The sequence below is a fragment of the Carcharodon carcharias genome, chromosome 3, assembly GCF_017639515.1.
Source record: "Carcharodon carcharias isolate sCarCar2 chromosome 3, sCarCar2.pri, whole genome shotgun sequence".
Taxonomy (NCBI): domain Eukaryota; kingdom Metazoa; phylum Chordata; class Chondrichthyes; order Lamniformes; family Lamnidae; genus Carcharodon; species Carcharodon carcharias.
In genome coordinates, this window is record NC_054469.1 from 54327901 (window position 1) to 54397004 (window position 69104).

General features: G+C 39.7%; 1 protein-coding gene across 2 annotated transcripts; it reads right to left on the reverse strand.

Moving 5' to 3' along the window:
* Window positions 1-14714: 14714 nt before the first annotated feature.
* Window positions 14715-59388, reverse strand: yme1l1b (YME1-like 1b). Of its 2 annotated transcripts, XM_041184138.1 has the most exons (20): window positions 59213-59388; window positions 52295-52342; window positions 51359-51487; window positions 44051-44222; window positions 38093-38194; window positions 37893-38002; window positions 37659-37809; window positions 33363-33446; window positions 32333-32415; window positions 32159-32249; window positions 30410-30562; window positions 30177-30309; window positions 29478-29540; window positions 28871-28983; window positions 28633-28788; window positions 27308-27459; window positions 22213-22339; window positions 19668-19741; window positions 16563-16649; window positions 14715-15716 (listed from the first exon to the last, which is right to left on the reverse strand). In XM_041184138.1, the coding sequence occupies exons 1-20, from the start codon at window positions 59240-59242 to the stop codon at window positions 15573-15575; spliced, it is 2202 nt and encodes a 733-aa protein (XP_041040072.1). In that variant the 5' UTR covers window positions 59243-59388; the 3' UTR covers window positions 14715-15572. The 2 variants fall into 2 exon arrangements, with proteins under 2 accessions (XP_041040072.1, XP_041040073.1); XM_041184139.1 differs by lacking the exon at window positions 52295-52342.
* Between the last annotated feature and the right edge of the window lie 9716 nt (window positions 59389-69104).

The following is a 69104-nucleotide window of genomic DNA, read 5'->3' on the forward strand; positions in this document are numbered from 1 at the left end:
ACGGAAACTTAAGTATACATTTCTCCAGTGAAATTTCCAGCATCCGCAGTATTTTGCTTTTACATTTCTCTAGGTTTGATTTATCAATATTTGGTTTTCCTTTAAAACATTTTCAACTTTAGATTGTTTCATTGTAGTATTTAACTCCAATAGATAAAAACTAGCATCTGGCCTAGTCTGAGTGCCAAGATAGTTCAACTGACCTACTAAACTCCCCAATCGCTCTGCCTCTTTAGATAAAACATTATCTTTCAGTGATGACCTAGTATGATTAACCAGTATGGGAGTAATCTTCCCTAAACAGGATTGTTGATTGAAAGTTACTCCAGACCTATTCTGCTTAAACTCAAAAGCAGTATATATCACAAGGCACAAGTCAGTAGTGTGGATTCCATTCTCCTACTGAAGCCTGGAATTGTTGCTGCTTCACTGGTGCTGTTTGTTGCTTTGGGTCTGTGCTCACTGCTGCCTGGACTCAGGAACTCTTTCTTTGCTTTCACCAGTTGCACCTTTTGCCACATCTTGAATCTGTTCTTTTTATCCTTCTTTCATGGATTTCTTGACTTGCTGGGAGTGTAACTGCTCCTTGAAGCTTTATGCGTCTTTGACACATGGTCCATTGCCACCATATTTTGTTGTGCGTTAGGCATCTAAACGGGGTTCTTTGGGGCTCGTCAATTCTCTCAAAGTAAGCTGCTCAAAACTTGAGTTGGTTAAAACCTTTACACTTTATTTACAGCTACTATTGTATATTGGAAACTCTGCATGAGTTTGGAACCTCTCCTTCCTCTAGATCTCTGTTACTCAATCATCTGATGTTACAGCATCATTACATCAGCATCATGTGCTTCTGATGTTAAAACCTTTACTCTACACAAATCATCTTTTAACCTTCTAAATTCCAGGGAAGGTAACCCTAGTTTGTTTAATCTCTCCTTGTAATTTAACCTTAGAGTTCAGTTATCATTCTGGTAAACTTGCCCTGCACTCCCTCCAAGGCCAATATATCCATCTTAAGTTATAGTGTCCAGAACTGCTGATAATACTGCAGTTGTGGTATGACCAGTGCTTTGTAAACTGAAGCCTTACCTCGACTTCTTTGTATTCCAATCCTCTGGATATGAAGACCAGTATTCCATTTGAATTTTTCATTATTTTCAGTACCTGTTGATGACATTTTAATGATCTATGTTCCTGGACCTCCAAGTCTCATTGGATCTCCACTGTTTCTAGCTTTTTATAATTTAGAAATCATTGTGTGACCCAACTTGCATCCAAAATAGATGAATTTAATTACCTACACTGGAATTTATTTCTACATTTTTCCCATTCCTTTAATTTTTATGCTTCCATCTAAACTGCTTCCAATTCCATCTATTTTTGTGTCATTGACAAATTTGGATATGTGGCTTTCTCCCCCATCAACACAGTTGTGGATAAACATGGTCAATAGTTGAGGCCCCAAAACAGATTGCTGTGCATCACCATATCCTGCCAATTAGATACTTGTTGTTATGAATGCTGAACTTTAAGACAGTAATGTTTTTAACCATTTCTTTTAGTTTAGGTTAAAACATTAAACCCTGGACCGAGGGATGGTTTGAAGTCTCATCAACTCACTGCCTTGCTCCGGCACCATCATCAATAGATCCAACTGCATGTACAGGGCTTTTTGATCTTTCTTATGTAAGCCAGAAGCCTATATCTCATGAACCTCTTTCTCCAGTTGCCCCAGTTTTGGGCCTATTGCAAGCCTTTAGAGACTGACTTAAGAGTCTGTAAGTCTGTACAGTGTAAGGCCAGCAGCATCCTTCTTTGTGTTCAGGTGTTAAAGTTCACACCTATCTTTCAGTAGGGCTTGATCTGGGCCCCTAACTCATGGCAACCAGTTCATGTCTAAATCCACCTGTAATCTAAGGCTATCCTCCTCACTATTTACCACCCCATCAATTTTCATGTCACCTGCGAACTTATGAATCAATCCTCCTGCATTCAAGTCTAAATCATTTATATATACTACAAACAGCAAGGGACCCAACCCAAATCCATGTGGGACCCCACTTGGCACAGGCATCCAGTCACAAAGACACCCCTCGACCATCACCCTCTGCTTCCTGTCACTCAGCCAATTCTGGATCCAATTTGCCAAATTGCCTTGGATTACATGGGCTCTTACCTTCGTTATCAGTCTCCCATGTGGGAACTTATCAAAAGCCTTGTTGAAGTCCAAGTGGACTACTTCAAATGCATTGCCCTCATCTACACACCGGCCTTCAAAAAAATTGGTCAGACATGACCTCCCCTTAACAAAACCATGCTGACTGTCCATGATTCATCCCTGCCTCTCCAAGTGTAGATTAATTTTGTCCCTCAGAATTGCTTCTAATAATTTCCCCACCACTGAAGTTAGACTGACTGGCGTGCAGTTCCCTGGTTTACCCCTTCCTCTCTTCTTGAATAATGATACCACATTGGCTGTCCTCCAGTCCTCTGGCACCTCTCCTGTGGCCAGAGAAGTATTGAAAATTGCCAGCACCCCTGCTATCTCCTCCCTTGCTTCACTCAACATCTTGGGATTCATTTCATCTGGGCCTGGAGATTTATCTACTTTTAAGTTGCCAGACAACTTAGAACCTCCTCCCTTTCTATACTAATTTATTTAATTATATCACAGTTCTGCCTGATTTCCATACTCACATCGTCCCTCTCACTTGTGAACACCGACACAAAGTATTCATTTATAGCCCTACCTATGTCTTCCAGCTCCAAACACAAATTATCGCTATGGTCCTTAATGGGCCCTACTCTTACCCTAGTTATCCTCTTACTCTTAATGTACTTGTAAAATAATTTTGGATTTTCCTTTATTTTACTTGCCAATGTTTTCCATGCCCCCTTTTTGCTCTCCTAATTTCCTTTTTAAGTTCCCCCAGTACACATTCTATACTCCTCTTGGGCTTCCACTGTTTTGAGCCCTCGGTATCTGCCATAAGCCCCCCTTTTACTTTTTATTCAACCCTGTATATCCTTTGACATCCAGAATTCCCTGGATTTGTTGGTCCCACCCTTTATCTTAATTGAAATATGTTGGCCCTGTACTCTCCTTGTTTCCTTCTTGAATGAGTCCCACTAGTCTGACGCAGATTTACCTAAAGGTAGCTGCTCCCAGTCCACTCTGGCCAAATCATACCTGATCTTATTAAAATCGGCCTTCCCCCAATTTAGAACTCTGATTTGTGGCCCATCCTTGTCCTTTTCCACAACAACCTTGAATCTAACAGAGTTATGATCACTATCTGCAAAATGCTCCCCCACTGATACCTCTACCACTTGCCTGGCTTTATTCTCTAAAATTAAGCCCAGGACCACGCCTTCTCTTGTAGGACCTTCTATGTACTGGCTTAAAAAGCTCTCCTGGATGCATTTTAACAATTCTACTCCCTCTAAACCTATCACACTATGACTAACCCAGTTAATGTTGGGAAGTTGAAATCCCCCACTATTACGACCCTACTATTTTTATACTTCTCTGAAATTTACCTAAATACCTGCTCTTCTATTTCTCTCTGACTGTTTGGGGGCCTATAGTACACTCCCAGCAATGTGATTGCTCCTTTTTTGTTTTTAAGTTTTACCCATATGGCTTCATTTGAGGAGCCATCTAAGATGTCATCCCTCCTTACTGCTATAGTTGATTCCTTGATCAATATTGTGATACCCCCTCCTCTTTTACCTCCTTCCCTGCCTCACCCTATATCCTGGAATATTAAGCCACCAATCCTGCCTCTCTCTCAATCATGTCTCTGTGACAGCAATGACAGCACACTTCCATGTGTTAATTTGTGCCCTCAACTCATCTACCTTATTCGTCAGACTCCTTGCGTTAAAATAAATACCATCCAACCTTGCCAAACTTGTGCCTTAACTAGCCTATAATTTCTATGCCTTCCAGACTCAGTTGCTCTCTCTTCAAAATTTGGCTGTGCATCTTTCCCTGATGAACCTCCTCTCAGGATCCCATCCCCCTGCCAAGTTAGCTTAAACTTTCCCCAACATCACTTGCGAACTTCCGCAAAGGAAGTTGGTCCTATTCCGATTCAGGTGCAACCCGTCCGCCTTGTACAGGTCCCACTACCCCCAGAAATGGTCCCAATGTCCCAGAAATCTAAAGCCCTCCCTCCTGCACCATCTCTCCAGCCACGCATTTATTTGGACTAACCTCCTATTTCTATACTCACTAGCGTGTGGCACCAGAAGTAATCCAGAGATTACTACCTTTGAGATCTTGTTTCTTAATCTGCTTCCTAGCTCCCTAAATTCTGATTGCAGGACCTCATCCCTCTTTCTACCTATGTCATTGGTGCCAATATGTACCATGATCTCTGTCTGTTTGCCTTCCCCCTTTAGAATGACCTGCAGCTGTTCAGTGACATCCTTGACCCTGGCACCAGGGAGGCAACATACCATCCTGGAGTCACATCTATGGTCACAGAAATGCCTGTCTGCTCCCCTTACTATCAAATCTCCTACCACTATTGCGCCTACCCTCTTTTTCCTCCCCCCAACCCTCATGCAGCTGAGACATTCTCAGTGCCATTAGAGGGGCTGCAATCCCCAGGGGAACTGTCACGCTCACCGTTTTCCAACACAGAAAAATGGTTCTCCAGCGAGATGCACCCTGGGGATTCTCTGACTACCTGACGCCTTTCTTCTGACTGATGGTCACCCATTCCCTCTCTGTCTGCACTTCCGTAAGCTGTGGGTTGACCACGTCTAAAAACGTGCTATCCACGAAACTCTCAGCCTTGCGGATGCACCTCAGTGCCTCCTGCTGTCGCTCAAGCTCTGAAACTCAGAGTTCAATTAGCTGCAACTGGTGGCACTTCCTGCACACTTGGTTGGTCAGAGCACAAGGAGTATCTAGGACTTCCCACATGTTGCAGGCGGTACTTAACATGGGACTGAGCTGCTCTGCCATGCCTCTAGTTGACAAAAAACCCTTAAGTTAAATACTGTAAAAAAAGTTAAATGATTTATGTACTTTTAATAAAAACCAGAACTCTTACCTTTCCTTAGCTTAATCTATTTTAAACTGAAGAAAAACTGGACAAAAACACTTACCCAGTACTCACCAATCAGCTCTCACCTTTGTGCTGACGTCATTTTTTGAAGCTTAGCTTCAAAGCCAATAGAGACTTGGGATTACTACTCAGATTCTGAAGAGAAGGAAGAAGTAAGACAAAGCTCTACAGCCACCCAGGAGAAAAATACTCACATTGAAAGTGCGAATATCCTCAACCTCAAAAATAGTTCGGAACAAGATCAGAGAGATTGTTCAAGGCACCTCAGAGACTAACCCTGTGAAGTCTGAGACTTTGAGGGCAGATGTAGAAGGATGCAAATATGAAAGGGGTAAAGACTTGGGTGGGGGGGGGTGTTATGTAGAGTAAAGGGTTAACATCAGAAGCACATCATGACTGATGATGTAACATCACATGATTGAGTAACAGATTTGGAGGGAGGAGAAGTCCAATCTCATGCAGAGTTCCCAATTTATTAGCTGTAAATAAAGAGTAATGGTTTTAACAAGCCAACAGTCTCGAGCAGCTTCTTTGGGAGAACAGACAAGCCCCAAAGGACCCTGACCAGATTCCAAACACACGACAAAACAATTTGATTTGAAGATTTGATCTAAAGTAAGGGTTTTTTCCAAGATATAAGGGAAACAGGTAGAGTATCCACAAGTTCAGAAGTCTAAAACGAAGGGACATAATCTAAACATTAGAGCCGGACTTCTTCAGAGTAAAATTAGGAAAGATTTCCACATGCAAAGGATGGTAGCAGTTTGGAACTTTCCTTTGCAAATGACAATTGATGCTAGATCAATTATAAGTTTTAAATCTCAGTTTGATAGATTTTTGTTATTCAATGTTGTTAAAAGATTTGGGGCAAAAGCAAGTATATGGTGTTAAGTCACAGATCTGCCATGATCTCACTGAATGCTTAAGGGTCTTACTCTTGTTCCTATATTCCTGTTATCTGCTCTCTTTTTCCACCCTTCCCAAAAGCTGCTTCTTGCTTCAGCCATGATTGTGACCCTTGCTCTCAATATAACCACTTAAGAACGTAAGAAATAGGAGCAGGAATAGGCCATCCAGCCCTTCGAGCCCGCTCCACCATTCAATGAGATCATGGCTGATCTTGTACTTCAATACCATTTTCCCACACTATCCCCATATCCCTGATGCTTTTAATATGTAGAAATCTATTAGTCGAAGTCTTGAACATACTCAATGACTGAGTCTCCCATTCTTCTATTATCCAGAGAATAAAGACCCAGTCTATTTAATCTTTCGTCATAGGACAATCCCTCCATCCCAGGAATTAGTTTGGTAACCTTCGTGCACTCCTGCTATGGAAATTTCATTAGGTAAGGGGACCAAAACTGTACACAATACTCCAGATGAGGTCTCACAAAGGCTGTATATAATTGCAGTCAGACATCTTTACTCCTGTACTCAAATCCTCATGTAATAAAGGCCAACATACCAATTGCCTCAATTTCTTGTTGCATCTGCATGTTAGCTTTCGGTGATTCATGAACAAGGACACCCAAGTCCATTTGAAGTTCAACACTTCCCAGCCTCTCACCACTTACTCTGTATTTCTGTTTTTTCTACCTGAGTGGATAACCTCACATTTCTCCACATTGTATTCCATCTGCAAAATTTTTTCCCACTCACTTAGTCTCTCCAAATCCCATTGAAGTGTCTTTGCATCCTCCTCACGACTTACACTTCAACCTAGTTTTGTGTCTTCTGCAAACTTGAAAATATTATTTTCAATCCCTACATCCAAACCATTGATATATATTGTGAATAGCTGGGGCCCAAGCATTGATCTTTGCAGTACCTCACTAGTCACAGCCTGCCAACCTGAAAATGACCCATTTATTCCTACTCTCTGCTTTCTGGCCATTAACCAGTTCTCATTCCATGCCAGTTTATTATCCCCAATCCATGTGCTCTAATTTTGTTTACTCACCTCTTGTGTGGGGCCTTCCTTTATTATACATTCTAGCATTTTCCCAACTATTGATGTCAGGCTAACAGTCTGTAGTTCCCTATTTTCTTTCTCCCTCCTTTCTTAAATACTTGGATTACATTTGCTACCTTCCAATCTGCAGTAAACATTCCCAGTATTTAGAATTTTGAAAGATGACCACCAATACAACTACAATCTCTAGAGCCCGTTTTTTTCATCACACTGGGATGTAGATTATTAGGTCCAGGGGATTTATTTACCATTTCCCATTTCCCCTAATTCCAGGAGCCACCCTCCTGCCCAGCTAATCCCAACTCTGGTTGTTGGGACCCCTTTCACAGCTAATAGTTTATGTGCCCAGGAGCTCAATCATCCATTCTGGAAGAATTCTGGATATTTGTGAGGGTTTTAAACTCTGTTTAAAGCAGGAATATTGGTATATATTACATGCTTGTGGATAATAGAACATTAAGCATGTACCAATTAAATAAAGCATGTGCAAACCTGTGCATCCTAAAATGTATATGTGCATCTATGCTCATGTTTAATCTAGGAAGCATTTGCAGAAATGGAGTAATTTACATTTTGGGAAATCAAGTGACTAAGAAAATGCAATAACATTTTCAGAATGTTGTGAATGTCATGTGACTGGATGTCACATGATCTGATGTTATATGACCCTACCTCTGGGAATTCTAGAATTACCAACACAGCAACAACAACTTCCATTGGTATAATACCTTTAACGTAATAAAATGTCCCAAGGTTCTTCACAGGAGCATCATCAAACAAAATTTGACACCGAGCTCGTAAAGAGATATTAGAAGAGGCAACCAAAAACTCAGTCAACGAGAAAAGTTTTAAGGAGTATCTTAAAGTAGGAGAGAGACTAAAGAGGTGGAGGTATTTGGGGAGGAAATTCCAGAGCACTGGGCCCAGGAAGCTGAAGGAATAGTTGCCAATGATTAAAAGGAAAATTGAGTGCTTTGGTGTGAGTTAGGGTATGCCAGCAGAGTTTTGGATCAGCTAAAGTTTACAAAGACAGAAAATAGGACCGTGGTGATGAAAGGATTGGAATAGTCAAATCTGGAGATAATAGAGTGAAAAAAATAAGCTGCAGTATGGTTGGAGACGGGCAATGTAACAGAGACGGGAGTAAGCAGTTTTGATAATGAAGCAGGTATATGACTGGAAAACTACCCTTAATCCTTCCCTGTCACTGGGTCAAAATCCTGAAACTGCCTCCCTAACAGCAATATGGATGTACCTACACCATGTGGACAGTAGCGGTGTAAGAAGTGGCTCACCACCACCTTCTCAAGAGCAATTAGGGATGGGCAATAAATGCTGCTTTGCCAGCAATGTTCACATCCCATAAATGAAAAATATCTTGGAAACAACTGAGATAGGCACAAGTGACGCCCTGCATTTCCAATGGGGTATGTTCAGGCTGTTTCTGACCAGAATTAAGCCAGGAGACCCTCAAGGAATTTCATAGACATTGACTGAAGCCAAAAATTGCAAAGTATAACTAATTTTATTTTGCCAATAGCTTATTCATTTTTCAAGAGCTCTCCAATCACAGGATTAAACATTTCAGGTTGGTTGAGGATCAACTATATATATATATATATATATATAAAATCACTCAGGTTCATATTGACATCAGCTCAGTTTACCAGTTAATAAAATTGAACCAGTAAATGATTTTAAACCATTTTGGTAATATAGCAGGTGAAATTCTGTTGTAGTAATAACCAATTACTAAATACTGTCTTAAAAAATATAGAATGCAAAAGGTTTGTTAAATACTATCCAAAAGGTACTTGCTAAACAACCCAAGCCCCAGTATTTACTCATTGGCTAATAGCTAAATTAATTTCAGAATTTGGACAGAACAAATTGAATTAGGAAATACTGTTCACTGATATCATTCTGCCATCTTGTGGCCACAAACAGGATAACAATAGAGCAAAAACAAAAAGCTGGAAAAAAAGGTAGTGAACCTCAATGTTTGCATGTTGTTCTCCCACACCTGTTTGTTTAGCCTATAAATGGGCTACTTAGCTTCCACTTCTGACAAAGCATCCACACTCATAAGGTTAACTTTTTCTTTTCATATGTTGACAAACTGCTGCACATATCTAACATATCCTATTTTATTGTATTTACAGAATTTTTTATAGAAATATATTAAAATTGATTCATATCAATACCTATACATTGTGAATGCCAACTTTGGCCTGGAAACTGTACTTCAGAACTGAGCATGGAAGGGCACTTTTGCCTATCTTTACTAACATTAAAGTCCTGTAGCAGGCTAAACTAATGCTTTTCTCTATAAGGTCCAAACACATAAGCAGACAACATAAGGGTTTATTCCTGCTCATGGACAACTTTCAGGATCAAGCAGTGAGATGGATGTATGGCAAAAAGGGTGGTAGAAAGAAAGAAAGCCTTATGGTTGGTATTTTACTATATGGATCACTGTGCACTGGAATGTAGTGCATTCATGCTGAGGTTAGGACAGTGGCAATGCACACAAAATTGAGATGTGCTCAGGAACAGTATTAAGCTTATCAGTATAAGCTGTGGCTTTGTTGATAATACTCCTGCTTCTGAATCACACAATTCTAGGTTCAGACCCCACTTCACAAATTGAGCAAAAATCAAGCCTGACACTCTAGTACAGAGTAATGAGATTTTAAACCAAGGCCCTGCCTGCCCTCTCAAGTGGTAAAAAGATTCCTATTCCACTGTTTCAAAGAGTAGGGGAGTTATCCCAAGTTATCCTGGCCAATATTTATCCCTCAATCAACACCTAAAAATGTTATTTGGTCATGATCACAGTGCTATGTCTGGGAGCTTGCTGTGAACAAATTGGCTGCTGTGTTTCCTACATTATAATGGTGACTACATTTCAAAAGTACTTCACTGGTTGTAAAGTGCTTTGAGACATTGGTGGTTGTGAAAAATATTGTATAAATGCAAATGTTTATTTCTTTATATCCATACACAAGAGGACCTGCATTAGTCAACTGGTGATGGCAAGCCTGGTACTGAGCAATAAACTGTCCTGTGTAGGTTCTTTCACCATGCTTAGGGTAGGTGCCCATTGGAAAGCTGATGGGGATACCAAATCTTGGAAACAAGAGCTACAGGAAAGCATCATTTGAAAGCTGGTTTATGGAAGTATGTGCTCATATATCTATGTTTCAGTGTTCATAATTAGTTTGCAGAGAGGTAAGCAGCTGCTGCTGAAGGTTCTCATCTTCAAATGGATCACTGTCCACTGGAATAGGTTGTGGTTTGGAGGACAGTGACAATGCACACAATATTTATAATGAGATGTACATGGGAACAGGATTAGGCCAGTTGTAAACTCATCTTTTTAATCCCAATATCCTTTGCTCCCTATGCCATGTCTCCTTTAGATCTAAATGGTTTTGCATATTTGGCTTTCTGCAGTATTAATCTCCACACTCTTTATTTGAAAAAGTTTTTTGAAAATTTGCCCCATCAATTATCATTATTTTAAACACCTCAATCAGATCACCCCTTATCTCCAGTGCCTTCCAGCACTGGTACGCCATGGTTAAGTGTGTTACCCAACTAGTTGAAAAATCCGTGCAACCACGCCCAAGAGCAAGAGAATGCAGAATCTCTAAGAATAGGGAGTCCCCAACCCTGGTCCCATCCCGGACCCAGACAAAGGTCATTGGAATGGGTAAATGGACCCATTATATCCAACTCCAAAACTTTCTTTCTGGTCCAAACATGACATTCCTGCTAGAATTGCCATGGGAGTGAACTGCAAGTGCAAATTAATTCTGGGCCCAACTAAACAGAATTAGGCATAAGGAACAGCTAAAGAAAACCAAGGCTGCCTTTTGATCAGCTAGAAGGAGAACGGGGAAGAGGAATGTAAAAATAATGCTTTCTCGGTTATGCAAAGAGTCAGCAAACTGTCAGAGACTGTATTGGGCCATTGAACAATACTCTAGATAAGGAAGGAACAAGGTTATGTGGAAATATTCAATGAGTATCATAAAATAGCACAGCACAAGTGGCCACTATTCAGCCCATCAAATCTACTCCAATTCCTTCCAGTTAGCCACACTCTGCCCTTTCTCTAAATCCCGGCAGTTTTTCTTCTGCTTCAAGTATCTATCTATTCTCGTTATTATTCCCTCTATCATTGAATTGGTTTCAACCAGCCTATCAGGCAACGCATTCCAAATCTTAAAGCCATGTTGCATAAATATATTTTTTGTCATGTCGCCCTTGATTCTTTTTCCAATCCACTTTGTACACAGTACTTTGTTTTGGTCTTCACTCTTAAAGGCACACTTGCCTGTTTGAATTTAGTGAGGTTAATAATTCTAAGTAAATACCATTTTTAAGAACATAAAAATAAATCCAACATCTGGGCCAATGACATCTATCTGAGGATTCTCAGGTAAATGGGACACATGCTGAGAAAGCCTATTGCCCTTATTTTTAATTGCTCACTGCACTCAGACAATTCTCATGAACTGGAAGGTTAATGTAGTCCCTATTTAGAGACAAGATGGATCCCAGTAATTAATTAAAGTTTGACATCCGTAATAGGAAAGATATTTGAGGAAATAATTAGGAATGCAATATATTATTACTTAAGTAGAGGGTTATTCAACATGTCTTGTAAATTTGAAGAAGTCACCCAGTGAGTTGAGGGAAATCATAGACATTCTACCTAGACTTCCAAGATGCTTTCAACAAAGTGCCACACAAGAGGCTTCTCTAAAAGGTGAAAGCTTGGATTGAGAACTGACTGGAAGGCCAAAGGCTATAAGTGTTACAGATGGATTTGAATCAGTCGGTAGCCCAGAGAAATCAACGTTGGAACTATTTCTTTACTGTTTTTATTAATGATCTAGATGTCCAGGGCAGGATCTGCAACTCTGCAGATGATACTAATGTGTGATCATCAGGACTGTAGACATGCTCAACTTCTTCAGGGCGATTTTGACATGTTGCTGAATTGGCTTTTCACTGACAAATGAGATTTAATTTGGGAAAAATGATGTGCTTTGCAAGATGAACGCTGAACATACATACACCCTTCAGGGAAAATCATTAAAATAGGCGGATAAAGATAGAACAAAAACAGAATTACCTGGAAAAACTCAGCAGGTCTGGCAGCATCGGCGGAGAAGAGTTGACGTTTCGAGTCCTCATGACCCTTCGAGTCCAAGAAAGAGTTGAAATATAAGCTGGTTTAAGGTGTGTGTGTGGGGGGTGGAAAGAGAGAGAGAAGTGGAGTGGGGGTGTGGTTGTAGGGACAAACAAGCAGTGATAGAAGCAGATCATCAAAAGATGTCAACAACAATAGAACAAAAGAACACATAGGTGTTAAAGTTAAAGATAGAACTAGGTATTCTAATGCCAGGGTTTCTAAAGACTCATAAGCAACACTGTTAAGTGATAGTTGCAGCAAATGCTAGTAGTAGTTTTTTTTCTATTAAGTCACAGGACATGGGTGTCACTGGTTGGGCCAGCATTTATTGCCCTTCCCTAATTGCCCTAGAGAAGGTGATGGTGAGCCACCTTCTTGAACAGTCCCAAGTGGTATAGGCACACCCACAGTACTGTTAGGGAGTTAAAGGATTTTGAACCAGCGACAGTGAAGGAACGGCAATATATTTGAAACGCAGGATGGTGGGTGACTTGGAGGGGAACTTCCAGGTGGTGGTGATCCATCAATCTGCTCCACCATTCAATGAGATCTTGGCTAATCTGATAATCTTCAGCTCTACTTTCCTGGCATTTCCCCATAACCCTTGAATCCCTTACTGATTAAAAATGTCTATCTCAGCCTTGAATATACTTAATGATCCAGCCTCTACGATAAAGAATTCCACAGATTAACTACGCTCAGAAAAAATTTCTCATCTCTGTTTTAAATGGGAGCCCCCTTACTCTGAGTTTATGTCCTCTGGTCCTAGGCCCTCCCACAAGATGAAACAACCTCTCAGCATCTACCTTGTCAAGCCTCCTAAGAATCTTATATGATTCAACAAGGTCGCCTCTCATTCTTCTAAACTCCAATGAGTACAGGTTCAACCTCTCCTCATAAAATCCCTTCATACTCAGGATCAACCTAGTGAATCTTTTCTGGACTGCCTCCAGTGCCAGTATATCTTTCTTTAGTTAAGGGGACCAAAACTATTCATAGTATTCTAGGTGTGGTCTAACTAGTGCCTTGTATAGTTTTAGCAAGACTTCCTTATTTTTATACTCCATTCCTTTTGAAATAAAGGTCAACATTCCATTTGCCTATTACCTGCTGAACTTGTATGTTAAATTTATGATTCATGCACGAGGACCCCCAAATCCCTCTGTGTTGCAACTTTCTCCCTTTAAATAATGTTCAGCTCCTCTATTCTTCCTGCCCTAAGTACATAACCTTACATTTTCCCACATTATATTCCATCTGCCTAGTTCTTGCCCACTCACTTAGCCTGTCTATGTCCCTCTGTAGACACCGTCATCCTCACCATTTGCATTCCCACCTATTTTTGGGAGATTTGACTAAGGTTCAAAAGATAAAGAGAGCTGACTGTGTTAGAGTTGACAGTTGGTTCTAATTAAAATATGTTAACAACAGATCTAACTTATAGAATGTCAGGACATGGTACTTTTCCAAGAGAACCTGCAGAGTAGGTTCATGTAGTGGATGCTGATACATCAAATTCCTTCAAGCCAGAACAGGACTGCCTTCAGGCTGGGGGTGGAGATCACCCTATAGAAAAGATAGGTAATGCATAGAATTCTTCGGATCGGAGTGATCTGGACTACTTTTGACTGCCACAACACGAGAAGAATTTCCCAGATTTTTCAGACTCCTCCACTCCAGGAGATGACATGATTTTAGGTGGGGTGGTGCGTGTATATATTGTAATACACAAGATATCATAATTATTGGGGAAAGGCTGGATAACAGAGGATCTTTTTCTGTCAATCGTGTTCTGCATCTAACTGACCTTGGGAGTGCATGGTACTGACAGAGGGATAATGGAATTTATTCCATTCCCTAGCACTAATATCAGTCATCTGAAACATAAACTTGAGAAATAAAATTAAATGTACTAAAAACTGGGATGCGAGTTCAGATCTGCAATCCCTTAAATGCTAAGTTTCCAAACCTTTGCCAGCTGACAGCTCCAAGTCAAACATCCCACTATGAAGAAAAATTCACCAAAAACATTAAAAATCATTTGCAGAGGACCATGCAGATGTCCATGCATCTTAAAATGGGATTAGTACTGATACTTTGAGAAACCATGAGAAAAATGTATTTTTTAAATGGGGAAACAGCTGTGAAACATGCCTCATTGCTTTCAGTTTAATAAAATGACAGACACTACAGGATACTGTACTCTATAAACATCTTGAGTTTAAAAGACTAAGAACACACATTAGATGGCCAAGTGTCATCCTAAAACTGGATGTCTCTGTAAACATGAATTACCCCAGAGTGGCACTGGGCAACATATCAGTCAAGACCATCTGCCTTCTCCTTCCAGGGAAACCAGAGCAGCAAGCAGCTTGGGGAGCAATATGTAAAAATGTATTTATTTTACATTCTTGACTTCATTAAAGCAAATACAATGTACAATAGAAGAAACTCAGATATGACTCTTTATTTTAGGTGTCAATAGAAATCTCAAAATCTGAGGTACTTACCGCTAATATTCAAAATAAAAAGTACAACTTTAATAAACTTTCTATACATTCTCTGGTTTCCAATTCCTACAATACACTGTTTATTCTACAATACAGAAAAAAGGATGAGGGGAAATATTTTGCATTCTGTGCAATTATGCCCTCATAGCTACTTAAGGCAAAGCTAGAAAGCTAGTGGTGACTTAATAAGTAACTATTTTTGCGCACTTCAGCATCAGAGAGACTCTTGCTTTAATATTACGAACCCCAAAAATACGGAGTACAGAAAAGGTAATGAAAGGTTGGAATGCCCAGTAGCAGTCTAGGGATAAATAGACAAATAAATGAACAAATACCTGAATGAGTCAATGATGAAAGCAACCCCGCAGTATTTCATCTGATTTTAATTTTACTGGGAAGCACTCACCAAAATTGCATCTCAAATGTGTATATAAATAGACTTAAAATACAAAGAGGGGAAAAAAGAAAATAGTTGAAGGCAACAATGCTCACCATGTTTCATCATGCTCACCATCTTTAGATCTTACACTACACAGAGCAAAATGTTCATAAATGTAAAATCACTTAAAAACTCATCCATTTATTCAATGGGCATGGTTGGGCTAGGATCTAAAACAGCTCCAGAGCACAGATTTTAGATAATTTCGCTGAGGGAATGATCATTTTCTGTGACTACGAAAATACTAACAATGCCCTCAAGAGTTAAAACTGCCTATAGTATACATTCAGTGGGCTACTGCTCTTCCACATATATACATCTGGGTAAATAGCATGGACCAAGTCTCTATTCCAATGGGAAGTTATTTTAGCTCGAGTCTCTTTCCCTCAAGAACCATCTGTATTTCTTTGGCATCCAGTGTCTCGTACTTCAGTAAAGCTTCTGCAAGAGTTTTGTGTTCCTTTGCATGAGTCTTCAAGATTTGCTTTGCTCTTTCATAAGAATCCTGTATTTAAAAAAAGACTTTTAGCCCTACCTCAAAAAAGAGGGTTACAGGTACATTGCAGACATTTCACATTGGATCACTAATTTACTGAGAATTTCTATGTGCTGTTGTCATGTGGATAGTTTAAACTATTCACACACTGAACAATACTGAAAATAAACTAAATGAATTAAAGTTAAATTACATTATGGTCTTGCAGTTTAGTGGAAACATTTAACTGTCAAAAGATAAGTTATACTGTGATACAAACAGCCAAACAGATTAGGGTTGGTTCCAAACATCAGACTGAAAACAGCAGTAGGATGAGATTTTGAGAGTGGGGCCAGAGCATGAGGTCGAAGGGCAAGAGCACCAAAGTGTGCAAATGGCAAAAAATGTGAAAGACCTGCATTCCTACAGCACATTTCATGACCTAAAGTCCTAAAACATCCCAAAACATTTGACTGGCAATGAATTTTACTGGCAATACATGCAGAAAAGACAGCAGCTAATTACACATGAGCTCCCACAAACAGCAATGTGATCATAAGCAGATGATTTGGTTTTATTCATGTTGACTGAGGAACAAATATAGGCCAGGAATATGAGGATAACATCTCATCCCTTGAATCCTTGACTTAAGAGCAGGCAGGGCATGGGTTTATTCAAAAGAATGTACTTCCACTGAAGCATTCCCTCAGTACTGCACTGTCAGTCTAGATTATTGTGCTCAAGACTCTGGAGCTATTAAGTTTAGAGAAAAATAATCTCATTTGATTAAGTCTAGGCATCAAAAATGACTACCATAAATATGCTCAGATGTTTCAGTATTGCATTAGTTAACATGTCTAACAAAAATAATCTTACCCTCAATAATATCCTGACTTCTTGTTCAATAGCAGATTGAGTGTCTGGGCTTACTCTGTCTGGATCTGAATAAGTCATCACTCCAAGCTACAAGTAAAAGCAAAATAGAATGTGATTGCAACACACAAGAAACTGTAAGTTAGGTTAATAGCAAAGATGACAAAAATACGATACATACTACTTCTGTAAAGATGGAGAACAGGGGTAAGGCTTGCAGTTAGATGTCAGTCATCCACTTAACCTCATTAATTAGTTGTACTGTAATAGAACACCTTGAGATCAGCAAAAGAGCTCAGCACTGAAGATGGAATGCAGACAAGGTTGAGGTTAGCTGAATTACCTTCCAAAATACAGATGAATTGTGGAGTTTTGATGCTATATGGAATAGTGAGAGCCTCTATTAATGGTCAATAGCAAGGAAGCAGTAGCAGGAAGAAGTCATACAGACTCGAAATGTTAACTATGTCTTTCTCTCCACAGATGCTGTCAGACTTGCAAAGTTTTTCCAGCATTTTTTGTTTTTGTGTTGAAGCAGAACCTTGCATTGATAAAGCCAAAATTTCAGAAGGAAGACTGAAGTTAGTGGACTCTAAGGGCCAGATTTTCCTGTCCCAAAGCAGATGAACAGAGGCACGACAGTAAAAAATGGCCACTGAGCAGCACAGAAGTTCCACCTCAGTTTCCATTGTCAGCGGTTTTCACAAGGACTTGGGAAGAGTGTGGGCCTTGGAACTGGCCCACGGCCATTAACAGGACAATTAAACTACTTGAGGGCTCATTGAAAACACAACTTTCAGATGTTTTACAACTTTGGTGAGGGTGGTTGGTCTTTAGGAGTCCTCAGCCTTCAGGAAGAGTGAGGGCAGGCTTGCGCATGTCAGAGGCGAGTCAGGAAAAAAGAAAACATTATGAAAGTTAGTGGCATAGTACAAAATGGTCAGTTATCTACCTTAAAGCAGTACACAATAAGGAAAATGTCGAAGGGGCACATTGGTGGTAATTCATGTGAGGGTAAATACATAGGAATTAATAACGATGTCCTATACACAAGGATTGCATTAAACCTTCAACATAGAGGATGCACAGCAATGTTCTCTAGAGTACTGGGTTTGGTAAACTCCCTTCTGCCTTTCTAAAGAAAACTGTACATTTTAATGATTGGCTAACAACATGGTTTGAAATCAGCAATTTTACAGCATAAGATATAGAACACTTAGGAAACTATTTTAAAGGCGCCCTTTCCTGCTGTCCCGCTGGAGGCAGCACACCTCCCTTCGTACATTCTGGCAGCCTAATTGGACAGCAGATTCATCCCTTACCTAATTAAGGCACCGACCCAGGAAAAATCGCTGCCAGTTCTGATTTTACAACAGAGGCAGGTTCGCGAGCCAGAATCAAACCCACTTTTTTAAAAATGTATTTTTTCATGTGATGAGGGCATCACTGGTTATGCCAGCATTTATTCCTCATCTCTAATTGCCTTCAATAAGGTGGTGCTGAGCCACCTCTGACTGGAAAATCCAGCCCCAAATGTTACCCATCCTGAGTTTTTTTTTTAATTCATTCTTGGGATGTGGTTGTTGTTGGTTAGGCCAGCACTTATCGTCCATCCCTGACTGCTCTCGAGGTGGTGGTGGGGAGCTGCCTTCTTGAACCGCTACAGTCCATGTGGTGTAGATACACCCAAAGTGCTGTTAGGGAGGGAGTTCCAGGATTTTGACCCAGTGACAGTGAAGATACAGCAATATATTTCCAAGTCAGGATGGTGAGTGGCTTGGAGGGGAATTTCCAGACGGTGGTGTTCCCATATGTCTGCTGCCCTTGTCCTTCTAGATGGTAGTGGTCGTGGGTTTGGAAGGTGTTGCCTAAGGAGGCTTGGTGAATTCCTGCAGTGCATCTTGTAGATGGTACATACTGCTGCTACTGTGTGTCGGTGGTGGAGGGAGTGAACGTTTGTGGATGGGGTGCCAATCAAGCAGGCTGCTTTCTCCTGGATGGTGTTGCTGGAGCTGCACTCATCTTGACAAGTGGGGAGTATTCCATCACACTCCTCACTTGTGCCTTGTAGATGATGGACAGGTTTTGGAGAGTCAAGAGGTGAGTTACTCACCACAGGGTTACTAGCCTCTGACCTGCTCTTGTAGCCACAGTATCTATACGGTTAGTCCAATTCAGTTTCTGGTCAACAGTAACCCCCCCTGCAGGATGTTGATAGTGGGGTATTCAGCAATGGTAATGCCAATGAATGCCATGGGGTGATGGTTAGATTCTCTGTTGTTGGAAATGGTCATTACCTGGCACAGATGTTACTTTTCATTTGTCAAGCCAAGCCCAGGTTATAAATTAGGAGAGTAGTAAGAAACAGATACATACAAACAAGGAGCAGGGGTAAGTCATTCAGCCCCTCAAGCCTGCTCCGCCATTTAATAAGATCATGGTTGATCTGATAGTAACCTCAAATCCGCATCCGGCCTATCCCAATAACCTACCAGTCCCCCTTGCTTACCAAGAATCTATCCACCTAAGCCTTAAATATATTCAAAGGCTCTGCTTCCACCGCCTTTTCTGGAAGAGAGTTCCAAAGACCGTGAAAAATTTTAAATGGGTGACCCCTTATTTTTAAAACAGTGACCCTTAGTTCTAGAGCTAAGTCAAATCAGGAATTTTCTTTCTATGATAATGTAAAAATGTAAAGGCAAATAGGGTCATCAAAACAGAAGCAAATACAGTTCTTTTGGATCAGAAAGCATCAAGGGGTGAATTTAAGAAAAGAGATGAGGTGGCAGATACATGAAAATAAAATGCAAAATAAAGTGCGAATAGGTTGTGGTTGACTTGCAAATGTTTGAATTGAGCTTCTATTTTATTCATGATGTTGGAAGAAAATAAAAAGGAAAGTTAACAAGCAACACAAAGTGACACTTTAATTCAACTGGGAAAGAGCAATGACAAATCACTGCTGAGGTGTGGAGAACAGTCCATAGGCAACACTGGCAGTTACTAGGAGTAGATCCAAACAACTTCTGCATTGCAGTTAACTTAAAAATACTGATACTACAAATTGGATGAGTGTTTCAATAAACAAATAAGAATGTAACTTTTTACCTTATCACTCATTCCGAATTTTGTGACCATCAACTTAGCTATTTTGGTTGCATTATCAAAATCACTTGAAGCACCTAGGTTGAAACAATACAGTATTGCAGTTACAGAAAACAAACAAATGTTTTTATTCTACTTTTACTCAAACAACAAGTGACAAAACAGATAGTAAGAGCTACAAAAAGGGAAAATGTAAAGTAGTGTGCAAGGGATATTAAAATAAACTTTTTTTTTTTACAATTATGTTAGGAAAGGGAGGGAGGTCAGAAGCAACGCAGACCATTTGAAAACTGGTAATGGTGATAGTCAATAAAAAAAGAAATAGCTCACATAATAGGTAAATAGTGTCAGGATACACTGTAGAGCAAGAGAATAGCATTCTAGGCATCTCAGAAAAACTAATATTGAAATAGGGACAGGGCCTCAACCAAATTAACATGAGCAAAATAACAGTTATGAAGAAAATCACAGCACTGAAGAACATCATATCACTAGGATTAGATTGTTTCCATCCCGGGACTTGAAAGGAAGTAGGTGAGAACATTGCAGATGTCCAAACTTTGATCTTCAAAAGGATAGCTAATGTAATTCCTATATTTAAAGGGGGACAGAACATGTCCAGGGAATTATGGACCAGTCAGCTTCACCAAAAAATCCAAAAGGGAATTTAGAGGAAAATTCTTTACCCAAAGGAGTGGGGAGAATGTGGAACATGCTATCACAGGGAGTGCAGAAATGAATAATATTTTTAAATTGTCTTAATGGAACATGGGCATCGTAAGCAAGGCAAGAATTTGTTGCCCATTCCTAACTGCCCTTGAGAAGTTGGCAGCAAGCTGCTTTCTTGAACCTCTGCAGTCCGGTACAACCAAGTGGCTAGCTAGGTCAATTCAGAGGAGTCAACCACATTGCTCTGCATCCGGAGTCACATGTAAGCCAGACCAGGTAAGGACTGCAAATTTCCTTCTCTAAAGAGCATTAGCAAACCAGATGGGTTTTTACGACCATTGATGATAACTTCATGGTAACCATTACTGAACCTAGCTTTCAATTCCAGATTAATTAACTGAATTTAAATTCCAACATCTACCATAGTGGGATTTGAACCCATGTCCTCAGGACATTAGCCTGGGCCAATACAGATGCATTTAAAAGGAAGCTAGACTAACATTTGAAGGAGAAGAGAATAGATGGCTACAATAGTAGATTTAGATAAGGAAAGATGGGAAGAAGCTCGAGTGGAGCATAAATATCAGCAAGGACTGATTGGGCCAAATGGCTTGCTTCTGTGCTGTATAATCTGGGTAAAGTTCTCAATTCCAAAGCTGTTTCTTTAGATTGGCAAACTGCACATGTTACATTGCTATTTAAGAAAGATAAGAAAAGGAAACCAGGAAATTATGGACCAAATAGCCTAACAACTGTTACAAGGAAATTTGGGTGACTGAACGTCTTGAAAATTCTCAGCTGATCAGAAAGAGCCAGAATGGATTTTTAAGGAGTAAATCATGTCTGATAAACCTGATTGCATTGGCTGAGTGTCAGGAGACAGGGTAGGGATAATGGGCAGATGGTCTAATTGACAGAACACAACTAAGTGGTGTCCCATAAGGAAGGCTTCAACAAATTACTATTTATCCCATCATCTAAATTGTTAATAAAAAGACATATATCCAAATTAGCCAATGACAAAGTTGGGTAATATTGTAAACACTGTAGATGGAAGCATAAAATTACAAAAAGATATTAAAAGATTAAGTGTACTGTGGTAAATTGATTTCAATGCAGGAAGACGTGAGGTTATCCACACTGGGCCTAAAAAGGAAAAAACAGAGTACTTTCTAAATGATTAAAAGCTAGAAACAGTGGAGATCCAAAGTGGCTTTGTGGGGGTCCAGGTACATAGATTTAAATGTCATGAACTGATACAGAAAATAATCAAAAGGACAAATTGAATGCTGGGCTTCCTGGGCTAGAATATAAGGGGGTAGAAGTCATGCTTCAGCTAAACGAAGCCATGCAGGGCCTGGAGTTCTGAGCAGTTCTGGATACTAAACCTTAGGGAGGGTGTATAGGCTTTGGAAAGAAAACAGCATGGATTTACCAAAATGATACCTGGACTCCAGGAGTTAATTACAAGGAGAGATTGCACAAACTAGGTTTGTATTCTCTGTAATTTAGAAGGTTTAGGGAGAATTTGATCAAAGTTTTCAAGACAAATGGGGAACTGAAAGAATAGAGAGGAACTATTTCCCCTGCTCGAGAAGTTTACAGCAAGGGAACATAATCTAAAAATTGGAACCAGACCTTTCAGGAGTGACATTTCTACAAAGGGTGGCAGAAGTTCAGAATTCTTCCACAAATGGCAATTGGTGCGAGATCAATTGTTAATTTTAAATCTGAGATTGATGGATCTTTGTTAACCAAGGCTATGAAGACAAATGGGCCAAAGGTCATGGAGGGAGGTTGCAGATCAGCTGTGATCCTCATTGAATGACAGAACAGGTTTGAGTCACTAAATGGCCTACTTATGTTCTTTAATGCAAACCTGTGGTAATTTGTTCTGTTCCAAAGATGAGTTCTTCTGCCACTCTGCCACCCATGCTGACATCCATTTGAGCAAGTAACTGAGCTCGGGTTTCACTCCATCTGTCACTTTCTGGTAACAATGATACCTGTGAGAGAAGTTCGTTGTAAGAAAGCTTAATATAAGCTCCTTAGTAACCCTCTGCAAATCTTGGTAAAGTATGCAAATACTCTAGTAAAAGTCCTAATTAAAGTTTAAAAACAAAGTACATGTGGAATTGTGATATAGCAGCCATCACAGAGATGTGGTTGAGGGAGGGGCAGGATTGGCAGCTCAACATTCCGGGTTATAGAATCTTCAGGCGAGACAAGTGAGGAGGTAAAAGAGGAGGCACTGCATTATTAGTTAAGGAGTCAGTTACTGCAGTAAGGAGAGATGATATCTTGAAGGGGGCATCGAATGAAGCTTTGTGGGTAGAGCTTAGAAATAAAAAAAGGGGCAGCCACATTGTTAGGTGTTTATTATAGACCCCCAGACAGTCAGCAGGAAATTAAGGACCAAATATGTGCACAATTCGCAGACGTGTGTAAAAACACTAACAACAGGGTAATTATATTAGGTGATTTCAACTTTCCCAACATTAATTGGGATAGGTAGAGTGTTAAGGGCTTAGATGGAGTGGATTTCTTGAAATGTGTACAGGAGAGCTTTTTAGGTCAATAGGTAGAGGGTCCAACAAGGGACGGCACAGTGCTGGGCCTAATTCTGGGGAATGAAGCCAGACAGGTGGCGGTGGGGGAACATTTTAGTGATAGCAACCACAACATGGTACAATTTAAGCTTGTTATGGACAAAGAAATAGACAAGTTGCAACAAAACGCTTTGGAGTGGAGGAGAGCGGATTTTAATAAAATAAGGCAGGATCTGGCCAAGATAGACTGGGAACAGCTACTTGTGGGGGAATATACAGAAGAACAGTGGGGGGGGGCGTGCAAAAAGAAAATGGGGGAGGGTACAGGCTCAACATGTTCCCTCCAGGGTGATAGGAAGGAGTAACAAGCCCAGGGAACCATGGGTGACCAGAGATGCTCAGGAAACGATGAGAAGGAAAAGAGAGTCTTTCAGCAGATACAAGGGGACCAAATCAGCAGAGGCATTAGTGGAGTACAGAAAGTGCAGGGTGGAGCTTAGGAAAGCAAAGAGGGGATATGAGAAAGCTCTGGCTGGTAAAAGTAGGGAAAATCCAAGATATTCTATAAGTATATCAATGGGAATAGGATGACCAGGGAAAGAGTAGGGCCCATTAGGGACCAATCTATGGGTGGAGCCAGAGGACATCAGTAGAGCATTGAACTTTACATCCGTCTTTAGCCAAGAGAATGAGGATGAAGGTATGGAACTCGGGGGGAGAGACTGCGAGGTCCTTGAGCAAATTGATATAGGGAGTGACAAGGTACTGGAGGTGTTGGCAGGCTTAAAAGTGGACAAATCTCCAGGTCTAGATGATTTGTGTCCCAGACTGCTGAGGGAGGCAAGAGAGGAGATCGCAAGGGCTCTGACCCGAATTTTTAATTCCCCTCTGGCCAAGGGGGAGGGGCCCAGAAGACTGGAGAACAGCTAATGTGGCTCTGCTATTTAAGAAGGGTTGTAGAAATAAGCCAGGGAACTAGACTAGTGAGCCTCACGTCAGTGATAGGAAACTATTGGAGAAAATTCTGAAGGAGAGAATCTATCCCCACTTGGAGAGGCAAGGTTTGATCAGGGATAGACAGCATGGCTTTGTCAGAGGGAGGTCATGGCTAACAAATTTGATTGAAATTTTTGAGGAGGTTGCTTTCGATGCAACAGAGAAGACTGAGGGGCGACCTGATCGAGGTGTGCAAGATTATATCAGAATCACAGAATTTAAAATATGGTGGAAGATTGAGTGCTGTTTCAATTTATATAGAACTGGATTAGGAATTTGAAAGCTGCTGAATTTTTAAATTAGAATCACAGTATCTCAGTGCAGAAGAGGCTCTTCGGCCCATCGAGTCTGCACCAACACATGAGAAACACCTGACCTACCTACCTAGTCCCATTTACCAGCACTTGGCCCATTTCCTTGAATGTTATGACATGCCACGTGCTCATCCAGGTACATTTTAAAGGATGTGAGGCAACCCGCCTCCACCACCCTCCCAGGCAGCGCATTCCAGACCGTCACCACCCTCTGGGTAAAAAAGTTTTTCCTCACATCCCCCCGAAACCACCTGCCCCTCATCTTGAACTTGTGCCTCCTCGAGACTGACCCTTCGAATAAGGGGAACAGCTGCTCCCTATCCACCCTGTCCATGCCCCTCATAATCTTGTACATCTCGATCAGGTCACCCCTCAGTCTTCTCTGTTCCAACGAAGACAAACCAAGTCCATCCAACCTCTCTTCATAACTTAAATGTTTCATCCCAGGCAACATCCTGGTGAATCTCCTCTGCACCCCTCCAGTGCAATCACATCCTTCCTATAATGTGGCAATGAGAACTGCACACAGTACTCCAGCTGTGGCTTCACCAAGGTTCTATACAACTTCAACATAACCTCTTTACTTTTGTAACCTATGCCTCGATTGATAAAAGCAAGTATCCCATATGCCTTTTTCACCACCCCACTAACATGCCCCTCTGCCTTCAGAGATCTGTAGACACACATGCCAAAGTCCCTTTGTCGTCAGAACTTCCTAGTGTCATGCCGTTCATTAAATACTTCCTTGTCAAATTACTTATTCCAAAGTGTATCACCTCACACTTTTCAGGGTCAAATTCCATCTGACACTTCTCTGCCCATTTGACCATCCCGTCTATATCTTCCTGTAGCCCAAGACACTTAACCTCACTGTTAATCACCCGGCCAATCTTTGTGTCATCCACAAACTTACTAATCCTACCCCCACGTAGTCATCTATGTCGTTTAGATAAATGACAAATAATAGGGGACCCAGCACAGATCCCTGTGGTACGCCACTGGACACTGGCTTCCAGTCACTAAAGCAGCTTTCTGTCATCACCCTCTGTCTCCAACAACAAAGCCAATTTTGAACCCACCTTATCAAATTACCCTGTATCCCTTGTGCATTTGCCTTCTTTATAAGTCTCCTATGTGGGACCTTGGCAAAGGCTTTGCTGTAATCCATATAAACGACATCAACTGCACTACCCTCATCTACTCACCTCCTCAAAAATTTCTATCAAATTTGTTAGCCATGACCTCCCTCTGACAAAGCCATGCTGACTTTCCCTGATCAAACCTTGCCTCTCCAAGTGGGGATAGATTCTCTCCTTCAGAATTTTCTCCAATAGTTTCCCTACCACTGACTTGAGACTCAGTGGTCTATAGATCCCTGGCTTATCTCTACAACCCTTCTTAAATAGCAGAACCACATTAGATGTTCTCCAGTCCTCTGGCACCTCACCCATGGTCAGAGAGGAATTAAAGATTTGGGTCAGAGCCCCTGAGATCTCCTCCCTTGCCTCCCTCAGCAGTCTGGGACACAAATCATCCAGACCTGGAGATTTTCCACTTTTAAGCCTGCCAACACCTCCAATACCTTGTCACTCTCTATATTAATTTGTTCAAGAACTTCACAGTTTCCATACCTTCATCCTCATTCTCTTGGGTGAAGACGGATGTGAAGTATTCGTTCAACGCTCTACTGATGTCCTCAGGCTCCACCCATAGATTGCCCACTTGGTCCCTAATGGGCCCTATTTCCCTGGATATCCTTTTCCCATTGATATAGTTGTAGAATATCTTGGGATTTTCCCTACTTTTACCAGCCAGAGCTTTCTCATATCCCCTCTTTGTTCTCCTAACTGCTTTCTTAAGCTCCACCCTGCACTTTCTGTACTCTACTAATGCCTCTGCTGATTTGTTCCCCTTGTACCTGCTAAAAGCCTCTACTGCTTCTCATCGTGTCCTGAATATCTCTGGTCATCCATGGTTCTTGGGCTTGTTACTCCTTCCTATCACCCTAGAGGGAACATGTTGAGCCTGTACCCTCCCCCATTTCTTTTTTGAACGCCCCCCCCCGCCATTGCTCTTCTGTACATTTCCCCACAAGTAGCTGTTCCCAGTTTACCTTGGCCAGATCCTGCCTTATTTTACTAAAATCCGCTCTTCCCCAAATCCAAAACATTTTGTTGCAACTTGTCTATTTCTTTGTCCATAACAAGCTTAAATTGTACCATGTTGTGGTTGCTATCGCTAAAATGTTCCCCCACCACCACCTGTCTGGCTTCATTCCCCAGAATTAGGCCCAGCACTGTGCCGTCCCTTGTTGGACCCTCTACATATTGACCTAACAAGTTCTCCTGTACACATTCCAAAAAATCCACTCCATCCAAGCCTTTAACACTCTGTCTATCCCAATTAATGTTGGGAAAGTTGAAATCGCCTAATTTAGTTACCCTGTTGTTAGTGTTTTTACATACCTCTGCAAATTGTGCACATATTTGGTCCTTAATTTCCCGCTGACTATCTGGGGGTCTATAATAAACACCTAACAATGTGGCTGCCCCTTTTTTATTCCTAAGCTCTACCCACAAAGCTTCATTCGATGCCCCCTCCAAGATATCATCTCTCCTTACTGAAGTAACTGACTCCTTAACTAATAATGCAATGCCTCCTCCTCTTTTACCCTCTCCCCTGCCTCACCTGAAGATTCTATAACCCGGAATGTTGAACTGCCAATCCTGCCCCTCCCTCAACCTCATCTCTGTGATGGCTGCGATATCACACTTGGTGCTCGAGTTTTTCTTTAAACTTTAAAGATCTCTATGGAGATCATAACACTAATTTTATCTGTAACTTAAGGTAGGTGACTTTTGGATGGTGTTACATATTGAAAAAAAAAATGCTGTGGAATTTCCTGCTGCCAAGTAATGATAATCTACAAAAACAATCACTCTTTTGACAAATTGTTAACCTTGCAATACTGCATTACGCTGCCAGTTAAAGCTTGATTTAAAAAAATCAACACTCAGGATATTTACTTACATTGCATCAGTTCCATTTTAAAACCAAAGAAAACTTGTCACTAATTTCTTGAAAGACAAAACTTTAAGTGCAATTTTACACTTACATGTCCCAGGGTAGGTCCTCTTGGCATTATTGTAGCTTTATTAATGGGCATAGCATTTTTTGTGAAATGTGCTACTATAGCATGTCCTGATTCATGGTATGCTGTGATTGTTTTGTTTTTCAAATCAATCTCAATGCTCCTGCGTTCTGGCCCTATTAGCAGCAGACAACAGTCAAATGTAAATAGAACATTTTCAAATAAGATGCAATTTGAACAAAGGCCTTACAATATCAGATTTTTTTAAAGTCAGATATTCAACCATCTTAATCCACACACAACCAGAAAAATCAGTTTCGCCATTATTACTATTAAATTGAGTTGTAAATTCCCTGCGTAATTTTGATCAAAATACATCAACAACAAATTTTAGAGTTTAATTCCTGATTTACCCCAGAAAAGAAAAAGTGAACTTTTGTGAATCACAAATTTTACTATACAGATCTCTTAACTCAAACTAAACTCGAGTCCTTTTAGTTCATTGCTATAGGGTATTGGAATCTCATTTCCAAATACTCCAATATGTTTCAGAAACTACCAAAAAGAGACAGTACAATACAAAAATCAAGATGCAAGCTGACTCCCTACAGGGCGAGTACTCAGCCTTAGGCAGCAGAGAAAAGGAAAGGAGCTAAAAATGTTATGGGCAATGGTTGATAATGACTTTAAAGGGTTATTTCTATACTTAAATATCTGAATAACTTCCTAAAAATGGTGTATAGATGTGCATGTCTGACTTATTAATATTCTTTTTCTAGGGGTACTTCAGAATGGCTTCTCACTTCAACACCTGATTACCAGGAATTTCCTATAGCCTCCAGCTTAGCTAATTGAAGATTTGCTGGAAAGCTCCAATATAAATGAGTGAGAGAGAAGATGCATCTCAGTGCCTGCTCATCCTAAAACATTCTGCCAGATAAATGACAATGCATGGATTAAATGACTAAGTTTATGTTATAAACACCCCCTAAAAATTTATACAAGTGGTTTCTCCAAGAAGCATTATTCTACATAATATATACAGGAATTTACGTAAACTGATGATTTCCATTAACATTCATGTGACAGATGCAGTTGACTTTAGAAAAAAAAACAGAAAATGCAAGTTTGTCCACCTAGTTCAATAATAAGACAAATGCAAAAAACAGTTCTTAAACACAGAAGTAGCCAATTAACATGAACTGCAAAACAAAAAATTTTCCAAGCCTTTATCCTGAATTTTCTTTCCTCTATAGTAGTAGCTTGGAACTTCAAAATGCAGAAACTTTACAGATAGCGCTATTAAAGCTATTAGAAAGTCAAAACTCAAATAGCTAGTTAGAACATACCCATAAGGATTTTGTCCTTGGCAAATTCCAAGTCTTTCATTGTAACTTGATCTTTTTCATCAACAGCTGCTTTTAGGGCAGCCTGGTTGACCAGATTCTCCAGTTCTGCCCCCGAGAAACCCACTGTGCCTCTAGCTATTATTTCTGCATCAATTGCTACAAAAAAAAACTGAGAGTCAAATCACACAGAAAATAGGTTTGCAATAATTACCTTTGTTAAGGAGTAGCTGCAGCTTACCTGGATCAACTTTAACTTTGCCAAGATACCACTTAAGAATCTCTATTCGCCCTCTTATATCTGGTCGAGGAACTGTAACTTGCATGTCAAATCTACCTGGACGGACAAGGGCACTATGGAGGAAGGATACACAAGAAACCCAGCGTTAACTTAAAATGTGTCCAAACTTGGGACATTTTCCTATTGCATAACTGTTGTACTCTAACATCAGTGTTGCTAAAAAATACAGTTGAGTTTGTCAAAATTACTTCAAGACTATCAATCTAAGCTTCGGTTTAAGTTTTATATTGACAACAATTCAACTGATGAACAATCAAATTGACGAGGTAGAATTACAAACATATTATTGAGTGATGCTGGAAGTAAAGACTATGTTACCACAATTGTCAAAACAATCCTGCACATTCTGTTGCTGAATATTTCAGACGGTTACTCCTTTTGCAAGTGAGTTTAACTCAAACAAAATCTCATTCAAACAACAATGACACCCATATGCCAAGATTTTCTTTCAAATAAAGCAGCAATAAAGTTATTTGCCATTTTCCTACAAACATATTACACTTTAAATTTAGAAACAACAATAACTCAAAGTTCAATCTACACTTACTTGTCCAATGCTTCGGGAAAGTTTGTAGCTCCTATTATAATGACACCTTCATTGGGCTTGAAACTGAAGAGAAAAATAAAACTTTACAGCACTAGCTATGAAGTGCTATTGTAATTGAAATGCAATTTTAAAATGTCAAGTAACCACCACTATTTTGCTTGTGGGTTTCTTCAAATCCTTATAAAGCACAAGTTATTTAGGGCTACAAAATGGAGTGCCATGTACGTAATTGCTCAAGTGTTCTTGCTTTAAAAAAATACACTTACATCACAATTTTACAGAGGCATATTCTGTCATCCAGCAGTTCAATGGTAATGTGTTAGTGTGATATTCTCTCACACTTCCAGGAAGGCTCCCCAAGTTTGATCATAAATGAAGTTTATTAATCCCAGCCAAGGTGACACTGAATGCCCTACAACCTCTCTCACTGGACTTTTGATAAAGTGGGAGAAACAAAAGCCAAATTTGTTTTTCCAAGATATGGTGGTCCCTGCTGGACATGTGCAAGGTCAGGCAAGAATAGGACTTGACTTGGCTGTGATGACCTTAAAAAAGCTGCAAAGCTTTACACTCCTTGTGCAAATTCGTGTAAACAATGGTCACATGGGCAAGGTATTCTCTACAACTAGTAATGCCCATTTAACCATGCCATTTCACCTCAAATTTTACTTTAGGCAGTGCGTTGGTCTCTTTTCTTACCCATCCATCTCTGCCAATAGCTGATTTATGGTCTGTCTAGAATAAGGATGCATGGGAGATTCAATTCTCTTGCCACCAACAGAATCCAGCTCATCAATAAAAATGACACAGGGTGCATTTGCTTTTGCCTCCCCTAAAATACAAACACAAAAGGGCAAGTTAAAACAAAAAGGAAATTAAAAAGTGTGACGATTCAACTACAAAATCTTCATTGTATAGACTGGGAAACATACTAAACAGATTCCTTATCCTACTAGCTCCAACACCAACAAACATTTCATCAAATTCTGATCCTGATGCATAATAGAATGGTACGTCCGCTTCGCCTGCGACAGCTCTTGCAAGGAGAGTTTTCCCATTTCCCGGGGGTCCAACTAAAAGAATACCTGAAATTAAACAGAATTGGGCATTTCAGGTTAAGTGGTACATTATGAATTAACAACAGTGAAATCAAAATTTTAAGCATGTGTGCTTGTACTAAACATCTTTTTAAAAACACTGCAGAATTAGAAGCATTAATCATGCACTAATTACATTCCTACTCAAGTTTAATTGTTACTTGTACAAATATTTCAAGACAGATCATTTGAAGCAATTCTCAAGTCAATAGATAGCAATTCTTATACACTCTTACAATTCTCAAAACCTCCATTTGAGCTTATTATACAATTAGAATATTAAAAAACCCAAGGACAAACAGCCCAAGATGCTCATGGTCATTAATGAGCAATGAACCACTCGGCTCCAGCCCTCAAAAGTCTTGGTCCAAATATGGACAAATAAAAGCTTAATTCCAGGTGAAAACAGAGTGACTTCAATTTACACCAAGGCAACATTTAACGGAGTGTGAAATCAAACAGCTCTAGTAAAGCTGGAGTCGATGGGAATTAGGGGGAAATTTTCACTGAATGGAGTAAGATCCAGCACAAACCAATCATCTCAACTGCAAGGCAGTGTCTTAGCACAACCATCTTCAGTTGCTTCAGCAATGACTTTCCCCCATCAGATCAGAAATGGGGTTGTACACTAGTGACTACAGTGTTCAGTTCCATTCCCAACTCAGATACTGAAGCAGTCAGTGGCCGCATCAGCAAGACCAGGACAATATTCAGGCTTGGACTAATAAATAGCAAGTAACATTCATGCAAGACAAATGCCAAGGAATAACCAGCTCCAAAAATCGAACTATCTCTTCTCTACATTTAACACTGTACATCACCCTCCCGCCAAACTAACATTTCAGGGGTCACCATTAACCACAAACTTAACTGGACCAACCACATAAATACCACGGTTCAAGAGATCAGAGGTTATTCTGTGGCAAATGACTCCCCATAGCCTGTCCACTATCTACAAGATGCAAGTCAGAGTGTGACAGCATAATCGCCACTTGTCTGGATGAATGCAACTCCAACAACACTCAAGAAGCTTGACACCATCCTGGACAAAGCAGCCTGCTTGATTAGCCCCCCACCATCCATGTGAATCATTCATTCTCTTACTCATTGGTACACCATGGCTGAGGCATCTACCATATAAAGGATGCACTGCAGCAACTTGCCAAGGCTTCTTCAAAACACCTTCCAAACCAACAACCTCCACCACCAAGAACAGGAGGCACAGGGAACACCACCATTTACAAACCATCTTCCAAGTAACACACCATACTGATATGAAAATATATCACCATTCCTTCAGTCATAGGCATGGGTCAAAATCCTGGAGCTCCATTCCTAACAGTACTGAGGCAATTGCTGCAACATACGGACTGCAGCGGTTCAAAACAGTGGCTCATCATCTTCTAAAGGGTAAGTAGGGTGGGTAAGAAATATTGGTCCCATGAATTGATAAAAAAATTCCTTCTAGTAGAAATTTCACTTAAACATAGCCGACGTTTTTTGGAATCAGCTGTAAAAAAAAAGTATTTAGACACTAGTGGTAGTAAAAACGCATTAATGAAGTTATAATTCCTAGCTACATACCTTTAGGCAGTTTGCCTCCTAATACAGTGAACTTCTGGGGATTTTTCAAAAATTCCACTACTTCTTGTAGCTCATGTTTCGCTTCCTCCACCTGAGATGAAGTTATAATAACAATATTTGCGAATGAATAATTTCAAATTCAATGCACTTAAGGGCAAGACAAGTGTTACCTACCCCTTTCACATGTTCAAAGGTTACATTTTTCATCTGAATTGGGTCCACCGCTGCATCCAGTCCTGATGTAGTACGAAATCGCACTGTTGGAAAGGCAGGTGTAAAATAAATACTTGATTTCTACAACCGTCCCTCTTAAAAACTCACTGAACCCAAGTGCAAAATAACCCAGAAACAATGATGCTTGAAGTTTAATTATATCACTGTTTTACCCACCATTCACGAAAATGAACTGAACAGTGCAAATAGAATAAATACAGTACATCGTTGATACAAATGCACATGTTAATATGATAGAAAGTGATGTAATGGCCCCTCCATAATCCTATCAGACAAAGCTTTCTAAAATGGAATTTAAAGTCCATACTAATTACAGATGAAAGGACCAACAACGTTCAGCTTAACTGATCTGCGCCAATTTGAATTTTTCAACAGAAAACAGGAAAGCTTTTAGTGTGGGTCAATATGCTTGGAGTTGGCTTTTAATCTACCTCACCGAGACATTCTGCTAAAGTTAACAGATATATTTTAGAAAAACATTGTAAGTTTAAATTACAAAATATTAATTAGTTTAGAATTTTTCCCGAATTTTTGATTGTAGTATATATTTTTAAATTTAGTTTAAAAAGTTCGAGTGCATACTCGCTACTTATATAGAAATGATTAATTTTAAATAGTGTAACAGGTTTTTGAGTATTCACAGGAAATTTCAGTTCCACCTGACCCAATGAATTAAATATTAAATACCAACATACTGTTTTCATCAGGAAACTAGGTAGACGCTTTTTAAGATAGAGGCAATATTATACAAACCATGCTGTGAATTCTCTCACCTTACAAATGTCACAAAAATTATGCATCCATACATCTAAATGCACACTTACTAGAACATCAACTTGAACTGCTAAAATGTTTTACAAGTAGGTGGTCAGAAAGTTGAAATGATGGGATAACATATAAATTATTGTCCCTTTCAACTATATACGGTTCAAAAGTACAACAGCAAAAAAAAAAGTCACTGAAAATTTACCAGATAAGAACGGAGTTCTGGATAGGCCATAAATCCCAAGCAAGAGGAGGAACAGAAGAACTAGCCTTGTTCTTCTTAAAGAGTCTGGGGGAAGCAAAGGAGCGGCATTAGTCATTACACAGGAGAGAGTTTCCTTAAGAATGCTAGAAAGTAAGGCAGCACAGTGCATTTGAGAACGCCACCATTCCACACATTTATACCATAAGGTTTTACACCTGCAGTTACCAATATAAGCTCTTTCAACTCACTGCATAAGTTTGTCAGTTCATTTTTTAAAACAAATCTACCATTCTGTATGGAAGTTGCACAATCTTTTACTTATTCCACCTTTTAAATTATCTTAAAATTTTTCTTTTTGGGCTTTTCCTCTTTGTTTTTAATATGCATATTTTGGTAAGCCCATTTTTCCAATTTACTATTCAAATTTACTCCATTTTTATTTCCCAGTCCTGGGCTTCACTAAACCATTCAAAAGGAAGTGAGGCACAAGTCAAGTCAAGTTCAGCAGAGTGAAGGGGTTACATGGCTCATGAACGGTGCACAATTGTGCTTAGAGGAGACTGGATACAGCAGAGCATAGTCTGTAAAAGTCAAACAGCTCTATTGAAGGAATAAACTTAAAAATAGTTCAATAAAGTGAAAAAGTTTTGGAGTGTTATGATCTGTTATGCCACAGTGGATGGTAAATGCTGAGCTGTTCAAATCCCAGAGGGAAACTTGAAACAACTGCCACAACTATTTTATAATTTGTATTTATTTTGACGTGCCTTGAATTCAGTAGTAATAAGAACATCAAGTCTTATAGGTTTCTTACAAAACTAAATTAATCCTTTATTAATAAAAATGATTTTAAGCACAAACATAGGTTTACAAATTATTACTATGATAACTCCAAGCTCCCCTAGCTAACCTAACTCCCAGTTACAACTCCATTAAGGCAACAGTAAACACAGATTTTAAAAGACCCAGGCAAAGTAACACGATACCCTGAACAGTCGAATTCAGAATGAGTTTTCGTCACTTCAGTTCATGTAGTCAACAATTTGAGGCTTAGAGGCTGGAAGCTTTTCACACTTGCTAGATCTTAGAATTCGTTCCCTTACACAGAAACTCATCTCCTTTATACAGATTTCTCCTTTTTTAATGTAAACCCCAATGTCCCAATATGGCTTTTCTACTTTTCTAATAATAAAAATTTTTCATAGTACCAATTTTATCAGTAAGCTTTGGGAAAAATAACACACTGTTTAGCTTCTTCTGGCTTAGTGTAACATTTCGCAACCTCTTTTGAAATTCAAACTAGTCTAATTTATTTAAAAATGCAAATGGTCCCTTTACATCTCACATACCAAAACTCCAACCATGTTTACCTATTAGCATTTCAAACCTCGCTTCTCTTCTGACACATCAAAGCCTTCAGACCAGCTGTCTTTAATTTAATTAAGCCCCCCACACACACTATTCCTATCTTACAATAAATTCCAATAACATTATGAAAATTATTATATTTTCCTGACAGGTCGAAGACCAAAAACAATGAATTGCTTGGAACAATTGCTCTGAGGTCATCCTCATCAAATGGACTTTGTCACAAAGATTAAGACCATCTGTGCAGCTGCATCTGCTACTTTCCACCTCTCTTCCAGCCTACTGGGCCAAACCTCTCCCAAAGATCACCCTGCCCTAACATTTTTCTCCAGTTTTTTTCCCCCATCATGCCCTCTCCAAGCTCACTTAATTCAAGGAATCCACCTCCTGCAAGTTCAACCCTATTCCCACTAAACTGCTGACCAGCAAACTTCCCTAACTTGTCCCCCATATTAGCTCTGATCTATCCTTGCACACACACCCTCCTCCAACTTCTCAACAACCTATAAAATCGCCCAAATGTACACTTACTTTAGCTAAACTGCTACTGAAACCTCAATGCGTTTGTTACTCTAAGCTTGTCTAGTCCTATGCCTATCTGGCTAAACCTCACATCCTGCGTAAGTTCAAGCTCATCCAAAGCTCTGCTGCCCACATTCTAACTCTCAAAATCCCATTCGTCCATCATCCCTGTGCTCGCTAACCTACATTGGTTGCCAGTCCAGAATTGTCTAGATTTTAAAATTCTTCAAACATGTCCATGGCTTCACCACTCCTCATCTTTAATCTGATTTTATTGCTCCACCATTGGCAGCTTCAAATGCCTAGACCCGAAGCTCTGGGGATCACTTCCTAAACAGTCCTTCATATTTAACTTTCGTTCCTCCTTTAAGATGCTCCTTAAAACATGCCACTGCTCCAATATTTCCTTACGTGGCTGTGTCAATCTTTGCTTGATAATACTTCTGTGAAGCACGTTGGGACATTTTACTACATTAACAGTGCTATATAAACACAAGCTGTGGTTGTTTGGATTGTGGTGGTCTCTGGTATTATCACATGGTTAGAATGAATCAACCAGCAACACTGCGCAAACTCTTGCACTCCTGTACATTTGTGATCTATTGCTCTCACGATAACATTTTTAAATGGTAAATAAAGATTTTCTTAAACATAGACGCACATTTGAAAAGTTACAGAAATATTCAATAAAGTCATTTGTGGCGGTTATGTTCCCATGAAACCTCGCAAAAGGCAAAATCGCGAATGACAAACATGCTTCACAAATGGAGTCAGATAGGTTCCAGGAATGTGATAGCAGCATTGGTTTGTGCAGTTACTATACAGCAAATTATGGTATGCAACAGGCAGGGGGAGCCTCTGAGCTCAATGTTGTAACAAAAGAATCCAACTACAGACTCATCTGCTCTTTTAACATCCAAGGCATGTATCAAAAATTTTTAAAGCGACAATCCTCATTTAAGAAAAACATGAATCACCTCAAAACTGGCAGACAAGCTTTTTACATAAAAAGACAAATAAATCAGTGAATATTTCCAAATTGAACAGAGCTGTTATTGCAGCTCTGGACCAAGAGCTTCGGACATTTCCAGGTTAATTCCTCTTCAGCTACACTTCAGCTACAACCATTCCAGGCCCTCCTCACTCTGTTGGAAAAGTGTTAAAAAAAGATTAAATGTCCACAACCTGGACTAATGGAAGGAATCCGCTTCCAAAGACTGATGTCATCTCTCCGCTGAAACGTGCAAAGGTCTCTGCTCCATCATAGCTAATGGAATAAATTTCATTTAGAATAAAGCGTCTTTAATGAGAGAGGGGCAAGAAAACGCAGATAAGCAAACAATTGCTCATGCAAAAGCTTTAGCGCGGGTAAGCGAAGATGCAAACAAGTCACAAAAGGCAGGACTTAACGGCACATACAAATTCGAAATGTTGTATTAAACACGTGCAATATAATGTTATCCTCTTTTTCTTCCCCTGCACAGTCACTGTATCTGTGACCCCTCTAATATTTTTTGTTAACAATGAATTCAGATTCTAGGCTCTCAATCAACAACTTTTCACCAAGAATATTCAGTTGCTCTGAAACTCTATCACACTAGAATGCACAGTAAAGCAATTCCTATCCACCCTTTTCCACCTGGCTGAACTTGCTCTTACCTAAATAATTGCTCTCAATTCCACTCACATCCTCGAAATAAATGGTGCCACAATGGGAACCCACATGGCTTCTAGCCAAATTTTTCTGTAGGGTATAAACACTCTCTGTTCCCATCATACTCAGGCACCCATCTAGTCTCCTTTTCCAATACATTGCTGGCTGTGCAGCCTATGTTATCTGCTCCAATCCTGAAAATGTTACTAATTATGTTTCCAATATTCACTCACCTTTCACCTACAGTCCATTTCAGATTCTTCACTCCCACCCTGGACTTTTCCCTCTTGCGCTAGACTTTTCATGAACATCTCTAACAAACCCACAACTCCCACAATTACTTGCAGTGTTAATTTCTAATGTAATTCTAAAGGCTTCATTCTGCTCTCTCAATTTCTCGGTTAGATTTGCCCTGATGACTATTTCATTGCCAGAGCTTCTGAAATGTCATTTTCCTCAGCCAAGACCACTTTGCAGTGGTCAACAGGACCCTTGATCACATTTGCTATGTGTTTGCCTTGACCTGCACATTGGAAGGTCATGGTCAAATAATATGCACTATATTCACACATGAAGAATGTCAACTGAATGTCTTTTTTTAAAATATAGCCTCAGTCAACACCCAACTATACCAAGGATGATATATCAGCAAGAAAGCAGGAAGGTGGGAAATAGTTACAAGTAGTGAAAAAAAAAGACCCTTATTGTTGTGTGATAAAAACTGTCTTGGCAAATGCTTTGTATTCACTTACCATTAGTCCTTTGTGTAAGAGCTTGTGCTTTTAGGAAGCCCTCTGCAAAACCAGTTTTAAATGCATCTTGATGCGCATCAGGAATATTTTTAGTTTTTATCAAGCTGTCCAAATTTTCAACCTCTCGACCTCGGTCCCTCAACAGAAGCCCCTAGAAATAAAAAAGTCAACTGTACTGTAGTTTTTTCGAAGAGGAGGTTATGTTTCAATTGGCAGGCTAATATCTCTGCTTACCTTCATAAATGAAGAAGGAGCGATACTTTCTGATTCAACTAAATGCTCAGATGCTGCTAGTCTCCTTGGTCTTGACCTCAGAGTTTTAAAGCCACGTATTTGCTCTTGGACTTTTAAAAAAAATTTACATTTTTTAAAAACGCTTCATTTCACTGATCATTTTAACGCAGGAATCAACAGTTAATATCTCTAATACATACTTGGGCACAGGTGGAGGTTGGAACAGAGTGTCTGTAGTGGCCTTGGGTGCTGTCGAGAAAGCTGAGATGCACGTAGCACATTGAAGATATTGCTTGAAAATCCTAGAAACAGAATTGACACTTAAATATACATAGTGGTGAACTACCAACACATTTATATTAAAACTTGTTGTTAGAAGTTAGGACACAGTTAGTCATTAAAAAATTTTAGGAAACAGACTTCAAGGATAAAAGATTTGTCCAACATCAATCCTCTGTCATTCTATACTTAGATTCTTATATCTAGGAGCATGGGCTCCACATGACGCATGTTTTTCACACTGCAGACAGAGATTAGCTACTGCTGCAGCTCTGCTTACAGAAAAAACATTTGCAAATACCCAGATGAGCCTATTGTTTCATTAGCCCTTCAACTCCATTTCAGGACCCTGTTCCTCTGACTAGCCTCTTATGCAAGCCCTCCTACATTCAATCCACCAATGGGGACTGTGCCTGCAGTCTAGTTCTCCCTCGATCAGTTTACCTTTTTTTTCTTGTTTTAAGGCCCACGACCAGGTTGCTGGTCTTGACACCTTTTTTTGGATCTGCATCCATTTCTTTTGATTGTTTTCTGTAAATGCTTTGGGACGTTTACCTTAATGTTTGCATTAATTGCACTATTTAAATAAAAGTTATTGCAATACGACAATGTGAGGATATTAACAAAATATGGAGCATACGAAATGTGTAAAATAACCTTAATTAAATTTCCGGGTCAAAAATATTGGTCAAAATGGGACCTGATGGAATTTTCAACTTTATTTTCTGGCAAAGGCTTTCCAATATAAAAAAAAATTATACCTGCACTGAATTCCTCATCTCACTTCTTCATTCAAAATATACATTCTCAAACAAAACACAAAACAAAATTTGTACATTCATTTAATAGCCATTAGATTGGCTAGAAACAAAGTAAATCTATTGAGGAATAATAATATAAATATTTTTGATTGCAAAACTTATTAAAAGTGAATGTTGTTTCTGCTGATCATACAATCAAATATACAACTCCCATCCTGATGCAAAATGGGTGAATTAAGTTTAATGATGCTTTGATCCAAGTGTCAGTTTTATCAATGGCCTGAAACATAAATATACTGGCATATACTTATATTTCTTACAAACATTACAGTTGGCTCTGCTTTTATGCATGGTGGTTATTATAGACATTTCTGAGACAGAGTTTCAAAGCTATTGTGCAACAGTAGTTTTCTGCATAACACCACAGCACGTTTCACTCGTTCGTAGTTCAATTTAGTCTGGGCATGAGGCACCGAAGGTGAACTTGACTCCTTAAACATGCCCAGATAAACCCTTAATTCACTGATCAGGATTCCGCTCCAAAAAGGATTTGTTTTATTGCATTTCTGCAAGGGGCTTAGAAGAAAGAATTCATTTTGACTAGTTTGTCTGTTTAACGCTTCAGGAAGTGACTTCAGACTTCAATATAATTATTCATAATAAAGCATTCAGCTGCTGGCTCATCACAAAATTAACTGACATGACCGATAATATTTCCTGAAGCAATGAAGCTTGATGGAATCTATACCATCTCCTATGGAAGCTACATTTGTGCATTGTGCAGTTAGGCACGCTTTAGCAAAATGACACCTATGGAATGTTGAGAGTATAGCTTCAGCTCTGATTAAACTTCCTTGTGCACCAGAATCTTGAGTTCAAGTAATTCATTAATTATGTAAAAGTGTACAAAACTTGGAAGCATTGTGGCTTGTGGCCTGTGAGGAGGATAGTGTAAAACAAAAAAAGACAGAAAGGTTGGTGGAATCGGCAGACAGGTGGCAGGTGAAATCCAGTGCAGAGAAATGTGAAGTAATTAATTTTGGTAGGAAAAACATGAAGACATACTAAAAAATAAAGGGTGCAATTCTAAAGGGGGTGCAGGAGCAGAGGACCTTAGTTGTATATGTACATAAGCCACTGAAGGTTGCAGGACAAGATGGATGGATGTTACTTCTTAATATTTTTGGGAAAATGGTGGTATTCTGTAAAGGTGGCTGCATGTGTGTGCATGATTTATTAAACTCGGGGGAAGGTTAGTAAAGCCAGCTGGTCTGTGGGAGCATGCATTTGTAATGCGAGGCTATGGTGAAGTTGAATGTACAAGTAAATAGGTTGGGTTTCAAAATTTAAATTGTAAGGTAAGTAGGAACGTGACTTTTCAGCTGGTAAATTTCAAAGGGAATTTAGAAGTGACAACAGACTTTTACAACTTAAAGGTTTTATAGGTAAACAAGGGAAGGTAATTAAATTTGATCTGAAAGTGGACGCAATAGCAAAAGATGAAAGATTTTTATATTTTGGGCAAGCTGAGTTCTAAGAAGTGCTTAGAACAATGAAGTTTAAGATGAAAGGGAAAAAGGACATTTAAGGAAAGATGCTGAGTTGAGATGTGTTGGCTGCATGGGGGAGATGTCCTGAGAAAAGTTATGAATTTGAAGGTGCCACCCAGTTTCAAGCCAGAGAAGTCTTTGCTTTCAGAAACTAGTCTGTTTCTGAACTTCCATCGGATTTCCACAGCAGAGTGGAAGAGCATGAGAAGTCATGTAGTATACTCTCTTAAAGTAGCAGTTTTTGCCTTGGATAATATTACTGGATTTTTATGGTTAAAATCTATAACAGAGCTGTTGCCAAGTAGGTTATGTCTGTTCCGACCAAGTGTGTTTTTTTTTGGGAAATGTTTTTTTAAAACTTGTAGAAACATAGAAACTAGGAGGAGTAAGCCATTCAGCCCTTCGAGCCTGGCTCTGCCATTCAATATGATCATGGCTGATCCTCTCCCTCAACATCATAATCCCGCTTTCTCTCCATACCTCTCAACACCCCTCATATCCAAAAAATTATCAATTTATTTCTTGAATATACTCAGTGACTTGGCCTCCACAGCCTTCTGTGGTACAGAATTCCGCAGGTTGACCACCTTCAGTGAAGACATTTTTCCTCATCTCAGTCCTAAATGGCCTGCCCCGTATCCTGAGACTGTGGCCCCTGGTGCTAGACTCCCCAACCAGGAGAAACGTCCTCCCTCATCTAGTCTGTCTAGCTCTGTTAGAATTTTATACATTTCAATCAGATCCCCTCTCATTCTTCTAAACTCTAGTGAATACAGGCCCAGTCAAACAATCTCTCCTCATACGTTAGTCCTGCCATTCTGAACCTTCACTACACTTGCTCTACGGCAGGTATATCCTCTCTTAATTAGGGAGACCAAAACTGCATGCAATACTCCAGGTGTGGTTTCATCAAGGCCTTGCAGTAAGACATCCCGATTTCTGAGCTCAAATCCTCTTGCAATGAAGGACAACATACCATTTGTCTTCCTAATTGCTTGCTGCTTAAGCTTTCTTTCTTGTTAATAAATCTTTTAATTTTAAAATCCTAAAAGTGTTACTGGGATTCTATGCTTCCGGGATCAATAGTTTTCCCCTAGTTTTCAAAATACAAAAAAAAGGTTTTAATCAGTAAGATTTGGCTTGCGCAGCAGATAACATTGCCTGCAGTCTTAACAACAGGTTGACAGAGTGATTAATAAAGCATACAGTGTCCTAGGCTTTATTAATAGGGGCACAGGGCATAAGAGCAAGGAGGTTATTTGAACATGTATAAGACACTAGTTCGGCCTCAGCTAGAGTATAGCGGGTGCCACACTTCAGGAAGGATGTGATGGCATTAGAGAGAGTGCAGGAAAGATTCACAAGAATAGTTCCAGGGATGAGCAACTTCACTTATGAAGATTGATTGGAAAAGGTGGGACTGTTTTCTTGGAGATAAGAAGGCAGAGAGAAGATCTGATAGAGGTATTCAAAATTATGAGGGATCTGGACAGAGTAGATAGAGAGAAAGGCAGGGGAATGGCACTTAGTGAACTGCTCATTCAGAGAGCCGGTGCAGACACAATGGGCTGAATGGCCCCCTTCTGCATTGCAAGAATTCTGTGTTAACTGAATAGTTGTTGTGGAATAACAATTCTTTTTACTGCCTTCCAAATGCTCACAGTGACCTTTATACAGGATACAAGCTCTTTTACAGTTTCCAGCATTTGCTTTTTTTTTTTAAATCCTTACACCCAATTCTTGCTTTTCAAAATGTATTGACAACCAATGAATCTGTTTGTGAAAGTAGTTAGTGTACTGGCTTTATGCTGCAATTTTACAAAGTTTTGCCAGTCAGGAATGCCCAACGGCAATTTGGGTTGTGAACTCAGCAGGATGATTTAATGGGTAGAAAAGCTGTTTGAGCCCACGCCACTGCCACAAAATTCCCCATGTAAGTTCTCAACAAGGTGAATCTCCAAGCTAATTCATGAAGTCTACCTTTCATTATCTATTGTGTTCTAGTTAATCCTATAAAAGGAGGACCATCTCATCCACCTCAACCAATTCCAATCTGAACAAGGTCCCATTCAAGATTAAGCTAGCATTCTTTCAGATGCTTGCTGAACTGTTGCATACTTACAGCACTTTGTTTTTAAACTTAGATCAACAGAACGTTTTCTTTTACAATTTAACTTAAAGAATTGAGGCACTCTCTTTCACAAGCAAGGAGCTATGTTCACAGCACAATATGCTTATACACAAAAAACATTTAAAATGCATGAGTGCCTTAATTATTCATGCTGTTACCAATGTTCAATTTTCAGTTAATTAGTAACAGGAAACAAAGCTGTAATCTTGTTGAATGGTGGAGCAGGCTCAGCGGGCCGAATGGCTGCTCCAGCTCTTATTTCTTACGTCAGAGTCAGAAGCTTACAGCAATTCAGAAATTCTATTACCTCTTAATTCTATTTTCCATTAGGGCAACCCCCTGTACTCTGAAGGATAACCAAGGGTCCACTGTATTTTATTAAAACACGATTAAGATTTAAATTTTATACAAAATGGAAACCGGATCAATTCAGATGTTTGACCTAAATTTAATACTAAGAATCAGCAGGAAATTTCAGTACACCACAAAGCTTTTGCTTACTTCTGAATATTTCACATCACCAGTCACATCTACATTGTGACAGACACATTACCTGCCTTCAATGAACACCACGCCTAATAAAAGTGTGGGCCCGGGGACAGAGCGAGAGGGAGCGTGGAGAGGAGGACCACCTCCTCCGGCCAGGATATGGAGTCCAGGCCCAGGCCCAGACTCTGGCTGTGGATCCTCATCTACAACAATTCAAAGTGGAGAGTCAGAAACAGAAATTCCAACAGCTGGTTCATGGCCTCACTGAGCTCTGCTGGGATAAGTGTATGGATCACGCAGGGCCCCCCAGCTTGACAGCAGAACAGAAACCTGCTTTGTGAACTGTGTGGGACATTTCAACATCACCAGCCAGTTCATCCTCAATCAACTGGACCAAACGCAGAAAAGATGTCATCAGAGAGCATGAGCAATTGCCCAAACAGGAGAGTACTATGGATCGGCAATACAAAGGATTTGCCTCAGCATATGGCACAGTGCAGACTGAGCACAGTGTGGGATGCACAGCATTGCCTACAATTGGGGCACAGCTCCACAGGACCTGCTATCCTGGGGTACTCTTAAAAGGACCTTAACTCAGGCAAACATGTCTTTGATACTGAGTTTTTCTATATGATTGTCATATCATCCAGAAATAAAGCACGGTGGCATTTTTCACAAAAAAAAAGACACCATACATTTTACCTAGCAGGGGTTCACTACAACAGGAAGTTTGATTTTTTTTCCAAACCCCATTGGTTACACAGCCAAGATTGACTCAGGATACAATGAATCTAGCTGCAGAATCTTCCAAGTAGGTCAATCATCACCCATTTTTCAGTGATCAGCAAAATAGAATGCCCTCTCAAGTCCAGGCTTCAAGATTACCAGTGAGATAAGATGAAAAGTGGCTTTAAGGTGAGGCTCCAAAAGAAAAAAATTGTTCCTCACCATGTTTATTTTCAAAGAAGGACTGTGATGAAATATGGGACTTCTGCCACTGTGACGACTGTTCAGGATTTGAGTCACTTGGAGATAAACATGGAAGCAATCTGTCTGCCAATTCAGCTAGTTGGCTGGTTTTCAAATCAGATAATCCAAATTCCCTTAGGTTAAGTGCAGGCTGCAAAAAAAAGTTCAAGAAATAAATAATGGAAATGTAGTACCTTTGCTTAACAAATACATTTTATATTGCATAATAAATATAAAGATTGTAACATGAACATCAATATTAAAACTGCTGCAAAATTACCTTTTAACCCATTCATCCTTACTATTCAAACATTTTTTAAGAACACATGATTTCAAACATTGGACAAATTTTTCGTAAACTACTTCAGCTTCACATAAGCACGAAACAGATTTGTAGTAGTTAGAATGGACTATATTGTGAATAGTTTGCAGGAGTGCTGAGCTCAAAGCCAAGAATCCAATGTGGATGGGTGAAAACAGAATATATTTGTGGGAATGGGTTAAAGGCTTACTGTGAATAGAAACTTTAAGGTTGCATCTTGCTGATTGGAAGGACAAGGAGCTACGCACTGCTGAAGAATAAGTGCCTAAATGGTGTTATAGAACAGAGATCTGGGGGTGAAAATACACAAATCACAAGTATCAACAAAGGTTAATAAGGCCATTAAAAAACAAAAAAGTGGGGTTCATTTCTCAAGGGAAATAGAATAAAAAGTAGAGGAGTTATGTTAACCTTATGCTAATTTTTTAGGTTATAAAACGGTTTCATGGGGTAGAGATAAAAATGATGTTTACACTTGCAAGGGAGATGAGAACTCAGGGAAATAAATATAAAATAAGATCATAAGACACAGGAGCAGGCGTAGGCCAACTGGCAGCAAGACCTGGACAACCTTCAGGCTTGGACTGATAAGTGGCAAGTAATATTCGTGCCTCATAAGTGTCGGGCAATGACAGTAGTATAAAGGGTTAATAGCCATTATGTTAACAGCAAATATACAACAAGATATTAAGGGGATAGATGAAACTATTGCTGTTGGCTAGGGAGTCAAGAACTAGGGGTCATAGTCTAAAAAACAGCCAGATTTTCAGGAATGAAATTAGGGAATGCTTCTACATGCAAAGTGTGATAGAAGTTTAGAACTATTCCACAAAGTGACGCTAAATCAATTGTTAAACTTAACAATTGAGATTAATTGATTTTTGCTAATCAAAGATATTAGGATATGGGTAAAGTCAAATATAGAGATTTGGGTCACAATCAGTCATGATCTCACTGAATGGCAGAACAGGCTCAAGGAGCTAAACGGCCTACTCCTGTAACTATTTTCCTAAGAAACAAAACTACGCAATAAGGTCAGCTACTTGTATAAAGTTGAAGAGCAGGAAGCATGCCATTACTCATCTTAAACATTGCCACTTTAGGAACAAGCAATATTGACTTACTGGACATGGGTGAAATTACTTTTTTTATTACAAGCAAATGCAAAACCTCTTGGCACATGAAGTTCTTCCACACAACGTCCATACTTCATGTATGAGACCAGACAGACTGTGATCATTAACAAGCTGTTGGAGGGCTTCATAGCAAAGTCCAATCTTGTCCTTGCCCAACATTCATGTATACATGCTTTCAATCAATTTCAATTTATTCTCCACGTGGAAATTTATTTCAGGTACACTGCATGCTCATTGAAAAAATTATATAAATGAATAACAAAAAGAAAAAAATTATCCTATTGCCAGTCTAACTGACTAAAATATGTATTAAAAACTATTCCAATACATTAAAATAATCAGCGAGTCCCAACATGAGTACATATCCTCATCCATTCATCAAACTCCTATCAAAAGTTCTTTTAGAGAAGGCCACAGACGAGTTCAAGAACCGATTTGCCCTGCACATAAGGAATTGTCGTTTTTTCCCTGAACTCATCCAACAGTAATGCTGAGACAAAGGTTGATTCTCACTATTCAAAAAAAACTCCTGTCAAGGTTCTTCAAGAACAGATTTAGTCAAGAAAAACCTGCTCATCAAATACACATCCCTGTCTAGTTCAATAATCTCTGTACCCTTAAAGACTACTTTCCCAATACAACAATACCAGGAAAGAAATCAAAAAAGGAGAGCACTCTCAACTACAGCTATATAGAAGAGTTTCATACTTGTGCCATCTACTTGAAAGGATTTTAATTTTCTGAGGTTGTATAAGCATATGTATCTATTGGCCACCATATCTCTACACTGTTCCTCCCAATTCAGTTTATCATCTACTTTGATACGACGATACTTGTAGCTGGTAACTTTTTCTAGCACTGTTATGATCGGTGCAGTTGGTAAAGCCGAGTTATCTAAAAATCCCAGAGGGAAACTTTAAACAACTATCATAACCTATAATTTTAAGTGTTATGTTTGAGATGCGACTCTAAACTCAGGAATCAGGCCACCAATTTGAGGTTTTACATTAACCTAAATGAAACATTTTATTAATCTACACAGGTTAAAATATATATATATACACAAGGCTTCAAATTAGTACTATCATAACTTTTAACAAATTGCCAAACTAATCTCCATTAAGGCAACAGCAACCCATAGACTTAACCGAACATCAGGCAAAGCATTTTCACCACACAAATTCAAAAAGAGGTTCTTTTCACTTTGATTCCTGTGGAGACAGTTGGAGGCTTACAGCTGTCTTTTGATCTCACATTGCCTCAGCCCTACGCACACAAAACAGAAGTTATACCTAGCTCATCGAATGTAAATTCTCATTGTATCACCAGCCTCTTTGAACTCCACCTTTTACAATAAAGCCCCTTTCGTAGTACCAATTTTATTAGTAATATAAAGGTACTCCTTGGTATCTGCTAGCTAGGTGGTAGTTTTCACCCCACTTCTTGAATGGTCTATGCAAAAAATGCAAATGCACGCTATCTCTCTTACATATCAAAACTAGTGCACATAAAAGCATTCAGACTAGCTGGCATTAATCCAATTAAGGCACATTCACAGACTAATCCTCTATTTTAAAAGAAAAAGAATTTACAATAATATATATATATTAATAGCTTCATGACATCCCCCTCCTTATCGCAAAATGAGCCATCATAATTCTAATAGACGGCTTAATTATAATAACCCATCTCACACTATCTCCTATACTTATTACACTATTACATTACCTGATGCATGCATTAACATAAATATATACAAGTCCTTGGTATCAACAGAAATCACTCTAGTTCAGTGTCTGGGATTTTTTTTTAAATGTCCCATTTTCCTTTAAGCTTTAAACTCTTGAAAATGCATCTGCAAACAGATATTTTCTTCCAGCAATATGTATAATATGTAGATTAAATGGTTGTAATAACAGACTCCATCTGAAAAGCCTTGCACCTTTGTCTCGAAATTTGTCCAAAAACTTCAAAGGATTATGGTCTGTATAAATAATTGTTTCTGATGAATTGTTTGCAACACTTGAATAGTTTGGCATAATTGGGTACTGCTAATACTAGTGTCATAGTTAATACAGTTTTCAAACTATCAAATGACTTCTGACACTCGTGTCTATTGAAACTTCTTGTTCTTTTTTTAATCGTTCAGTTAGTGGAGCAGCCACTTGGCTAAAGTTTGGTACAAATTTCTGGTAAAACCCACCCGTGCCCAGAAATCTCAATTTCTCGTTTTGTTGTAGGCACTAGGAAATCCACGATATCCTTGGCTTTCTTATCTCTCAGAGCCACCTTACCATGTCCAATGGTATGGCCTAGATACTTAATTTGTGCTTTTGCAAATTCACTTTTGGCCAAGTTCATCACCAAATTAGTTTCTTGTAGTTGAGTAAATGATTCTTCCAGATGCTGTAAATGCTCCTCCTATGTCTGACTGAAAACAATTAGATCATCAATATAAACCACACAATTGCTTAGAGCCGCAATTACTTCTTTTGTCAGTCTTTGAAATGTCGCAGGCGCATTCTTCGTACCAAATGGCATGACTTTAAACTGATATAGTCCACTTGGTGTTACAAAAGCTGATATCTCCTTTGCTCTCTCCAACGGTACCTGCCAATATCCTTTTAGCAAGTCAATCTGTGTGATCAATTTCAATTGTCCCACATTCTCAATGCGAGTCTCCAACCATGGTATGGGTTATAAGTCCGCTTTTGTCATCGCATTCATCTTTTGATGGCCCACACACAGTCTGTGTTCCATCTGGTTTCAGTACCAGGACAACAGACGAACTCCAGTTACTGCGACTAGACTCAATTATATGATTTTGAAGTATGAAATCAATTTCTTATTGTACTTGTGATAACTTTGCCGGATTTAATCTATAAAGTTGTTGCCTTATTGAAGATGATACTCCTTTACTTACATCATGTAAAGCTAAATGTGTCTTTCCCAGCTTATTTCCACCATAGGGTTGTGTGACTGCAATAGCTTTTCCAAATCACTGACACTTGCTTGGAAGGTAATTCAATATTTCATTTAAATTTTTAAGCACCCCCTCATTACCCAATTTGATTAGAGGAAACTTAATTTCAGATTACTGCACTTCTACCTCTTTCTCATCATCCACCATCACTAATACCTCTTTTTGTTCCTCTTCCCTGTCAAAGTACTTTTTAAGCATATTTACATGACACACCCTCTGCTTCTTTCTTCCATCTGGAGTATTTATTAAATAATTTACTTCAATTTCTTTTCAATCCTGTAAGGCCCACTAAATCTTGCATTTAATGAATCACCCAGTACTGGTAACAAAACTAGTACTTTCCAGAAACAAAACTGCAAATTTTAGCTTTCTTATCTGCTTTTATTTTCATCACTTGCTGTGATATCTTTAAATGTTCCCTAGCCAGCTCCCTGAAATTTGATACGTAATCCAAGATAGTAGTTTCTGAATTTTGACCCACCAATTTCTCATGAATCAATTTCCATGGTCCCTTTACTTCATGACCATAAATTAGTTCAAAACAGCTAAAACCAGTTGATGCATTAGGAGCGTCCTTAATAGCAAATAACAAAAATAGAATTCCAGTGTCCCAATCCTGTGCATAATCATGACAGTATGCTTTTATCATAGTTTATAAAGTTTGATGCCATCTTTCCAAAGCTCCTTGTGACTCCGGATGATAAGCTGTTGACTTAAACTGTTTTATCCCCAAACTATTCATTACTTCCTTAAACAGCTATGACATGAAATTTGACCCCTGATCTGATTGTATTTCTTTAAAAGTAAGCAATTAACTCCTCCACAATCTTCTTAAAGATTTCGCTTCAGGAAACCTGGTAGACACATCCAATATTGTCAATAAATACTGATTTCCACTTTTAGTCTTAGGGAGGGATCCTACATAATCAATCATGACCCTGGTAAAAGGTTCTTCAAATGCTGGTATTGGAAGTAAAGGCACCAGCTTGTGCTTTTCCTGTTATTTAGCATGCATAACAGATTCTACAGAATTTGACTGCATCCCTATGCAATCCTGGCCAAAAAAAAACCCCTCTATCTTTTCCTGCGTTTTCCTAATTCCTAAATGTACTCCCATTGGAATTTCATGAGAAATCCTCAGAATCTCATTTTTATACCCTAATGGGATAACAATCTGATGGGAAAACGAAGCATATATCTCAAGTGCCCTATCTAACAACTTAGACTGTAATAACAATGTCTAGTTTTCCTGTGGCAATTTCATTTGTTTAGCTAGCTTCTCAAATGAAGTAAAGAATGCTTCAATATCTTTCTCTCAAACTTTAGAAGAGTATGTACACATTTAAACATGCCCCCACTAAGTTCTACGAGAGATAAATCCTTCCTCACCTACTGGCATCTCTTTTCTAACTGCCAACATTTGCAGTTGGAATTCTCTCTCTCTCTTTCCTCCTTCTCCATCTTCAGAATATCTAATTCCCTTTTAAAAACCATTTCTCTGTCCTTTGCTTCAAATTAAAGCCTATTCAGTACCTTTGTTCAAATTCAAGCGTCATTTGTAACTGAAATCTCACTACCTCCAGCTGTGACTCACTAGTGACAGGTTTCACTCCCAACTGTAGATGTTGTGCTATACTTTTAACTATATCTGATTTCCTAGCACCCCCAGGGTAACCCCAATTTTAACTTATCTGCCAACTCTTTACTTATTTTTGGTTATTTTCTCCAACCGAATCAGAGTTATCTCTTCTGCTCCCAGACAAGCCTAGGCAATTGCCAAAGCTATCTTGCAGTCTCACCACTTCTAAAATACCTCATCAACTCCTGAAATCAAAGTGCCTCTCAGACTCACAACCTTAAGATGCACCAATTCTAAACCAATCAAGGAATTAGCAATACTTTTATCCCGCTAGAGCCACCAACTGTTATGAGCGATGCAGTTGGTAAAGTGAGTTATCTAAAAATCCCAGAGGGAAACTTTAAACAACTATCATAACCTATAATTTTAAGTGTTATGTTTGAGATGCAACTCTAAATTCAGGAATCAGACTACCAATTTGAGGTTTTACATTAAAATAAATGAAACATTTTATTAATTTACACAGGTTAAAATATAAATACACATGGCTTCAAATCACTACTATGATAATTTTTAACAAATTCCCAAACTAATCTCCTTTAAGGCAGCAGCAACCCACAGACCTAACCAAAAACCAGGCAAAGCACTTGGTTCCTGTGGAAACAGTTGGAGGCTTACAGCTTCCTTTTGATCTCATATTGCCTCTGCCCTGGGTGAAAAAATATTGCCTCAAATCCCCTCTAAACCTGCAGTCCCTTATCTTAAATCTATGCCCCCTGGTTATTGACACCTCCACTAAGGGGGAAGGTTTCTTCCTATGTACCCTATCTATGCCTTTCATAATTTTGTACACCTCAATCAGGTTCCCCCCTCAGCCTTCTCTGCTCCAAGGAAAACAACCCCAGCCTATCTAGATACTTGTATACATACGCGCACACGCACATGAACACACTGTATATTATGAATTAGAATTTCTGTTTGTGTAATTGTTTTGCCTACAACTGTTCCAAAGCTAATTTGCTTTCTAGTTAAACGAGCAGACTATAAAATCACCTCATGAATAATAAGTACTTTTTTCACCAATGCCTTATTTGATAACAAAATCTTAAGCTCTAATCATTCTGATGCTTGTCGCTTGAGTGCAAGCTCAAACAACGACACTGCTATTTTTAAAAGGGCAAACAATAAAAAAATTATGGAAAAGTTAACATTTTGGATCTTATTTACCAATTCCTCTTTCATGAGAGATAACTTAACCAAACATTACCTCATTAACTTGATCACGTTCTTGGTTTGCTTCTCGTTGCAGACATTGTATAGATGCAGAACTGACTGAGCTTGCCGAACTTTTAAGGGAATGGAAAGTGCTGATCAGCTGACTTAGAGGGACAGTCACCTACAAAATTCATACAATAAGAACTTAGTTATATTTGGCATTTTAAGTAACATTCACTTTTCTCAAAGTTAGGCTAAAAAACATTAAAACAGCTAAACATGAATAACAATGCGAAGATTGAGGTTTATTTATTAATGAACAAATAATTTTACTTCAAGACTTATTTAATATTGTTTTCAATAATGTGATCATATTATTGCTCCATATACTCAACTGCTATCAATTCAGGTTGTAAACGGTAGTATTTGCCATTAGAAACATATTTTCAGAAGGTAGAAGAAAACACATTCAAATTTCACTGGAAAGTATCTGCACATATACTTCGGACACAAGGGATACTGGCCTGCATCAACCTGCTATGCAGCACCTTGAAGCTAGATTCAGCCTGACAGCAAATCAGACATTTTTTCCAAACTGAGTATCTACAGCATCAAAAAAGTCTTGCAATCAGGACACCCCAAAGCACTTTACAACCAATCAAGTACTTTTGATGTAGCCACGACTTTAATGTTAAAAAATCAAAGTTGTAATGGAAGAAACCAAACCAAAGTGGAGGAGTTCCTGATATCTGCTGTCTATGAAGTGTGCTTGAACTTCTAATGATCAACTAATGATGAGCACTCTTTAGGGAGCAAGGTGGGGAAGGAGTGCAAATGTAAAGACATGCAGGATGTAAACAAACAACTGAAACCGCATTATGCAGTTTTTCTGAAATTTGCTATTCATGTAATACAAATAAGTGTATTATAGCTTGGCTAATTTAAACTTCAACATTAGCACCTAACCAAAACCAGTGGGCAAACATACCAAGTGATTCTGTGAAGTCATGCTAGAGGTAGACAGTGTCCTTTTGATCTAAATAAAAGCATGAATCCAAGATGATTTTTAAATGCAATAAATTACTGGACTGTTAAACGCATTAAACTGTTAAGCACATTGAAGTTATTCAGTAGTACAAAATTGTGATAAACACATTGAACAAATCTAAGCAAATTGCTCTTGCAGCAAGATTATTAAGGGCTGTGGCAGTTATGGATAAACATTTTTCAATCAGCTGGATGTCTGAAATGCTCATTATACCAAAATGAGCTACAGATGAATTTGCACAAATAAAGCTTGTTTGCTTGATATGCAATGCACCAGCTTACTCCATAGGGATACAATACAGGCATACCAAGAGAGATTAGCAGCAGACTGACAACAAAGTCTGAAGGCCCCAAGTGTGCAATTAAATACTACTAGAGTATAGCCAGCTAAAATTACAGCTTGCTAGGGTTAAACAAGGAGAAATTACTGTAGCTAATCCAGCTGGGCAAGCGTAACCATTAACTTGCAGGGTTATTTAAATCAAATGGGAATAGTATTGGCACCTGTCATAGGTCTAGTCTCGGTTCCCTTAAGGAATCTGAGTTAGTTGTTCAACGAAAGTATTCTGGATGAATTCTGGACCAGCCTGGCATGGGTATTGGGTTATTGAATGAAAAAAATCTGGCTTTAGTGGTACAATCTTCCAACACCACATTTCCATGTCAAAACTAATATTTCATTTTAAAAGCACAATCTGAACACATGCTTGTAAACTTACATATTTTTCATCTTAAAAATGTAATAATGTGCAGTAAAACTTAGAAAAATCCACAAAACAAGCACACCAAAAACTTCCAGGCTTTCTCTAGAATGTCATCTTTGTTCTGCTGCATTTAGACTTTTGCATGTGAACAGTAAGTCTAGTCTTATCAAAGAAACCATACATGGCTGCGATAACAAAGCTCAGGAAATACTCATTAATTAATGGGTCAAGGAAAAACCTTTACATGATGAGCTATTTTTAATTATTAAAAACCATTGTAGAGTTCTGTAGCCACAAGTGGGCATGAAACATTTGGCGAGGAGTCACTTGGGTGAAATGTTTCAAATAAAGTTCAAGTCAGCTGATGGAAGCTGCATAACTATTTCATTTTCAAATTAAAATTATAGTCACTTGCAAGTTTCTCAGTCAAAATAGGTTAATTACACTTAGTTGAAAATTGGTACATATGATTTTATTACTTCTTGCCACCTTGCACACAGACCTTTTTCCACTGTGTTGTAGGATTTTATCAAATACATCTTAATCCCAACATTGCAACACACCAATGTGCACTATGGAGCTTTGAATCTGCAATTTTCCACAGATTTTCTGACCTCAGTTGTGTCGTCGGGAGAGGCATTACAGTTAAAATGCTTGGCACCATTATTTTGCACATTCTAAAACAGCAGATGCACAGGTCAAACTGCCTGATCTCTTAACTAGGTATGGTGTGACGCATAGGGTAACCAAAAGATGAAAGAGAGAATCTAAAACAATGACTTGCTCCCACAAAACAAATATGAACTTGACTCTCCACATGCCAACACCATGGAGTATCAACTAATGCATATAATAAAAACAAAATGTTGGAAATACTCAAGAGGTCTGGCAGCATCTGAGGAGAGAGAGAGAAACAGTTAACATTTCAGGTCGTGATCCTTCCACGACTTTGATACAGTTACAATCCAGTTCTGGACCGTTAACATTTAAAGAGAAATCCAAAGACCTAGTTTTAACTAACAGAACTGCGCCACAAGATTTCACTTTTTTTTTCTATCAGCTTGACTGTATAGTAAAAAAAATGGCTTCTAACTATGCATGTTATGAACGCAGATTTATTTCTTACTTCCCCCAAGAATTCTCTCACAAGACATCAATCTTAAAGTTATTTACTTCTTTAGGAACCGCCCATATGTATGCCACAACTCTCTGGAGAATTCTCTTCAGCTATTCTCAGAGGTAAAAGTTTCATTTATGATCTCTTGACTGTGGATGGCTCAATGCCTTGTTCTGATTACTTTTCCAATACTTCCAAGCTAATTCAGCTGACTACTTTCTTTTGCAACAAGATACTGAGACCCACTGTAGATTCCCCCACTAGCTTCAAACTAGGCAGTTTCCAGCTTCTGTTCCCTCAAGATTTAAACTGAGATTAAGCCTCAGCTGCATTCCACATGGTCAATGAAGAAGTTAGGGTTTCACTCTGTTTCCGGTGCAGGTCTGTCACTTACTTTGGCTATCTTCTCTCAGTGAGCTGCAAACCACAGAACATACAACCTGCAACTAAAAACCTCTCCCAAACACCCAGATAAATTGAAACTAGAGAACCCTCCCTAAGCTCCATCCATCTCCACGATGACATCATGCTCTGGGCTGGCCTCAAACCGACCCTTAGATTAAATTATCCCTCATTTACAATTTTTTCTTTAATCTGAAGTAGTAAATGGGTTTTACAACCTTCAGGGTTTACTGAATATTTTTCAAGTAATTTTAGTTCTAACTCCCAAAACAGAACATCTCTTTGGACTGCCAGTGTTTGCAAGCATTGCAGCCGTCATGTCTCCAGCTCTTTAATTAAGTAGGCCACTTGCTGTGTTACAGCTCTGTCTCTTTCTGTTGTGACTTTATGAAACAAACATGGGTCACTTTTTGAACTGCCATTTCTTGAGGTAATCTGGCAATCTCTGAAGTCCAGCAATTTAATTACCTTGCCTTTCTAGCTGTCAACCTCTTAAGGAGACATGGCCCAACCTTAAGTGCAATAGGCTCCAAGTTTGCTTTAATTGCATGTATTCCATTTTCTACAGTTAAACTTTAATTCTTAAAACCAAACGCTATACTCAAACACAAACCATGAACTAGATACTTGCAACAACACTTCCCACCCAACTGTCACAAGTCACATAATCAACTGAGAATTCCTCAATCCAAAATGGAAACTGATGCAAACTTGTAACACTGCAATTACTCCGTTGCCAATGATTGCACTGTAACGCCCTGGTTTTACCTCTCCCACGTTCTCAGCTTGTATTGCAAAGAAATTCCTTTACTCCAGTCAACTCTATTTTCCTAACTTCCAAAATGCCACAAGTTTCTCCAAGTCAATTGCAGCAGATTCTGTAACTTCAAATGGGGATTAAATTCTATTCCAAGGCACTTCACAGAGGCATAATCAGACAGGAATGGTGTTAAACTCAAGAGGGAAGTATTGGGAAGAATGACCAAAGCGTTGGTCGAACAGGTGAGCTAAATGTAATATCTCCAAATTTGCAGGTGACAAAACTGGGTGGGAGGGTGAGCTGTGAGGAGGATGCAGAGATGCTTCAGTGTGATTTGGACAAGCTGAGTGAGTGGGCAAATGCATGGCAGATGCAGTATAATGTGGATAAATGTGAGGTTATCCACTTTGGTAGCAAAAACAGGAAGACAAATTATCTGAATGGCTATAAATTGAGAGAGGGGAATGTGCAACGAGACTTGGGTGTCCTCATATACCAGTCGCTGAAGGTAAGCATGCAGGTGCGCCAGGTGGTAAAGAAGCCAAATGGTATGTTGGCCTTCATAGCGAGAGAATTCAAGTACAGGAGCTTGCTGTCTTGCTGCAATTTTACAGTGCCTTGGTAAGACCACACCTGCAATATTGTGTGCAGTTTTGGTCTCCTTACCCGAGGAAGGATCTTCTTGCTATAGAGGGAGTACAGCAAAGGTTTACCAGACTGATTCCTGGGGTGGCAGAACTGATATATGAGGAGCGATTGAGTCGATTAGGATTATATTCACTGGAGTTCAGAAGAATGAGGGGGAGATCTCATAGAAACCTAAAATATTCTAACAGGATTGGACAGGGTAGATACAGCAAGGATGTTCCTGAAGGTGGAGTCCTGAACCAGGGGTCACAGTCTGAGGATACGGTGTAGACAATTTAGGACTGAGATGAGGAGAACTTTCTTCACCCAGAGAGTGGTGAGCCTGTGGGATTAGTTACCACAGAAAGTAGTTGAGGCCAAGACATTGTTATGTTTTCAAGGAGCTAGATAAAGTTCTTGGGGGGAAGGGAGTCAAAGGATATGGGGAGAAAGCAGGCTATTGAGTTGGATGATCAGCCATGATCATAACGAATGGCGGAGCAGGCTCGAAGGGCCGAATGGCCTACTCCTATTCCTATTTTCTATGTTTAGGAGCATCTTAAAAGACAAAAAAGGGCTGTAGAAGTTTAGGGACCCCTACAAGTTTGTATACAAGATCCTAAAATGTAATTTCAAGACTTTCAGCTACATTTGTTAAGTCCTTTCCTATAATCTTCATTTTTAAAGCACAAGCTCATGTCACATAACCACTTGACTTATGAACAAAGATGCAAACATTGGACATTGGAAATGAAAACAGAAAAGAGCAGTCATCACCTATAAAGACCAAAGTTGTTAATTTTTCAGTGTAACCCTTCTGGTATATTTCATGTTCTCTCATATTGTTTGCCCTTGATAGAATCTATACTCTGAACCTTTGCTCTTCGCCCATGATCTCATCAAGCAAAAAGGCTGATTAAATTTAAATAGTGATACCCCTCAGTGACATAGTCTGAAATAAACGACTCCAGTCCTGAATATTTAGTCAGAACATCAACAACTTTGCTTAATCAAAGCTCCAAGAATCATAAGGGCAGATTTTAACTCTGCATGGGAGGAAATTAGACATTGGTGGCCTTAAACTCATTGCAACATGATAAACAGTTAACCAAAAGACAGAGATTCTGACTGATTCTATTTCAACTAAATTAAAAACAAAAATGCAGTAAAAAATGCATCTCCAGTATTTTGCTTTTGTAAATTAAAGTTAAAATTAAATGTTGTGAAAACTAAAACAAGATTAATGAAATGAGGCAAAAAGTAAGATACTGCAGCTGCTGGAAATCAAACAGAAATGCTGGAAGTACTCAGGTCAGCCAAAATCTGTGGATAGAAAACCAGCGTTAACATTCCAGGTCTGTGACGTTTCATCAGGACCCATTGCTCACACTACCATTGCCACTTTCTCTCTGTATTCCCATCTGATAACTGTTACTGGCCACATCCATGTACAGACACAAACAAACAGGGCTACCAATGAGTTAAACGCACAAAAAAGGTGGATATGGGGGAATTGGGGGATGGTGGATGCCACCATAAGATATAGGAGCAGAAATTAGGCCATTCGGCCCATTGAGTCTGCTCCACCATTCAATCATGGCTGATAAGTTTCTCAACTCCATTCTCCCACCTTCTCCCCGTAACCTTTGATCCCCTTACCAATCAAGAACCTATCTACCTTGGTCTTAAATACACTCAATAACCTGGCCTCCACAGCTTTCTGTGGCAATGAATTCCATAGATTCACCACTCTCTGGCTAAAGAAGTTTCTCCTCATCTCTGTTCTAAAAGGTCTTCCCTTTACTCTGAGGCTGTGCCCTCGGGTCCTGGTCTCTCTTACTAATGGAAACATCTTCCCCACATCCAATCTAACCAGGCCTCTCAGTATTCTGTAAGTTTCAATCAGATCCCCCCTCATCCTTCTAAACTCCATCGAGTATAGACCCAGAGTCCTCAAACGTTCCTCATATGTTAAGCCTTTTATTTGTGTGATCGTTCTCATGAACCTCCTCTGAACCCTCTCCAGGGGCAGCACATCCTTCCTGAGATATGGGGCCCAGAATTGCTCACAATATTCAAAATGTGGTCTGAAAAGAGCCTTATAAAGCCTCAGCAGCACATCCCTGCTTTTATATTCTAGTCCTCTCAAAATAAATGCCAACATTGCATTTGCCTTCCTAATTACCTACTCAACCTGCAAGTTAACCGTAAGAGAATCCTGGACTAGGACTCCCAAATCCCTTTGCACTCCAGATTTCTGAATTCTCTCCCCATTTAGAAAATAGTCTGTCTCTATTCTTCCTACTAAAGAGCAGGACCTCACACTTCCCCATGTTGTATTCCATCTGCCACTTCTTTGCCCATTCTCCTAACCTGTCCAAATCCTTCTGTAGCCTCCCCGCCTCCTCAATACTACCTGTCCCTCCACCTATCTTTGTATCATCTGCAAACTTAGCCAGGATGCCCTCAGTTCCTTCATCTAGAACATTAATGTATAAAGTGAAAAGTTGTGGTCCCAACACTGACCCCTGCGGAACTCCAATAGTTACCAGCCGCCATCCTGAGAAAGACCCCCTTATCCCCACTCTCTGTCTCCTGCCAGACAGCCAATCTTCTATCCATGCTAGTACCTTGCATCTAACACCATGGGCTCTTGTCTTACTGAGCAGCCTCCTGTGCGGCACCTTGTCAAAGGCCTTCTGGAAGTCCAAGTAGATAACATCCATTGGCTCTCCTTTGTCTAACCTACTCGTTACCTCCTCAAAGAACTCTAACAGATTTGTCAGGCATGACCGTCCCTTTGATGAAACCATGCTGACTTTGCCCTAGTTTACCATGTACTTCCAAGTATTCTGAAATCTCATCCTTAATAATGGACTCTAAAACCTTACCAACGACCGAGGTCAGGCTAATCGGCCTGTAATTTCCCGTCTTTTTCCTCACTCCCTTCTTAAACAGGGGGGTTACATTAGCGATTTTCCAGTCCTCTGGGACCCTCCCTGACTGCAGTGATTCCTGAAAGATCACCACTAACGCCTCCACTATCTCTTCAGCTATCCAACTGAGGCTTTCGATGAAACGAGAGGTTTTAATCCGATGAAGGAAGAAATTTTATCAGTTTCTAACTAAGCAGTATGACATCGGTTACCGGCTGTAACAATGCCCCTGTGATTGCCTGGGCCCCAATTTCAAATACACAACATGTCGCCTGTCAGTCACACGCACCAAACCCTGTGGCCGGCTCCTTACCTGCGGCTGAAACGTGGACAGGGAAAACATTTCAAAGCCCGGCTTGACCTGTATGTACCGAGAAGCGGTGAAAAGTCCGGAAGCTCAGCTCTATCCACACCTAAAGGGTCCAACCACTCAACCGCTGACTGTCCGGAAAATGGCTTCCTCTCTGTGACGTCAACGCACCACTCCTTCCGGACGACAAGAGTTACTGCTTCCGGGATATGTTTGAAATCGTCACTTCCCTAGAGTCAAGTATCTGGCAACCCAGTAACTCACTGGCCTAACAACAGTCAGCTCATCAATAAGATAAAAGCCAAAAACTGCGGATGCTGGAAACCCAAAACAAAAACAAAAATACCTGGAAAAACTCAGCATCTCAGCAATGACTGATGGGCACCAGAGGGCCAGAGCGCATTGAGCATACATATTATCTTATGATTAATTAATTAAGTTTCCTTTGTTTTATTAAAAATTTGTATATTTTGTGCCCCTTTAAAAAGGGCATATTTTTGTTAATTTGAGAGAATCATGGAATGGTTACAGCACAGAAAGAGGCCATTCAGGCCGTCACATCCATGTCTTCCCCCAGTGAGAATAACTCAGCTAATTCCACTCCCTCAGCTTTCCCCTTGAGCCCTGCAAATCTTTTCAGATAATTATCTCATTCCCTTCTGAAAGCTAAGGATGAATCTGTCTCAACCACACTGTCAGGCACATCCAGATCCTAAAACCAGCTGCATAAAAGAGATGTTCCTTATGTCGTCTCTGATTCTTTTGCCAATCCCCTAAATGTGCCTTCTGGTTCTTGACCCTTATGCCAATGAGAATAGTTTCTCCCCAGCTACTCTGTCCAGGCCTCTCATGATTTTGAAATTTGATTTTAATTGGTGACACACATCAGAAAGTCTTTCATTAGTCACAGAATCACAGAATTTTAACAGCACAGAAGGAGGCCATTCAGCCTATCATGTCTGCACCAACTCTCCAAATGAGCATTATGACCTCGTGCCATTGCCCAGATTTTTCCCCATACCCCTGCACATTGTTTCTATTCAAATAATTATCTAATGCCCTCTTGAATGTCTTGATTGAAAGTGTCTCCACCACGTTTCCAGGCAGTGCATTCCAGACCCGAACCACTCGTGTGAAAAAGTTTTTTCTCACGTCGCATTTACCTCTTTTGCAAATCGCTTTAAATTTGTGCCCTCTTGTTCTTGATCCTTTTTACGTGTGGGGACAGCTACCTATCTACTCTGTCCAGTCCCCTCATGATGTTATCAAACCTCCTCTTAGCCTTCTTACCTCCAAGGAGAACAGCCCCAATCTCTCCAATCTATCTTCATAACTGAAGTTTCTCATCACTGGAACCATTCTTGTAGACCTCTTCTGCACTGTCTCCTGTGTGTGTTCACATCCTTCCTATAATGTGGCACTGACTTGGCTAATTCCGTCAATGGTTCAGTTGTTAAAGTCACTACCCCACGCAGTGATTGCTTCATCCCACAGACAAGGAAGACCTCAAGTTTCATTTCAGCTTGGGCATCAGTAGTGAAAATAATCTCAATGCAGCAGACCAAAGGGAAGAGTGGGAATGGGAATCCGACAGCATGCCAACTTTCTGTAATTGGTAGAAGAGTTTGGAGAAGGAGCTCTTGTGTGGCCAACTCAACTATAGCTCTCAGCCCAACCAGCTGTGCATTGTTTTTAAATGCAGATCACAGAAGATAGGATGATTTGTTCCTGAACCACCACCCCCACCCCACACCACCACCCCCCCCCCCAGCCCCCCCAAATTCCCTCATTTTTTGCTCCGAACAATGTAGTCCTAACAATGTAATCTGCTCTTTGTTTCTAGCTCTTTTCTTTCAACAATGTGTGTCCCTGCTCAGTAGTTTGTTACTTGTATCATTTTCTATGCACAGAGAAACTTATTTGTTTACACTGCATTTAGGGAAAATAAATTGAATTTGTATTTTAAAGGAAGTTTGGGATGTTTAGTGAAAGGATTGTGCTTTCTGGGACAGAAGTTTTATGTTTGTGTGCGTACTACAAAGATATAAAAGAAAATACTTGACTCTTTTATGTTTACTCATGACATTTTTACTTTTTCATAATACCATAATTTATAAAATTCAACCTTAGACATGACTTCACCTTGTACCACATCAAGAAATAAGCGTAACAGAGAAAGCTTTGAAGCCTTCCACACATAACCCCTGGCGCTCACCATTGGGATTCACACTTAAATAATGCCATTTTGAAACATGAAGGCAGGTTCAATATTTCTATTTTGGGAAAAGAGCACCATACCAGCCTTCCAGCCCAATCCTTCCCTTTCTATGTTTCCATCTGGCACCATTCTCCATCAAGTATCCTTTCCGAGTGGTCAGTACAGAGAAAACTCTTGAAAAGGTAGGTCTTTACTGCCATCAAAATGAGGTAAGTCAGGCAGTTTGTGCACCAGACTTAAGTGCATCTGATGAACAACTGGTTTAGTCATCCATCAACACATCTGGCTGGACCATATGCCATGAGAGTATAATAATTTTCTTAATATTTTTCTGGTTTATTGTGAAATAGGTTTACGGGGGTAAATATAGTTGGGGCTGCCTGTGTGTGATTTAATTACATTTGGAATCAAGCAGACTGCAAGTTTAAATCATCAAAAGAAGCTAGGTGCTTGACATGATAATGAGTAAACATGGATGCTGATTTAGCATGTAAGGTGTGAAGGGAATTTGCATTTTTAGATAAGTGAAAGCAGATTTAGATTTCAAAGGGATTTTAGTCTGTTTACAACTAGTGAGATAAGCAAGGCTAAGGAATATGTTTATTTTTCCCAAAGGTTACTGGAAATATTGGCACCATGCAAGTTTTTATGTTATGAGGAAGATACAGTTTCAAAGACATATGAAACAATAGAATTTACATGTTAAAAAGACAGAAACATATATAAAGTAGAATGAAAGGCTATTTGGAAGGCCATGTAAGGTCTAACAGAAATTTTTAAAATAGCCTTAATGAGGCCTCCAACATTTGTGCTTGAGTCTGCCATCTACCAAAACTGAAGCTGGAGAAAAGCCATTTGGAATTTCTCTGTCCAGGGTATTGTGTTAATTTGCTGGATCTGTTTAAAATCTAAAATCTATTTTTAGGCCTTAAAGGGAGTGTAACTCAGAGTCAGGTTAATTAGGAATTTTAGGAGTTATTATAGTAGCAATTGTAAATCTTTTATTTTGTTCATAATTATTTTAATTTAATTTTTATAAATCTCTAAAGGTCCTGGTGGACTTATTACTTCTGAATTCAGTGCATGCATCTTATAATAGATACAAATTGCAAAACCATTGTGATAACATGACCAAACTTCTTTCGTGGATTTGATCTGCCTGGCACACATCATCTGCCACATTATAACACCAGATCAGGCACTATCAACCTCACTCTTCTCTGCCCAAACTACTCATGGCTCCACAATCATCCTGACTTTCCTATCCAAAGCCCTTAAACATACTAATGCCATTACCATCCCACCGCCACCCACACGTCATGTCAATCTCCGTCACTCCATGGTCTACTCTGTCAAATATTTCTGTTCCTGCCACAGCAGTGAAACAGATCTAAACTCACAAATGAATTCCTCTGTTAGTGACCATAATGCATTGTCCTTTCTTGTACTTCTCTCCAATGTCTGATATTGCTGACCACATCATGCTCCTCCAACACCACTCCTCCATTAATAAAAGCAGAAAGTTCTGGAAAAACTCAGTGGTCTGGCTGCATCTATGGAAAAAGAAACAGAGTTAATGTTTTGAGTCCAATATGACGCTTCTTCAGAGAATATTTCAACACACTCCTGACTTTTGTCTTGTAGGTGGTGGGGGGCGTTCACAAAGGAAATGGGGAGGGTACAGGCTCAATATGTTCCCTCTTAGGTGATAGGAAGGAGTAACAAGCCCAGAGAAGCATGGATGACCAGAGATATTCAGGTTACGATGAGAAGGAAAAGAGAGGCTTTTAGCAGGTATAAGGGAAGCAAATCAGCGGAGGCATTAGTGGAGTACAGAAAGTGCAGGATGGAGCTTAAGAAAGCAATTATGAGAGCAAAGAGGGGATATGAGAAAGCTCTGGCTGGTAAAAGTAGGGAAAATCCCAAGATATTCCATAAGTATATCAATGGGAAGAGGATAACCAAGGAAAGAGTAGGGCCCATAAGGTACCAAGGGGGCAATCTATGGATGGAGCCAGAGGACATTGGTAGAGCGTGGAACAAATACTTCACATCCGTCTTCATCCAAGAGAATGAGGATGAAGGTATAGAACTTGGAGATAGAGACTGCAAGGTTCCTGAGCAAATTGATATAGGGAGTGACAAGGTATTGGCGGCTTAAAAGTGGACAAATCTCCAAGTTCAGATTATTTGTGTCCCAGACTGCTGATGGAAGCGAGAGGAGATCGCAGGGGCTCTGACCCAAAGTTTTAATTCCTCTCTGGCCATGGGGGAGGTGACAGAGGACTGGAGAACAGCTAATGTGGTTCCGCTATTTAAGAAGGGTTGTAGAGATAAGCCAGGGCACTACAGGCCAGTGAGTCTCACGTCAGTGGTAGGGAAACTATTAGAGAAAATTCAGAAGGAGACAATCTATCTCTACTTGGAGAGGCAAGGTTTGATCAGGGATAGTCAGCATGGCTTTGTCAGAGGGAGGTCATGCCTAACAAATTTGATTGAATTTTTTGAGGAGGTGGCCAGGTGTATAGATGAGGGTAATGCAGTTAATGTAGTTTATATGGATTTAAGCAAAGCCTTTGACAAAGTTCCACATGGGAGACTTATAAAGAAGGCAAATGCACATGGGATACAGGGTAATTTGATAAGGTGGATTCAAAATTGGATTAGTTGTAGGAGATAGAGGGTGATGACAGAATGATACTTTTGTGACTGAAAGCCAGTGTCCAGTGGCGTACCACAGGGATCTGTGCTGGGTCCCCTATTATTCGTCATTGATATAAACGACATAGGTGACTATTTGGGGGGTAGCATTAGTAAGTTTGCGGATCACACAGATTGGCTGAGTGGTTAACAGTGAGGTTGAGTGTCTTGGGCTACAGGAAGATATAGACAGGATAGTCAAATGGGCAGAGAAGTGGCAGATGGAATTTGACCCTGAAAAGTGTGACATGATACACTTTGGAAGGAGTAATTTGACAAGGAAGTATTCAATGAACAGCATGACACTAGGAAGTTCTGAGGAACAAAGGGACCTTGGCGTGTGTGTCCATCGATCTCTGAAGGCAGAGGGGTATGTTAGTGGGGTGGTGAAATAGGCATATGGGACACTTGCCTTTATCAATCGAGGCATAGATTACAAAAGTAGGGAGGTCATGTTGGAGTTGTATAGAACCTTGGTGACGCCACAGCTAGAGTACTGTGTGCAGTTCTGGTTGCCACTTTATAGGAAGGATGTGATTGCAGTGTAGGGGGTGCAGAGGAGATTCACCAGCAAGTTGCCTGGGATGAAACATTTAAGTTATAAAGAGAGGTTGGATAGACTTGGGTTGTTTTCATTGGAGCAGAGAAGACTGAGAGGCGACCTGATCGAGGTGTATAAGATTATGAGAGGCATGGACAGGGTGGATAGGGACCAGCTGTTCCCCTTAGTTGAAGGGTCAGTCACAAGGGGACGTAAGTTCAAGGTGAGGGGCAGGATGTTTAGGGAGAATGTGAGGAAAAACTGTTTTACTCAGAGGGTGGTGACAGTCTGGAATGCATTGCCTGGGAGGGTGGTGGAGGCGGGTTGCCTCACATCCTTTAAAAAGTACCTGGATGAGCATTTGGCACATCATAACATTCAAGGCTATGGGCCAAGTGCTGGTAAATAAGATTAGGTAGGTGTTTCTCATGTGTCAGTGCAGACTCGATGGGCCGAAGGACCTCTTCTGCATTGTGTGCTTCTGTGATTCTGTGATTCTCTGACAGGGTTTGGGGAGTCAGGAGGTGAGTTACTCACCACAGAATTTTAGCACCATTCGTAATTCCTCAGATACTGAAGCAGTCCATGTCCATTTGCAACAAGACCTGAACAACATTCTGGCTTGGGCTGATAAGCGGCAAGTAACATTCATGCCACACAAGTGTCAGGCAATGACCATCTCCAACAACAGAGAATCCAGCCATCCCCCACTGACATTCAATGGCACTACCATTGATGAATCCCCCATCATCAAAATCCTGGGGGTTACCATTGATCAGAAACTGAACTGAACCAGCCACATAAATACTATGGCTATAAGAACAGGTGTAGGGCTGGGTATTCTGTGGAAAGTTACTCACCTTCTGACTCCCTAAACCTGTGCACAAGGTGCAAGTGAGGATTGTGATGGAATGTTCTTCCACTTGCCTGAATGCAGCACCAACAACACTCAGGAAGCTTGACACTATCCAGGACATAGCCACCCATCCATAGGCACCACTATCCACCACCTTTAACATCCACTCTTTCCACCACCAATGCAGTGGTAGCAGTGTGTCCCATATACAAGATGCATTGCAGTAACTCACCAAGGCTCCTTCAATGGCACCTTCCAAACCTATGATCTCAACCACCTAGAAGGACAAGGGCAACAGATGCATGGGAATATCACCACCTGCAAGCTCCCCTTCAAGCCACATGTTATCCTGACTTGGAACTATATTGCTATTCCTTCACTGTCACTGGATCAAAATCCTGGATCTCCCTTCCTAACAGCACTGTGGGTGTACTTACTCCACTTGGACTGCAATGATTTAAGATGGCTCACCATCAGTTTCTCAAGGGCATTTAGGGTTGGGAAATAACGGCTGCCCTAGCCAGCGTCGCCCACATCCCATTAATAAATAAGTGAAAAAAACACTCCAGACCCTTCTCTAGCCTTACAAACTGTGCCCTGCCCACCAACAACCCTCCCAAAATCACCGCTCTTTCAATTCTGGCTTCTGGAGCACCTCCAGCTCCATTCAATTCACAAAAGGCACCAATGCCTTCTGTCATCTGAACCACATGCTCTGTCCCCCAATCTCCTATGCCTCTCCATTTTCCTCTCTTACTTTAAGATCCTCCTTAAAACCCATCTTTTTAATCAAACTTTTTGTCACTCCAAATATCTCCTTTGTTTTTGCTTCCATATTTGTCTGATAAACAAATTGCTGGGAAGTGACTTGGGACACTACTCTACATTGGAGATGCTACATAAGTGTAAGTTAATGTTGTCTCTGTCTCTCTCTCACACATACACACACACACAGACACCCACATACACACACAAACATTCCAGCCAGAGGTCATCAACTATTAATTGGAAGAGAGAATTATCGTTGATTTTTCTCTTCCCTGGTCCAGGGATGCTGCAGCTCATTGTCATACAACTAACATCCAGCTGAGATAACAAAGATTTGAATCTAAGACCTTCCTGTACTGTATAGCTGAGTTCTGCACTGGCAGTCAATTTTCCCATCAGCCATTGGGACAATCTATACCTCATTTTTAAAGATAAAGACAGTTTTTTAAATCAGATTTTTTTTTACTGACAATGTTGACAACAAATTTCCTTCGTTACCTTAATGTTTACAGCTTTGCAAGTTGACGTGACCAGATGATATCCCATTTTACTGATACATTACGTTGTATGTACTAGCATTCATATTAGTAATATTTGGATTGAATATTCAAGATAAGTGTATCATAAACATAGGTTCCATTCGGCCAATTTGCTTCTTCCCTATTTGTTATTTTCTAAATTAGATGTGGTCACAAGTCAGATTATTCAAAACTTCTCCCCTGTGAGGAGACCAAGAACATCTTTTGGGGGAAGAAGAGAATGGGAAGAAATATTTTGTACAAAGAGGGCATAGGAGAAAGATATAAATAATTCAAAGCAGTTTTAAAGCACAGATGAATGTTGCGCAGCCATTTTGTCTAGGTTGGTTCTTCAGCAGAGGAAATATAAAACTAATCCCACATGTCTGCTTTTGCTCTGTCATCCTGTATCTTTGTTTCCAATGTTTACATATTCTTTCCTTAAAAGATGCAATGATATCTGTCACAGCCACTCCCCATGACAAAACATTTCGTGCTCCTTGTATTTAAAAATTTCTCTTAATTTATTACTTTGTTTAAATTGATAATACTTTCTCAGACTCCCCAACCAGAGAGAATTTTGTTCCTCAATTTGGCCTCTTACCTTCCTTCAAGAATAAAAAAAACACTATTCAATGAACTCTTCACCTTCTCTTCGCTAAAGGAACAGTCCCAGTATCCCAAGTCACAAGGGGGAACACATAATAAATCCAGAAGATGGAAGTGCTTCCTGTTTGTTATCTGGCATGAATGGTCTTCGGTTAGTGAAAACACTCTCTGTGGCACATCGATAAGAATTTCCTATGAAGTACTTTGAAACAGAAGCCAAAAGTTTATACTCCACACTGATCTCCTTCCATTCTAGGCAGCTCCTCTCATCATACCTTCTTTCAGTATATCTTTTTATTCCCTTTTCTTTCTGTACTTGTCCAAAGAAAGAAATATGGAAAGAAACAAACAATAAAAACTGATTGGCATTTATATAACACCTTTCACGACCTCAAGATGCTTCAAAGTGTTTTACATCCAGTTAAGTACTTTTGAAATGTAGTTACCATTGTAATGTAGGAAATATCTTACAATTATAAATTATTCATCATAAATTTTTGACTTGCTTCTATTTTCTTTTTATTCATTTGCCAGATGTGAGCATCGCTGGCAAGACCAGCATTTATTGCCAATCTTTAATTGCCCTTGAGAAGGTGGTGGTGAGCCACCTGCTTAGACTGGTGCAGTCCATATGGTGAAAGTATTTTGACAAAGATGTTAGCTAGGGAGTTCCACAATTTTGACCCAGTGATGATGAAGTAGCAGTGATATATTTCTAAATCAGGATGATGTATGACTTTGAAAGGAACTTGGATGTGATGGTGTTCCCATGTGCCTGCTGCATTTGACCTACTAGGTGGTGGAGGTTGCAGGTTTGGAAGATGCTACTGAAGGATCCTTGGCAAGTCTTTGTAGTGCTTCTTTTAGCTGGTACACACTGCAGCCATAGTGCACTGGCGGTGGAAGGAGTGAATGTTTAAGGTGGTGGATGGGGTGCCAAACAAGAGGACTGCTTCGTCCTGCAGGGTGTCGAGCTTCTTGAGTACTATTGGAGCTACATTCATTCAGGTAAATGCAGAATGTTCCTTCATACTCCTGACTTCTTCTTAGTAGATAGTGGACAGGCTTTGGGTAGTCAAGAGATGAGTAATTTGCTGCAGAACACCCAGCCTCTGATCACAATGTTCATGTGACTGCTCCAGTTAAGTTTTTGGTCAATGACGATCCAAGGATGTTGACAGTGGGGGATTCACAATGTTAATGACATTGAATATCAAAAAGAGATTGTGCGACTCTCATGTTGGAGATAGTTATTGCCTGGCACCTGTGTGGAATGATTGCTACTTGAGACATATCAGCCCAAGTTTGAATGATGTTCAGCTGTAGCTACACGCAGGTGTGGACTATTTCATTATCTAAGAAATTCTGAATAAAATTGAACACCATGATCATCAGCAAACATCTCCAGTTCTAACCTGACTGTGGTGGGAATGTCAGCTGAAGATGGTGGGCCTGGAATACTCCCTGAGGAATTCCAGCAGCAATACCCTGGAGCTGAGATGATCCGCATCCAAAAATACAACCACCTTCCTCTGCGCTGTCTATGACTCCAACCAGATGAATGTTTCCTCCTTATTCCCATTTGCTTAAATTTTACAATGGCTTCCTGATGCTACACTCAGTCAAATGCTGCCTTGATGTCAAGAGCAGTCAATTCCACATCACCTCTGAAGTAAATCTCTTGT

Coding starts and splice junctions, on each gene's coding strand:
- yme1l1b (XM_041184138.1), bottom strand. CDS start 59,242: ATGTTTTCCCTGTCCACGTTTCAGCCGCAG. Junction 51,488..52,294: donor TGACTTCACAGAATCACTTG/GTATGTTTGCCC, acceptor TGAATTTTGTAG/GTGACTGTCCCTCTAAGTCA. Junction 33,447..37,658: donor TCTTACACAAAGGACTAATG/GTAAGTGAATAC, acceptor TGCTTCCCCCAG/ACTCTTTAAGAAGAACAAGG.